The sequence below is a fragment of the Nicotiana tomentosiformis genome, chromosome 4 (genome assembly GCF_000390325.3).
Source record: "Nicotiana tomentosiformis chromosome 4, ASM39032v3, whole genome shotgun sequence".
NCBI classification, from domain to species: domain Eukaryota; kingdom Viridiplantae; phylum Streptophyta; class Magnoliopsida; order Solanales; family Solanaceae; genus Nicotiana; species Nicotiana tomentosiformis.
This window is the reverse complement of record NC_090815.1, coordinates 115,359,111-115,431,199: the sequence shown is the minus strand read 5'-3', so window position 1 is coordinate 115,431,199 and position 72,089 is coordinate 115,359,111. Positions and strand designations below refer to the sequence as shown.

At 39.7% G+C, this 72,089-nt stretch overlaps 3 protein-coding genes across 3 annotated transcripts; 1 reads left to right on the top strand and 2 right to left on the bottom strand.

Moving 5' to 3' along the window:
• The first annotated feature begins 11,029 nt into the window (after positions 1 to 11,029).
• Positions 11,030 to 17,409, top strand: LOC104119727 (adenine phosphoribosyltransferase 1). The gene is made up of 6 exons (XM_009631302.4): positions 11,030 to 11,421; positions 11,513 to 11,623; positions 13,334 to 13,426; positions 16,230 to 16,379; positions 16,670 to 16,728; positions 17,051 to 17,409. The coding sequence occupies exons 1-6, from the start codon at positions 11,061 to 11,063 to the stop codon at positions 17,102 to 17,104; spliced, it is 828 nt and encodes a 275-aa protein (XP_009629597.4). The 5' UTR covers positions 11,030 to 11,060; the 3' UTR covers positions 17,105 to 17,409.
• Positions 17,410 to 59,085: 41,676 nt separating this feature from the next.
• On the bottom strand, positions 59,086 to 61,586 carry LOC138910398 (uncharacterized). Its single transcript, XM_070201635.1, has 4 exons — positions 61,122 to 61,586; positions 60,715 to 60,884; positions 59,887 to 60,013; positions 59,086 to 59,184 (listed from the first exon to the last, which is right to left on the bottom strand). Exons 1-4 carry the CDS (start codon positions 61,584 to 61,586, stop codon positions 59,086 to 59,088), a joined length of 861 nt encoding a protein of 286 aa, XP_070057736.1.
• A 403-nt stretch (positions 61,587 to 61,989) lies between these two features.
• LOC138910397 (uncharacterized) lies at positions 61,990 to 62,730 on the bottom strand. The gene is made up of 3 exons (XM_070201634.1): positions 62,518 to 62,730; positions 62,213 to 62,283; positions 61,990 to 62,128 (listed from the first exon to the last, which is right to left on the bottom strand). The coding sequence occupies exons 1-3, from the start codon at positions 62,728 to 62,730 to the stop codon at positions 61,990 to 61,992; spliced, it is 423 nt and encodes a 140-aa protein (XP_070057735.1).
• Positions 62,731 to 72,089: the final 9,359 nt, after the last annotated feature.

Below are 72,089 nucleotides of genomic sequence, written 5' to 3'. Positions count from 1 at the left end.
ATACTGATTGTGAATAGATTTGGAGCATTTTGAGGCCGAGTCCAGAGGCAAGAGCATTGCGGAGTAGAAATTTGACCGGTTTGAGGTAAGTAACGATTGTAAATCTAGTCCTGAGGGTATGAAACCCCGGATTTTGTATCATTCTACTATTTTTAGTAACGCACATGCTAGGCGACGGGCATGTGGGCATGCACTGTTGGGAAATTGTGACTTGGTCCATCTCGTAGCAACTGTAAAGTTGCATACTTTGTTGAAACCATTTGATACTTATATGTTTTAGAAAGAATTTTTGTAAATTGGGCTGAATGCCATGTTTGGGACTTGCGCCAATGCTGTTTGGACCCTTAGGGGCTGTTTCTTACCATCCTCTCACTGTTTTCGATTGAAAATCTATACTCAGTCATGTTTATACTTGTTTACCGCATAACTCAGTTTTATGACTCTATTTTGATGCATATATATGTTTTGGGCCGAATGCCCTATTTTACTGAAATGCCCGAGTGGCCTGATTTGTGAGGATGAGTGTGGATCGGGGCTGCCCCGCCTGCAACATACTTTATGACTGAGTGAGGCTGAGGGCCTGATTTGTGAGGATGAGTGTGGATCGGGGCTGCCTGCCTGCAGCATATTTATGTCTGAGTGAGGTCGAGGGCCTGATTTGTGAGGATGAGTGTGGATCGGGGCTACCCGCCTGCAGCATACTTTATTATTATCGCACGTGAGTTGTCCGTGCAGATTATAGCGCTTGGGCTGAAGGAGCCCCTCCGGAGTCTGTACACACCCCCAGTGAGCGCAGGTACTACTGAGTGCGAGTGCCGAGTGCTGAGTGACTGGGAGGCAAGAGTGATTGTGAGGTATGCCCGAGTGGCAAGAGTGATTGTGAGGTGTGCCCGAGTGGCAAGAGTGATTGTGAGGTATGCCCGAGTGGCACGAGTGACTGTGAGGTTTGCCCGAGGGGCTGTATATGAGTGATGTTTTGCCCGAGGTTTTTTTTATGATTTCATCAATTTTGCTCACCTGTGCATTGAGCCTTTGTTTGAAAAACTGTTGGAAAAATGTCTTTAAAATGATTTTTACTGGAACTGGGTTTAAACGAGATGTTTGATTTAAATCCTGATTTTTAAGAGCATGTGGTATTTTACTGAGATTTCCTGATATGAACGTTATATGCTTTATTGCTCGTCACTACTGCTCAGTCTTTATTTATTGTTGTTACTTACTGAGTTGGCGTACTCACGTTACTCCCTGCACCTTGTGTGCAGATCCAGGTGTAGCTGGACACGGTAGCGGTTAGTGAGTGTTCTGGTTGCAGATTTTCTTGGAGATAGCAAGGTAGCTGTTTGGCGATCGCAGCCCCTGCTCTTCTCCCTCTTATCTTCCTCTAGTTGTATTTAGCTATTTTTCGGGCTGAGTTAGCCTTGATATTGTTAGACAGATTGTAGTATATACTCATGACTAGTGACATCCCGATGTCGGGCTTTTCTTTTCCGCACTTTTGTTTTTCTTTGATTTGAACTCTTTAAATGAAGGTTTATGTTAAATAACCTTGAAATTTTCTTTAAAATAAAAATATCGGTTTGTTTTGGAAATGAGTCGGCTTGCCTAGTTCCACGATAGGCGCCATCACGACAGGGGTTAGTTTTGGGTCGTGACACCACCAACCCAGAATCACCTTCTTCTTCTTCTTCTTCTTCTTCTTCTTCTTCTTCTTCTTCTTCTTCTTCTTCTTCTTCATCCCTTAGTCTTTGGACCGACTCCATAGTCAGTGGGATTATGTTCCCCTTAGGTTTATGGGCCGTTATTTTCTTGGGTTTTTGACCCTCGGAGTCCAAGGCCCTTTTTTTTAATCACCTTCGCCGGTTTCGAGATAGGCGGCAAGGCTTCTTCGTCACCGGACGGGGGTCTCATAGCCGCATCCTTTCCGAGACCTACAAAAGGAGAAAATAAATAAACTCATGTTTGAAAAGACGCTTGAATGGCAAGCCAAGAAGAAGGGTTACCATGAGTACGAGCCTCCCATCGGCCCTTCGATAAATCGCGCCACGCGCGCTCGATGTATTTTGACGTCGAAACCAGGCTCCTGACCTAGTTCTCGAGGTGGGGAACCGCACCCGGCATCCAAGCAATGACTTCATCGAGAAAAACACTGATAAGAAAAGATGAAGAAGTAAAAACAACAAAAACTAAAAACGGGATCATATTTAGGTTTCATATTCCATTTCTCAGGAAATGGCATACTCTCAGCCGGGATTAGGTCTGAGGTCTTCACCCAAACAAACCGGCCCATCCATCCCCGATATTTGTCTTCATCTATACTCGATGTGAATGCCTTGATGACCCGGCGTTGAAGCTTTATCAGCCCACCTCGGTAGAGTCGAGGGCTATATAATCTTACGAGGTGGTCTAGGGTGAAGGGAAACCCGTCGATTTTGCTCACAAAGAAATGGAGCAGTATCATGATCCTCCAGAAAGAAGGGTGAATTTGGCCGAGGGTCACCTGGTATTTATTGCAAAAATCGACGATGACCGGATCGAGGGGACCCAGCGTGATAAGTGTAAACACTCAGGTACCCTTCCACGTGGGTAGTGATCGCTTCCTCCGGTGACGGTATCACAACCTCTTTGTTTTTCCAATTGCAATCTTTCTTCACTAGATCAAGAAGACTTTTGGGTATCGAGCATATATATCTCGATATCGGCTCACATCGACCAGCAATCGATGAGGTTTTCTCGACCTTAAAATCGAAACAATAACACACACCCCGGGAATAAGTTCCTCAAGGCATGGCTCCACCACTGGTATCTCGCCGGCCGACCGAGATGAGGAAGCAACCTCTTTCTGCGGAACGGTTTTAGATATTTTTGCCATTTAGTTTTTGTGAACGAAGGAGAATGGAGATTGAAGTATTTGGTGTTTTAAGAAGAACAAGCAACGAAATTTGAAAACCTGGAAATATGGAGCTTTGGAGAAGGCGAAAAACTATGAAGATAGGAATGGAAAAGTTCCGTAAATAAAAGTTTGGAATAATGAAGAAAGGGGCTATTTATCGTTTTCACAACGACGGTTCAAAACTAGTAGTGGCCGACTGTCGACTGACGCGCATTAAATACCTGGGGAACTGTACCGACGAGATGTTTTTGTCACTTCTATTGCTTATGTAACAACTATTACATCATGATCGAAGGCTCAAATCGTTTCTTGTCATTACTCTCCAAAAAATGAGAGCACTATCTGTATATGGTCAAACTCGTGCTTGCCCGATTTTGTATGGTTAATCGAGACCGGGGTGGCAGACCGAGGTTCAATCCCAAGTTATATTGGATCGTAACATGAATAAATATTGTCTAGCTCGTGATTTAGGGACCGATCGAGATCGAGACTAGCTAAGGTCGAGACCGAGACGGATAGGGATCTAGCGAGATCGAAGGAAGCCTGCTAGGTCGAATAACAGAAAGCCGAGGAATCCGTGACCGTGCGAGGATCATGGCGGAGATCTCGGCATATATCGAGTCAAGACCAGTTGATTAGCCAATTAGAAGATTTCCTTCTGTATTTAGAATTGTACCATATGTAGAACTCATCTACTATATAAAGAGGGTTCCAATCATTTTGTAAACACACTCATAACAAAGCAATATATGACGTTTTCTCTCTTAAGCCCTTTTATTCAGTTGTTCAGTTCTTACTTTTCAATAATATACTCAGTTGGTTCGAGGGTGACCTAGCTCGAGGGCCGAAGTTACGCGTTATATTGGTTTGTTTCATTTTACAGTTAATCTCTAACTTCAATTCTTATATTTCTCAGTTTGAGCCAAGTGAAATCACATATCCTTGAAACCACTTACAAATTTACGCGTTACAGGGTATATATATATATATATATATATATATATATATAGTTTTTTTTAATTTTTATGCAATTTTACCTGTTTATACATATTTATTGTAATTATATTATTTTATAAAATATTAAATATCTATGAGCTTACCCCACGCCTTTTAAAACACTGATTATGTGTTCTGAATTTAGGGCGTGAAACACGCTGTGTACATTAAGCTTCAATAGGGAAAGAAAAAGAATAATAATAAAGTCGTTTTGGGGCACGAGACACACTTGGAAAGAGAATTATTCCTTCATGACCAATTACTAACACAAATCCGAATAATATGAGATTTTGATTCCTTCCCACCATATCTTTAACTTCAAGACTTGTTTTCTCAGCCGTGAAAGATCTGTAATTTTGTTACTATTATTTTAAGTTTCATATTGTTCGTCTTTTTGAAATGTTGCCGCATGTTGCTACTGTTTTTTTTTCCTTTTTTTCTTAAACTGAGAATTTATCAAAAATAATCACTCAAGGTAGGAGTAAGTTCTACATACGTAATATTCTCTTCAAATCACACTTAAGATTATACTTGATATGTTATTATTGTTGTAATATTCATCTTTTTGAAATACAAATTCAAAGAAATTGTTAATACAAGTTCAAATAAAGCTCGTGAAAGAACAATACAATGGTCAAGATATTACAATTTGAACAAGACTGTCACTAATTGGAATCTGTCTCGTTCAATGGTCAATATTATTTGATTAAGTTCAACCATGTAATGATTTTTTTTTTTTTTGGAATGAAGTCAAGCATTGACGAGAAAAATTCTGAATGTTTATGCTTTTTGTAGAAGGATTTAAGTAAATAAACTGATACGGCAAATGTTACAACATGTTAATTATTATTTTTATAGTACACTTACTATAGAAATTTACTAAAATTATCTTACAAAAATCTGATTATATAAATATCTATAATAATTTATTGCCTAATTAAAACTTACAGCTTGTTTGAATTGTTGTTACATGTCGTTTAATAATGTATCGTATTGTATTGTACTGTATTGTATTGTTTGATGAATACAATATTTGGATAGATTATATCGTTTGACTTCGTTTCATGATGTCACCCACTAACAATGTGAAGAATAAATTTGCAACATTACTAAGAAAAAATAGTATACAGAGTAAAATTATTATATAAAAAGTAAAATAAAGAATAAAATATGATTATTTAATAATAAAGAAGGGCAAGATGAGAAAAAAAAAGCAAAGAAACGACGCCACCACACTAAATCCGTCGTTTCATAAAGTGTCACTTTTCGTCGTTACATAACGATATATTTAACGATACGATACAATAAAATTAAAGTAACAATCAAAATAAATATTGTATTTAAAGTAACAATACCATAGGTAACAACCATCCAAACAAGCTATTAAACTCAGAGTCAAATATGCCATCATTTTCCTCTTTAAGTTGTAAAACACCTTTAACTATGCGTCATTTGTTATAAAATAAAGATTGTAAAGTAAAGACAAGTATAGGGAGAAACTGATATATTATTCAAACTTCAAACTTATGTACATAATGAACTGAAAACTCCTCTATTTATAGAAGAAAGGAAGTAGCTGCGAGACTTTTCAGAAAGCAGCTACAAGGCTTTTCTTTAGCTGCTTGTAAGTTGTCTGCATGAGCTGCTTGCAACATGCCTGTTTAATAAGAAGCTGCTGCAAATCATTTCATTGAGCTGCTTGCAACCTGCCTGCATCAGCTTCTTGTAGATAAACTTCAACATAGTACTAAATGATAATCTTCTTCAGGAAGATTATCTATAGCCGAGTAATAAATGGACATCCACAATATAATTATTTTCATAACACTCTCCTTGGATGTTCATTAAAAGGTATTATGCCTCGTTAAAACCTTACTAGGAAAAACCTAGTGGAAAAAATCCTAATAAAGGAAAAAGAGTACACATATTTAGTAATACGCATTTCTAGTTACCTCATTAAAAACCTTATAAGGAAAACTTTATTGGAAAAAATCTTAGTAAGGAAAAAATAGTACATCGCGTATTTTACTCCTCCTGATGAAAACCTTGTTTCAAATATTTGAATCTCTGCGTTCCAATCTTGTATACTATCTTCTCAAAGTTGAAGTTGGCAAAGATTTAGTGAATAAATCTGCCGGATTATCACTTTAACGGATTTGTTGTACATCAATGTCATCATTTTTCTGAAGATAGTGTGTATAGAATAATTTTGGTAAAATGTGCTTCGTTATATCTCATTTTATAAATCCTCCCTTCAATTGTGCCATGCATGCAGCATTGTCTTCGTATAAAATTATGGGTCTTTTCTCACATTCCAAATCACATTTTTCTCGAATAAAATAAATTATTGATCTCAACCATACGCATTCCCTACTTGCTTCATGAATAGATATTATTTCAGCATGATTTGAAGAAGTAGCAATAATAGATTGCTTTGTGGAGCGCCATGATATGATAGTACCTCCACATGTAAACATGTACCCGGTTTGAGATCTAGCTTTATGGGGATCAGATAAATAACTTGCATCTGTATAACCAACAAGATCTGCACTATCTTTGTTAGCATAAAACAAACTCATATCAAGAGTTCCCTTTAAATATCGCAATATATGCTTAATCCCGTTCCAATGTCTCCGTATAGGAGAAGAACTATATCTTGCTAGTAAATTAATAGAAAATGTTATGTCAGGCCTTGTTGCATTAGCAAGATATATTAGTGCACCAATTGCACTGAGATAGGGTACTTCGGGACCAAGGAGTTCCTCATCCTCTTCTGGAGGTCGGAACAAATCTTTATTCACTTCAAGTGATCGAACAACCATTGGTGTACTCAATGGGTGCACTTTGTCCATGTAAAAGCATTTTAAGACCCTTTCTATATAGGCAGATTGATGGATAAAGATCCCGTCTGCTAAATGTTCAATTTGCAGACCAAGACAAAGTTTTGTCTTTCCGAGATCTTTCATCTCAAATTCTTTCTTAAGATATTCAATTGCCTTTTGGAGCTCTTCTGGAGTTCCAACAAGATTTATGTCATCAACATAAACAACAAGTATAACAAATTCTGAAGCCATTTTCTTTATAAAAATACATGGATAAATAACATTATTTATGTAACCCTCTTTCAGCAAATATTCACTGAGGCGATTATACCACATGCGCCCAGATTGCTTTTAATCGTACAAAGAACTTTGTAATCTGATTGAGTACATTTCCCGAGATTTTGAATATGCTTCAGGCATTTTAAATCCTTCAGGGATTTTCATGTAAATTTCATTATCAAGTGACCCGTATAGATAAGCTGTAACCACATCCATTAGATGCATTTCAAGACTTTCACGTAAGGCTAAACTGATGAGATATCGAAATGTTATGGCATCCATAACGGGTGAATATGTTTCTTCATAATCGACTCCAAGTCGTTGTGAGAATACTTGTGCAACAAGGCGAGCCTTGTATCTTTCAACTTCATTTTTATCATTCCTTTTTCACACAAAAACTCATTTATGACCAACTGGCTTTATACCAGCAGGTGTTTGGACTACTAGTCCAAAGACCTCTCTTTTAGCAAGTGACTTCAATTCCGATTGAATTGACTCTTGCCATTTTGGCCAATCAGATCTTTGTCGACATTCTTCGACAGATCGGGGTTCAAAATTCTCACTATCTTGCATAATGTTAAGTGCAACATTATATGCAAAAATATTATCCACCACTATTTCAAATCAATTTAAATTAATCCCATCACTAGTAGAACTTATTAAAAGTTCCTCACTCACTTGAGTCTAGGGTTCATTGATTTCTTCAGGAATCTCAGAACTAATCAGATCTTGGGTCTCTTCAGGAGATCCCTTCATAATATCATTTTGATCATTTGTCGATTTTCTTTTTCTAGGATTTCGATCCTTAGAACCCAAAGGCCTACCACGCTTCAGGCGTGCTTTAGGTTCACTAGCTCTCATGCTAGTAGATGGTCCTGCTAGGACATCAATTCGGATAGGCACATTCTCTGCAGGGATATGTGACTTAGTTATCCTTTTCAAATCAGTAAATGCGTCTGACATTTAATTTGCTATATTCTGTAAATGGATGATCTTCTAGACCTTCTGATTACATATAGGGGTACGTGGATCAAAGTGAGATAATGATGAAACTTTCCACACAATAAAATTTTGTTTCATCAAATCGACAATCTGCAAATCGAGCAGTAAATAAATCTCCCGCCAATGGTTCAAGATAGCGAATAATAGAGGGTGATTCAAACCCAACATATATTTCTAACCTTCTCTGCGGGCCCATCTTACTGCGCTGTGGTGGTGCTACTAGCACATATACAACACATTTAAAAATTCGTAGATGGGCAATATTTGATTCATGACCAAAAACTAATTGTGACGGAGAATATTTATTATAATGTGTCAGTCTGAGACGGATAAGTGATGTTGCGTGCAAGATAGCATGGCCCCAACCAGTAGTGGGCAATTTTATTTTCATAAGTAGTGGTTTTGCTATCAACTGCAGGTGTTTAGTAAATGACTCTTCAAGGCCATTTTGAGTATGAACATAAGCTACAGGATGTTCAACTTTTATCCCAACTGATAGACAGTAATCATCAAAAGCTTGAGATGATAATTCTCCAGCATTATCAAGGCGAATAGCCTTTATATGATAATCTGGGAATTGTGCCTTTAATCAAATTATTTGGGCTAATAACTTTGCAAACGTCAGGTTGCAAGATGATAGTAGGCACACATGAGACAATCTTGAAGACGCATCTATTAGGACCATAAAATATTTAAACAGCCCACTTGGTGGGTGAATAGGTCCACATATATCCTCATGTATACATTCTAAAAAGGTAGGTGATTCAATGCCAACCTTCATTGGTGATGGCCTAGTGATCATTTTGCCTTGATAATAAGCATCACAAGAAAATTCATTATTTGTAAGAATCTTCAGGTTCTTTAATGGATGCCCACTCGAATTTTCAGTAATTCGTCTCATCATTATTGATCCAAGATGGCTCAAACGGCCATGCCAAAGCACAAAAGTATTTGAATCCGCAAACTTCTGGTTTATGATAGAGTGTACTTCAACTGTACTAATATTTGAATAGTATAAGCCATAAAATAAAGTTGGTAACTTTTCTACAATGCATTTGTGGCAAAAAATATTCTTTGTAATTCAAATATATTCCACGTTCATTTCATCTATTGTCTCAACATGATACCCATTTCGGAGGATATCTCTAAAACTCAATAAGTTTCTTTGGGACTTGGAGGAGAACAATGCATTGTCGATAATAAGTTTTGTTCCATTAGACAGAAATATAATGGCTCTTCCAGAACCTTCAATCAAACTTATATTACCAGAAATTGTTGAAACATTTGCTTTTTTCTTATGTAAATAAGAAAAGTATTTCTGATTCTTGAATATGGCATGAGTTGTTCCACTATCAATTATACAAATATCTTCATGATTGGTCTTTGATCCAAACATAATTTGAGGATTATCCATATTCTTCAAAATGCATAAATAAAATATATTATCGTAAATATCATTATCAAAGTATAACTTTTATTTATGTACAACAATTACATAACTATACTATCTACTACAAACAACCAAAATTAAAATATTTATATTTCTACAGATTTACTACCGATCACATGACTTGTTTCTCCTTCTGGGAGTGAAAAGTAATCAGCCACATCCAAATGCATGAAGTCTAAATTATCTTCAGAAATAAAATTTGCTTCAATATTTTTCTCTGTCTTCTTCAGGGAGGCTTGATACAATTCAACCAGGTACTTTGGCGTACGACATGTACGTGACCAGTGCCCTTTTCCTCTACATCTATAGCATGCATTTTGTGGCTTTGCTGCTTGCACCGCTTCATGCTTTTGTTCCTTCCTTTTCCACTGCTGGTGGTGAGGAGGGTTCTTTGGTGCATTATTATTACCACGATTATAGTTTCCTCCCCGACCACGGCCATAACCACGACTAGGGCCACGTCCTCTTCCACGCTTAGCTTGGTGAAAGTTCGTCTTATTCACTTCAGGGAATGGACAAGAACCAGTAGGTCGACTTTCATGGTTTTTTATTAATAGCCCATTATGTTGCTCGGCTACAAGAAGATGTGAGATAAGTTTATAATACTTTTTGAATCCCATCTCTCGATATTGCTGCTGCAGGAGCATATTCGAGGCATGAAAAGTGGTGAAAGTTTTCTCCAACATATCATGATCAGTAATATTATCACCATATAGTTTCAACTGGGAAATAATTCTGAACATAGCAGAATTATACTCACTGATTGATTTAAAATCTTGTAGCCTTAGATGAGTCCAATCATAACGTGTCTGTGGAAGAACGACCATCTTTAGGTGGTCATATCCATCTTTCAAATTATTCCACAGTATGACTGGATCTTTAACAGTAAGATATTCTATTTTTAGGCCCTCATCAAGGTGATGGCGTAGGAATATCATTGCTTTGGCACGGTCTTGATTTGATGCCTGATTTTTATCTTTGATGGTGTCTGCAAGACGGCATCAAGCACCTAAGACATGTAGTTTTGTCCGATATATCCAGGGCTACAAACTCAAGTTTAGAAAGATTTGACATTATTTAGAAAAAGAAAGTTCGTACTTGTAATACTTTCAAAGTATTTTCTCGAGATGGCAGAGTCTCGTGCTGATAACGTGTTATAAAATAAAGACTGTAAAGTAAAGACAAGTATAGGGAGAAACTGATATATTATTCAAATTTCAAACTTATGTACATAATGAACTGAAAACTCCTTTATTTATAGAAAAAAGGAAGCAGCTGCAAGGCTTTTCTTTAGCTGCTGTAAGCTGTCTGCATGAGCTGCTTGCAACATGTCTGTTTAATAAAAAGCTGCTGCAAATCATTTTATTGAGCTGCTTGCAACCTGTCTGCATCAACTGCTTGTAGATAAATTTCAACAGAGTATTAAATGGATAATCTTCTCTATAACAGAGTAATAAATGGACATCCACAATATAATTATTTTAATAACAATGTTAATAATAATTACTAACAAAAAGCTATGCGCCATCCCCACTTAATGTGACGAAATTACCCTTTAGTTTATCAATTTCCACCAACCATACCTAATTTAAAACGTCGTCTCCTTTACAAATCCCACACTATGGAGTCACTGACTCAAAAAATTGCTCTCAAATTCACTAAGGCCAATTTTGTCCCAGAAAAAGTTACTACTAACAGATATTTTCTCAGGGGCAATTTGGTCAATATAAAGTCACCTACCACCGCCACTCTCACCACCATAACCACCACTCCCACTAGAAATACTCGGGTTTTTTCACCCATCTTTGTGTCAAAAAGAGCTTCCGTACCCGGAGCCGGTGAAGAACACGAGTTGAAAACGACCCGAATCCGAGATCCAGTGAGCTCAACAGATATGGCGTCTAATGATCCGATTCTCAAAGACGATCGTATCGTTCGGATTTCGTCTTCTATTCGGGTCATCCCTGACTTCCCTAAACCCGGTACCCGCTTCTTCCTTTTCGAACTTTCTGATGCTTGTAGTTATGAAAAAGAATGAATTTTTTTAATATTTGGTGTTTTTTTCTTTTGCAGGGATTATGTTTCAGGATATAACAACATTGTTACTTGATACTAAGGCGTTTAAGTACACTATTGATTTGTTTGTTGAGAGATACAAGGACAAAAACATCAGTGTCGTTGCAGGTTTTTCCTTTTTTTTTCCTTCTCTTTTTGTTCCTTAAATGTGTTTTCTGCTTATTTGATCTCTGTTAAGATCTGGGAATTTTTTTTTCTGATTCTGAATTTAAAAATGCTGAATTATTCTATTATGAAGTTAGTACTTTAAAGGATTAAAAAATTCAAGCTTTAGAAGCTAAGGTCTTAAGATCTTCTAGTATTTGCTTTAAGTACTACAGCAGCAGGTCTTTTAGGTTGCCGGCTCTCTATTGTCAGCATTATTATGTGTAGCTTAAAAAGAAAGCACAAAAGGTTCAAAATTTATTTTAAAAGAATAGGCAAAATCTTTTAGAAAAGAAAAAGTATTTGCTTTCTAGAGTTAGATTAATCAGAATTTGAGCATCAAACCGTAGTGGAATAGCCCAAGATAATTATAAACCCCTTTAAAGCACTTACACAATGTGGGACGACTATCTATCTCAGCAAGATACTATAAGGTTCAGATTTGTAAACTTTTATAAAAAAAAAAGAAAGCTTCTTCTTGTAACTGATGATGAATCCTTTTTGTAGCTTGACCACATTATTATAACTAATTTTGCGAGTTGCTATACTGCAAACTCATGTATTTGGTTGAACACCTGATAAGTACTTAAGACAAATATTGGCTTGAATTTATTGGCATACAAATATTTGGGCTGAAGAACTTTTGTTTTGAGGTATTGTTTGTTGATTGATTTTCTGGGGCTTGGGGGGCACTTTCTCCGCTAGTAATACTGATAGAGAATAACCAAACTTTCTCACTCTCCAACAATTGGCTTCATGTGCAAATATTAAATGAGCTATGCAACTGTAATTTGATGGATATTAGAACGAACCTTAAGCGTTCTTATGTGGTCAAGTTTAGTTGTTTAAGAATGTGTTTTCAATTTTATACATGTATATGTTAACCTACATAAAGTATCTTCATGAAAAAAACATGCACCAAAAACAGTAGACTTCAATTTGGAATAGGGGTTACGACCCATATCAGAGATATGGGCATTACATCCAAATTGTGCATAGACGTGTGGAGATGTCATTTCTGTTAGAAAAAAGGATCAAATTAGACCTTGTTGGTACATATGGATGAGTGATTTTTACAACAAATTTCACATTGCTTAAGAGAATGGTTTTCTACTTTGCATGCCCACAAGAAGTAAAAAAATATTCATTCTCAATCATGCGTTCATTAGTGAAGAGATTATTGAATTTCGAGTTCATATGTGTAGCTGGTAAAAAGTATGAGAGAAGGCAATATAAAGCTCAAATTTTCACTATAGTTAGGTTCAAGAAATATACAAGACAAAGAGACACTCGTCTTCCCTCTTAGGTTTTGCTTTCTTGTTATGAATGAGATACACTCTCCTAAACTGTAGATCTCAACTTCATCGGAATTCCAGAGGGGTAATGTTGTGTTGTAATGTCGTACAGACCCAGCACAATCTCTGTGCTTATTTGTGTTTTACCTTCTTTTTCTTAAAGCGTGCTTAACCCTCTCACCCCCCCACCCCCCGCGCGGGGGGGAGGGGGGAATGACTCATTACAAACATGATTTCTTGGTAAGAAGGATACGGTATTGGCATTTCCTGTTCTGTTGTTCCTTCTTAGCCTGTCTGACTCAAAATATTGCACTTGCATATGATAATGGCCTGATTTGTTCTGGGGAACTTTGAACATTATGGTAATGGTGTACTTCAGGTATTGAAGCAAGAGGTTTTATATTTGGTCCTCCCATTGCATTGGCCATTGGGGCAAAATTTGTCCCCATGAGGAAACCCAAGAAGTTGCCGGGTAAGCTTTATCACTATTTTTTTTCTGCGTTTCCATCTCATCAGCAGTTGTATTTTTCTCAGCAATGAACTAGAACCTGATAGGTGGTTTTGAAAGACAGCCTTGGCCGTACAACTGTTTTTATTGCATGTATTGCTGTTTTTTTCTCGAGCATGGGTGTACCTGCGAGCAAGAGAATGTCATCACAGCTAGGAACATTTATACTTATCTGTTATCAGAAGAAAAAGAAAACAAAGAATATTTGTTCAAGCTTGAAACCGAATCTCATGCAATGTAGCTGAAGTCCGTGGAAAGTTCAAAAAATTTAAGGCTAATATACATTTTAAAAAGAAACAAGTAATCAAGTACCATGTTCGATGTAAATCATTGTGCAATAAGTGCCTTTTGTGCTCTTAAAAGCCTACATACTCATTATTGGTTTTTTACTTGGGATATTCTTAGCTTACATCTTGCTTTTCCAGTCCAACATATGGTCTCTTAGGAAGTTATATCATCATTATGGGTGTGTTTGGTACGAAGAAAAATGTTTTCCTGGAAAATGAGTGGTTTTATTACTTATTTTCCCTTGTTTGGTTGGTGAGTGAAAAACTTTTTCCGGAAAATATTTTCTAGTGTTTGGTTAGATGGTAGAAAATATTTTTTAGGAAAATAATTTTTTATGCTACTATCCTCACCCCTCCTTCTCCCAAATCCCCATGTTTTCTGTGCTCCCACCAATACCCAATGTTTTCAGGACTCTATTTTCTTCAAGAATTTAATTATTCTTTTAAAAATTCACCCAAACTCAAAGGAACTAATGTGTTGCTTTACTTTTTCACACAAGAACAACGTTGAGCTTCATAACCAAAAAGAAAATACTCTTTTTTTGTTTAAAAAGAAAGTACTCTTTCTACGACATGAAAATAAATTACTCAATTTGTTGAAATGAAAGAAAATACGTTTTCTACATCATAAAAAGAAAATACTCAATTTGTTGAAATGCAAGAAAATATTTTTTTTTTCTGTGCTCCCCCAATACCCAATGTTTTCAGGATTCTATTTTTTTCAAGAATTTAATTATTCTTTTAAAAATTCACCCAAACCCAAAGGAACTAATGTGTTGCTTTACTTTTTTACACAAGAACAACGTTGAAATTTGAGCTTCATAACCAAAAAGAAAATGCTCTTTTTTTGTTGAAAAAGAAAGTACTCTTTCTACGACATGAAAAGAAATTACTCGGTTTGTTGAAATGAAAGAAAATAGGTTTTCTACATCATAAAAAGAAAATAATCAATTTGTTGAAATGCAAGAAAATACTTTTTATACACCATGTAAAGAAAGTACATGTTTTGTTGAAATAAAAAAAAATATTTTTTCCACATCATGAAAATAAAATATTCATTTTGTTGAAATGAAAAAGAAAATATTCTGTCTACAAAAGAAAGTTCTCTTAATAATATTTCTATTTAGGGTAGGGTAGGTGGTGGGTAGGGTGGTTTTGGGGTTGGGATGGTGGTGGGAATGCGGAAATTTTTCCTACATCATGTAAAGAAAGTACATGTGTTTGTTGAAATGAATTTTTTTTTTCTACATAGTCAAAAGAAAATATTCGCTTTGTTGAAATAAAAAAGAAAGTACTTTATCTAAAACATGAAAAAAAAAGTTCTCTTAATAATATTTCTATTTAGGGTGGTGTTGGGTGGGGTGGGGGGTTGGGGTTGGGGTTGGGGTGGGGGTGGGGGTGGGGGTGGGGGTGGGGGTGGGAATGGGAATGGGGATAGGGATAGGGATAGGGTGGGGAAGGTTGTAAAAGAGTTTTGGAAAATCCCTAGGGAAAATATTATTCTTTCAATTGGAGGAACATGAGTTAATGAAGAAATGTTTTCCAAAACATTTAAGCCAACCAAACATGGGAAAATTAAAAAATATTTTTCCTTCATACCAAACACACCCTATGAGTTAACTTAGTTATATATATATATATATGTATGTATATGTATTTTTTTTTTTTGGTAACAAGCTTTTCATTAGCAGGGAAAATATTTACAAGTATAACTAATAACCCCCAAAGTTGGTCAAGTGGCCCAACTTCAGTGAACGTCTCCTATCACACTATGCTACTTAACTTCCTGTCAATTAAGCATGTACAAAATTAAGGGTAAAACTTCAGATTCTGTAGTTGTCTAGCTAGTCTTGGGCTTAAACTACCTCTGCAGTGCACTTCTTGGACAATCATTTTAAGTATAGCTTCACCACTCCGCTGCTTCTGCTGGAAAATTCTGCAATTTCGTTCCTGCCATATATGGTATACAGCTGCAGCCAATTCCATTCTATACACCTCTGCCTGCAAGTTCCTTCCTTTTGCATGCAAGATTGCCCATTCAACTTCCTCACTCCAGCTTAGTGCACTTCTTCTGATACCCTGCCACTGTAGGACCCTATGCCATATGTTACAGTAGCATAGTATGATCAGGAGGTAAATTAGTTGTACTTGTGATGAACAATAAGAGCATAAGATAAGCATGAAGCAGGATGCAGCTTAATAATGGCAAATACATTGTCAAGTTCAAACTTTTAAGAATCAAGTTAAGGACTCTTAACTAGGTAAATTGATTAGAACCATTTACTGTTCAGCAAGTAGAATAATTGGGTCTTACATGACTGTGCTTGTATGAAGGTCAAAACTTTTAACTATCAATGTTTATTGCCTCAACCTCCAAGATTCATGATAAAATTCAATGCTATTATCGAATGTTAGTTCTTTTGGCATTGGATTTGGACCGTTACAAGCATTTCACTCTGCTTCTTTTCCCATTTTATTAGGGGAGGTTATTTCAGAAGAGTATTCTTTGGAGTATGGAACAGACAAGATTGAGATGCATGTAGGTGCCGTGCAAGCCGGTGAACGTGCACTTGTGGTAGATGATCTTATCGCAACTGGAGGGACCCTAACTGCTGCAATTAGGCTTCTAGGTACTGTACCTCTATTCAGTTCTATTATTCTGAAATAGATATTCCAGTGGGTTGAAAGCCCCATGCGCTATTTCCAATTCCTTTTTCTCTCCTTGACTTGTCTCCCCTGACTTCAGACACAAGGTGAGTAAGATCAGAAGCTATCAATTAGATAACTGAGAGAGAATCATTTTGTTTTATTGAGATGTTTGACCACCTTTTTTCCTTCCAACAAGTTGAGGAGGGCATCGTGTCACATTGAAGTTTCAATTTCTTAATTTTTTTTTTTTAATCTTGTGTTTTCTTTGCAGAGCGTGTTGGAGTTGAGGTGGTCGAGTGTGCATGTCTTATTGAGTTGCCAGAATTGAAGGTATGCCTTGATTTCTATTGTTAACATAATGAGATAATATTTCTGAGGTTTCACACCTGACTGCTGTATTTTCTGAATCCAATATTGTGAATGGGGACTTGTGAATGTATCCTTTTATTTTTATTTGATTAAATCTAAATCTTCTGTCCCAAATTAGTTTCATTCCTTTATAATCGATAAGTGAGCTACTAAGAAGTGGTCAATATACTTTTCTTCCCCAAGTTTCTGATGTTCTTGCTCCAATATGTTATGCTAGTGACTTTCTGATTTATTTTTGTTATTCCCTCATTAATACGTTGCTGTTACATTTGTTTAAATTCAGGGCCGGGACAGGTTAGGTGATAAGCCACTATTTGTTCTTGTGAGCTCAACCTGATCCTCAATTAGGAAATGGATCTGGACAGAGAGCTTCATTGAGGTGGAACTGTATTGGAGTAACATTTTGAATTTGGAGAGGAGACATCTCATTTTTATAACAACCATTGCCAATTCTGGCCTTAAATGTGTGGATTGAAATAAGCCCTTGTTAGGTGCTTTCAGTTGAATTAAGCTATTGTGAGAGAGATGCTCTCATTGAATTAAGTCCAACTTCTATTGTTGTTGTAGTTGGTGGAACTCACTTCTGTGTGTATGACATCAAGTTCACCGCGAGAATCAGTTCAATCTTAAAGGATTTGAGTACCACCCTGTTTAATTTTTGGTTATGCTAACTGTGTTTGGTTAAAAGGAAAAAGGGAAGGATGGGAACTCATTGTTTCCTTGACCTAGGGGTAGTTATTTATTCTATTTCTTCATTGTTGCTGCTTCAGTGGAGGGATATACACTCTCCGTGCAGCTCAACAACAAGGAGTTCCACAATTGGGGTATGAAAGAGTTGGTGTGTACGCCGACCTTACCCCTATCCTGGGAGGTAGAGAGGTGGTTTCTGAAAAGCCTTCGGCTTGAGACCTTGCCCCTCCCTGTGCAGCTCGAGATGCTAAATTGGTCGCTGGCGGGTATCATCTTTCACTTGAGTAAGAGGGGAATTGGTTTTGCTTCCCCCCCTCTAGGGGCGGATGTAGTGTTCTGGGAATGGGTTCAACTAAACTCATAATTTTCGACGCGGAATAAAAATTTATATAAAAGAATTTATTAAAATTACAAAATAGTATATATGAACCAATAACTTTAAAAATATAATGTGTTTTAACGCTAAAAATCATAAAAGTTGAACCCATTGGGTTTAAATTTTGGATCCGCCTATGTCTTAAACCCACCATACACATGTTCCTGCCTGGGCACCGGCCTTTGGAGCCGCCTTCCCTGTTCTTGAGCGAGTGGGTTCTGAATGACCTCCCTTTCACTTCGTTTGATCTCTCTATGATGGCATTTTTTTCCTCCCTAACTTTATGATATTATTTCTAGCAATTAAGCTAGTTATTAGTTGACAACATTATATTTCGGCAACTCCATTACTCAAAATTATCAAATCTAATCTACTTTCTATGACCTAACTTCTAGTATTTGAAGCAGTTAAGTTGTCGTTGAACCTGATTTCAACTGCATATGTATAATTCATATGCTTTTGTAGGAGTAACTTAACCCACGTCTTCAGCTTTTCTTCCCCTAAGAAAAAGAAAACCGTAAGTACAGTGACTAACATTGGACAAAGAAAAAGTAAACTACAATTATTCTAAAATAAACTGATAGTCGGCATAGCGAGTCACGTTAATTAGTTGTTTAATTTACTGAATAAGAATCATCACTGTGCCCTAATTAAAATAGCCATCGTTGTCAAAATGTGCCTATAGCAAAAGCATTGGACCGACTCAAGTTAATTAAAGTTGAGAGCAGCGTAGTCAACTCATAGGACTTGTGACTCAAGATTAAGATATTATTCCCAATGACAATAAAAAAAAATGGTGTGTTCAGTCTCTGACGGCGTTTTTTGGTCAATAGGTATTTAAATGAGAGCTTTTAATTTATCTTATAATTTAAGTTTGATTTCGATCATAGTCACTAGCTTTTTAATTTATTGAGATGGGTTTGACTTTACTGCTTGTTTAGATGGTGGTTATATATCGTTTCATAATGTATCGTATTATATTGTAATTATATTGTACTGTATTATTTGATGAATATAATATTTGAATAGATTGTATCGTTTGCCGTCATTTCATGATATCACGCACCAGCAATAAGAAGAATAAACTTGTAATATTATAAAGAAAAATTATGATACGGGGTAGAATTATTGTATAAAAAGTTAGGGTAAAGGATAAAATAAAATAATTTAATAATAATGAAGGGCGAGATGAGAGAAAAAAGACAAGGTAACGACGCGACCACACCAAATCGGTCGTTACATAAAGTGACACATTTTATCGTTACGTAATGACGGATTTAACGATACAATAAAATAAAATTTAAGTAACAATCAAAACAAATATCGTATTTAAAATAATAGTACGATACATTACAATAGGTAACAACCATCCAAACAAGCTGTTAGTGATTCGAAAGACGTAATAACAACATTGGTACATAACACCTTAAAAATTCGGTTGTGATTTTACTCTATTTAATAACTATGAATGAAAAATTAAAAGTTCGATTTTAAGCACTTAATCTACATTCCATTGGAGCTTCAATCGCTTGTTCATTTGTGGTTTCTGTATCTTAATTAATTAATTGGCCATAGCTTAGTAGGCTTTTGCATATTGGACATACAAATCGAGCCCTTTAAAGGATCAAGTGAAAAATTCCTCTTTCCCTCCTATCTGAAATGTGAAAAAACTTAATAGTCGACCTGCTTGCAAACTGACTCAAATATTATTGCTATTATAAAATGAGAAAGAACAAATTAATATAACTATGCGAGTTTCCAACGTATAGATATTTTATAATGAGAGGAACTAAAGCTTAGTCTATGGTAGCATGGACAACTTTAACATGAATTAACTTTTACAGTTTAAGAATGCTTTTAAACATGAAATAACATTTAAGCGTACATAGATTTGTAGAGTTACAGGTTCAGGAAAATGAGAATGGGGATATCAATTTACAAATATTTTAGCTATGAGTTTGAACTTTCAAATTGCTTGTTTTCCATTTGTTGTACACAAAGTTGTGGACAACAATTCAATGCCTCAGATGGACCATACCTATGTGCAATATAATGCTTCAATTATTCTTATCAAAATGCAAATATATATATTTTTTAATTCTTTCCATCAAAAGACAAACTTCATGGGCTAGTTTATATTTATAGTATCTTTTTTCCAACTCCCCTAAGCCGGCAGCCATAACAAGTTGAAAGAAACAATCTAACAAGAAGAAGAAAAAAAAAATGAAAAAAGAAGCTGAACCAAAACCCAAAGGAGTTGGAGAATAGGAAGGACTTAGAAGTCCCTAGTCCTAATTAATTTTAAAAAACATCCATATTACTAATTCCAAAAATAGAGAAATTTTGATTAATAATCTGACGTAGGAAGTCATAGATTATAGTTAATGCTTGAAAATTCTTTTAGGGCTCGTTTGGTATGAAGGATAAACGATAATTAATCCCCAGATTAATTTGAGATGAGTTTATTTCATGTTTGGTTGAGATAAACTATCCCGGGATTGTAGTGTTTTTTATCCCTACGAGAGAATAAAAACTCTTATGCGCGTAAGGTATAAGGTCAAAATTTTATACTGTCTTCATACATCAATAAAAGTTTAATTTGTGCTCTTAATTAGTCACCTAGTTATTGAATCTAGAAGTACGTACGTATCGCCTACCAGTACAAATGGAGTTGTACTTCTAATTAACTCTATTTCATAAATAATTAAAAATATTTTATTATAGTAGAGTATAATTATGTAATTTAATTGGAAGTTTAAGATAGAAGCTTTGACCTCTGAGTTCAATAAGTCAACCAACAGAAACTATAAACTAAAATTTATACCATCCCCATGACCGACGTAGAATTTAAATATTGTTCCCACTACCAACCTTTATTTTTTCTTCTTTTATCTGCTTAATCATATAAAGAAGACTAATTAATATTCCATATTTTCTATATGTGGGTCTAGTCTATTATGAAGGCTTAGTTTATTACGATAATCCTATCTTATCATCTCAAATAAGGTGATTAAATTTTTTTCTATTACTTAATATGCTCTTAGGGACCACAAGGTTATGCCTCTTAAAAATTAGAAAAGGCATGAGAAATGCCTCCATATGCCACCTTCCAAAAATTCTATTCAATATTTTTATGCAAACCATTAGACACATATTCGAAAAAGTTCTATATATTTATATTTACATATATATACTTGACGCATATTTTACTTTAAAAATTAAAAATTTATTAAACATAGAACTTATTTGATAGTCAAACTCTTTGTATAGCTCTTACTTCAGAAGAGAAGCCAGTTAAAGACTAAGAATTTCCTTATCCGTTGGAATTAATCATTGATAATCATTAGTTGTTTCATTTGTTAATAAGATAAAAACCCATTTATTAACTTAAGCGCGAGAAGCATGGCGTTTCCCTTTTTTTATCTTTTGCGTCCCTCTAGAACTCTATGTTCAGTTCTTTGATTTCTTTTTTCTTTCTTTAGAGTAATTGTTTTGTTGAAGGAATTATTTAAGAGAGTTCTGTGTAGACTTAATTATCACTTAAGTATGTTCTAAGAGATAGTTGGCTGTTGGCAAACTAAAAATTTAAAGTATCCGTTTTTGATTCCTTTCGGTTAATAATGACTTGTGACGTCTATTGTTTACCCTCAAAATCGGATGACAATTAAATTTATAAGTGGTTTTAAGGATACACGGATTAATTTAGTACAAAACGATAAATTGAGTTGCTATTGAATAAACAAAGACAATAAATTCAAACCATACGAGTTGGATAGTTTCAGCCTTAATGAAATAGGCACTCTCGAACCGAGCTCACCAAGACCGGTATAGATGAAAAAGAACAAGAGCTGGAGACAAAAATAATAATAATATAATTGTTTTTGAGTGCGTGTTATAATATGTTTCATGAATTATCAGACCCCCTTTATATAGTAGGGGAGTCCAATTTTAGGTACAACTCTATAAAAGGTAAAAATCTTCTGATTCACTGATTGCCGGTTCCTTATCGATACGTGCCGAGATCCCTGCCGTAATATTCGACCGGTCACGGATATTTCGATCTTCTGTTAGCTATGCTGGATTGTCTGACAATGTTCTTCGAAGTCGTTCGAGGCTAGGACCGATTCCGGGACCATGGCCTCGATATTCTCGAAGGCAGACGTCATGCCCGGTGGGACTTTGGCTCGATTTCGGTCCCTTGTTGCCATGTCTCGAGCCTGGCTTATTTTGTCGGAGGCTAGGATACACCATGAGCTCGATTTCACTCGTATACAGATAGTCCCCTCATTTTTCGGAGAGTAAACGACGAGAAACGACACGAGCTTCCGATACTTACTTCAATACACCGCGACAGAAACGACAAAATAATCGAAACGTCTCGCCAGTCAAGTCATCATGGCATTAAATGCATGTCAGCTGCCAGTCGACCGTCCCTGGATGCGAAACGCTGCTGAACTACTATAAATACCCCCTCCTTTGTTCATTTTAACTTTACATCCAAACCTTCTACCCTCGTACCTTTAAGATTTCGATACTCTTTAGCACTTTTACACCGGTTATTCGAGGTCCTTTGCATGAATTTTTACCCATCTTCATCTCAAGCCAACAAGTCTAATCCTTCAACTTCCTTTCTTTCTTCGCCTTTTCTCATATTTTCCTCCATTTTCTAAAGAAATGGCAAAGACTTCCAAAATCGTTCCACAGAATGAAACTCCTTCTACTTCGCGACTGGCTACTGAGGCCGAGGAGATCGTTCCGCGTGCGGCCATCGATGAACCAGTACCTGAACCCCCTTTGAAAATGTTCATCCCCGGGGGATGCTCGTTCAACGTCGATTTCAAGGTCGAAAAGCCTTCCTCCGTATATGGCCGGTGTGAGGAGGTCTCGAGATACATATGCTCGATTACCGAAGAGTTCCTTCCTACGGTCCGAAAAGATTGTATTTGAGCCGATAAAGACATAGTGGTCCCCGACCCCGATGAAGCCATTACCACCTATGTCGAGGGATACTTAAGTGTTTACACTTATCCCTTTATACTGGGCCCTGTGGAGCCAGTCATTTTTGATTTCTACAGAAGGTACAACATGCGCCTAGGCCAGATTCATCCATCGCTATGGAGGATCGTGATCCTCCTCCGGTTCTTTATGAACAAAATCGATGGGTGTTCGTTCACCATCGACCATCTTCTTCGCTTATACAGTCCCCGAATCTTCCGGGAGGGGGACTGATAAAGCTTGTGCATCGGGCCAGTAAAGCCCCGTTCTCAAGTATTGATGAGGACCATGATCGGGACTGGCAAGACCGTTTTGTCCAAGTGAGGACTTCATACTTGATCCCATCCGAGTACAGGCCATTCCCTGAGAAGTGGAATACATCACGTAAGTATAACTTACTTTCAAATGTCGATTTTATACTTACTTCTCTTTTCCTTATCGATGCTTTGTGGTGGTGCAGCCGTCGCTCGGGTCCCAAATGTTGTCCCTCGACTCAAGGAGTGGGTCGAGGGTATTGTATCACAGATGCCCTACTTCGAGCGCTCATGGCGCAAACTCTCAAAGGGCCGTTGGGAGGCCCGTTCCCATGGTGAGACTTCTTTCCCGAGTAGGTAGTATTAGGGTTCTCCTTTTAACATTAAGCCCTTACTCCCTTTACTTCTTTTCGCAGGTTTATCTAAGGATGTCGAGCTGAGACCTCCAGTCAGTGGCAAGGACTTTCCTGTCGAGTCCCTTGTTCCGAGATAGGCCGAAGAGAAGAAAAGGAAGAGGGCTTCGAGTTCCCCTAGCTCGGAGAAAAAGAAGACAAGGAGAAGGCTGGTGCGCAAGTCAAAAGAAAATACCATCGCCCGATCACCATCTTCGGATTCGCTCTATCGGCTGAGGGACAAATCCGAAGAAGAAGAATCTTTTGTTATGGTAGCCCGCGAGCCTTCATAGCTCAAAGGGCAGGGGGCCTCTGAACCAAAGAACCGTGAGGCCGATCTGCCTCAAGCCATGGAGGTCGACGAGGAGACCGGGGCCAAGGCTTCCCGAGATGCGGGCAGTGCCCCAAAGGAGTCACTCGGTGTGATAGACATCACCAAGTCACCCTCGTTTACTGAGTCCATGTACAATGAGGCCCAAACGGTGAAAATATGCCCCAACGAGGGGGCCCACGGAGCGGACGATCCCTTTCGCGTCTTTTTTGATGGCGTGGATTCCACTGCCACAGAGGACGTCACTGGATTGGGTGACTTAGAGGTACCGAGAAAGAGCCCATCTTCTCGGGCAGGTGGGCCTAACTCGAGCCTGAAACTGATCAACCGGTTCCCTGCCTCGAGTGTGGATCCTGATCGAAAGCGATCCATTATCATCACTGTTACAGAGGATTCCCGGGTCCTTTCTGCTCCCGTAGGGGTGGCTAGTTACCTCCGGTGCCTGATGACCGAAGAAGACCAAGCCAAAAAGAACAAGGTAGACGCACCCTGCCTGTTCAACGAAGCACAACAGGCACTGAACCAGACAACTTTATATAACGCTCGATGATTTTAATTTATCATCTTATACTTAAACTAATTCATTGATAATCCTAATATTTTTCTTCGTATTTGTAGGCCTCGGTGCTTCACCACGAAATTTTCCTCCAGTATCGGGATGAGCTGAACCAAATCGAAGTCGAAGTCAGAGAGCTTATTGAGAAGAGAGACACGTACAAACTTCTCAGCGAGTAGCGTGAAGGAGAGGCTAAGAGCCTTCGAGCTGAGTTGAAAGCGACTCGAAAAGAACACGCCAACCAAGTTGAACAGGTAAAAATATTTGAAGTTACTGACTATGATCTAGACACGGTGACTAATGGTCGAAACCCGCAGGTCCAACAGAAAACTGATCGGATTGAGCAACTCCGAGCCGAGATGGATGCAGTCAAGGTTGAGACTGAAGAGTGGAGAGGCAAGATGGAACACCTGACCTCGGAAAAGGAGACTTCCCGGGGGCCGTTAACCTCGGCGAAGGCCCAACTTTGAGCGACGAGGGAGAAGGCTGAGGCATGGTCCCAAAAAATTGAGGAGCTCCAGTCTCAGCTAAGCTCAGCTGTTTCCGATTGAGAGACCCTTGCCAATGAGCTTAAAGCGGCCAAGTCGGTGGTTGAAGTGACCAAAGCTAATGCCTACGAGATGGTGGTCCAGTATAAGGCCGATGCCGAGGCAGCCCAGGATCGGCTGAACGATATCGTCGAATATGTGAAGTGGCAGTCCCGAAGGGAGGCCCTCGAAGAGGTTCATGCTCGAGGTTTTGATTTGTCGGCCGAGGTAAAAAGTTCTAATGGGCTCGAAGTCGAGGCCAAGAAACTGGCGTATCCCAAGGACGAAGAAGACTCTGAGGGTTCGGGCAGATCCGAGGGCGGAGAAGACTCTGATGGTCCCGGTGACGAGGCGGGTTCTGGTGGAAACCAAGCCGTTTAAGTACCTTGTAGATTTTTTCTTGTTTTTGTACTTTTATACTTTTTTGTTAAGGCCGTTTGGCCTTTGTGAAGATCTTTATATATATATATATATATATATATATATATATATATATATATATATATATATATATATATATATATATAAAGATATCGAATGCCTTAACACGTAATAATTAGGTCTTGTTTGGAGGTTCGAACAAGCCTTGCTCTCGATATTATTTTGTTTAAGACTCGTGGGGGGATCAGTATAACTGGAAGCTTTCCCCAAAGTACTTAGAATTTGTTAGATTATAATTTGCTGAGGGTAGCCTTTTGAACCGGTTTAGAAATTTTGAAGGCCTCATTTTTTTTGGTTACGGGTATCGAATGTCGCCGAACCATTTTATAACGGTCGTAGCCTTTCTAATTCGGGTGTTGCCCAGTGGGCTTGTTACCCCGAGTCATCCGGGCTTAACCGAGATAACCGTTCCCGAATAGGGGTGGCCGCAGCCTTTAAAGTTTAGGTATTGCCAAATAAGCTTTGTGCCCCTGGCTTTATTATACCGGGCTGTTCGGACCTTCCTTGGGCGGTATTTCCCGAGTGAGGTGGCCCTTGGGCTCGATGTCTTTGGGAGATCAAATGTAAGAAAGAAAAATTTTCTAGGGGCAAAATATTTATCCGCAAGGTAAAAACTTCCTTTCAATTTTGTGCGTAATATACAAAGTTGCAAATGTGTTCAAGCTTTGTGTCCGGGCTCGTGCAGTCTATGTGAGCACGATTCATTCGACCGTTTGGCCCTTACAGTAAATCCTATCGATCGAGCCTAGACTATTCGAGCATAAAGTTTCTTTACCAAAATCATTATCCGAGGGTTATGCCCCCCAGTGTTCGAGGTCGATCATAGAGAAGCCTCGGATACTGTTGACAACCGATCTTTGATTCTAAGTTAGCACGATCCACTATTGCCTCATTAAAAACCTTGCCAGAAAACCCATTTGGGACAAAACCGGTTTTAGGGAAAAAGAGTGCAACGCGTGCTTTCAGGCCTAAAAAATGTATCGTTCTTTGACGGTTACCTGCAAGCGTTAGTCCAAAACGTAAATAAATAAAAGAAGTAAATGGGGTTGTACCTTAGGATTAATATAGTTTCAAGTGAGTTATGTTCCAGTTGTTCGGTAGTCGCTCACCATTCATTGCTCCGAGCTTGTACGACCTTTTTCCAATGATCTCGATAATTTGATATGGACCTTCCCAGTTTGGTCCGAGCTTTCCTTCATTCGGGTTCCGGGTGTTTAATGTGACCTTCCCCAACACTAAGTCCCCGACATTGAAGTGTCGAAGGTTGGATCTTTGATTGAAATACCTCGCGATCTGTTGTTTTTGGGCGGCCATCCGGACGAGGGCGGCTTCACGCCTTTCATCTAACAGTTCCAGACTCATATTCATGGTCTCGTTGTTTGATTCTTCAGTTGCATATCAGAACCTGAGACTCGGTTCTCCGACTTCGACTGGTATTAATTCGCCGTAAACCACGAGAACGGGGTATCCCTGGTACTGGACTTCGAGGTCTTACGGTAAGCCCATAGGACTTCGGGAAATATTTCTTTCCACTTTCCTTTGGCGTTGGTCAATCTCTTTATGAGGTTTTGGAGTATGATTTTATTCGTGGACACTACTTGCCCGTTCCCACTAGGGTGATATGGTGTTGACATGATTCTTTTGATCTTATGATCTTTGAGAAATTTGCTTACTTTGCTGCCAATGAACTGCTTCCCATTTTCACACAAGATCTCGGCCGGCATTCCGAACCGAAATATTATGTGGTCCTAGATGAAATCAATAACTTCCTTCTCCCTGACTTTATCAAATGCCTAGGCTTTCACCCATTTAGAAAAATAGTCAGTCATATACAATATAAATTGAGCCTTACCGAGTGCCCATAGAAGGGGGCCGACGGCGTCCATCCCCATTTCATGTACGGCCAGGGCGACAAGACCGAATGTAATAGCTCCCTAGGCTGATGAATCATCAGAGCATGCCTTTGACATCCATCACATTTTCGTACAAACTCCTTCGCATCTTTTTCCATGTCGATCCAATAGTAGCCAACTCTGATTATTTTCTAAACTAATGATTCAGCACCCGAATGATTTTCGTAGGTGCCTTCGTGGATTTTCCTCAGAATATACTCGGTGTCTCCGGGTCATAGACATATTGTGAGTGGGCCATCGAACTTTCTTCGGAACAGTGTACCGTCTTCGAACCGGATGAACCGGGCCACCTTCGTACTTAGAGTCCTCGATTCCTTAGGGTCCGAAGGCAACTTTCTGGTCTTCAGATATTCTATATATTCGTTTCTCGAGTCCAAAGTCAGGCTTGTTCAGTTTATCTCGGTGTGACCTTCTTCCACTACCGATCTCATGAGTTGTACAACCGCCCCCGAGTTGAGCTCATCATCATCGACCGACGATCCCAAGTTAGCAAGGGCAGCGGCCTCACTATTTTGATCCCGAGGCATATGTTGTAGAGTCAAATCTTTGAACAAATGTAACGTTACCTACAGTTTATCCAGGTATCTTTGCATTCGTTTCTATCTGACTTCGAACGTACCATTAACTTGGTTCACCACAAGGAGGGAGTCGCACTTAGGTTCGATCACCTCTGCCCCCAAGCTTTTGGCAAGTTCTAGACCTGTAATCATGGCCTCATCTCGGCCTCATTGTTAGTTAATTGTACAGTCCTAATAAATTATGTAACTACATTACCTATGGGTGGTTTCAAGACAATTCCAAGTCCAAACCCCTTCGCATTTGAGGCGCCGTCCGTAAAGAGGGTCCAAATTCCCGAAGAAGTCCCTGAGTTCAACAACAACTCTCTTTTGACCTCGAGTATTAGGGCCGGTGTAAAGTCGGCCACAATGACTGCCAAAATTTGAGACTTAATGGCGGTTCGAGGCTGATATTTGATGTCGTACCCACTGATCTCTACGACCCATTTGGTCAACCGTCCCGAGAGCTCGGGTTTATTCTTTACATTCCTCAATGGATAAGTGGTTATGACACATATGGGGTGACATTGAAAGTACGTTTTTAGCTTTCTAGAGGCGCTTAGAAAAGCGAGCGCTAGCTTTTCTAGGTGAGGGTACCTAGTTTCGCTCTCGCCAAGAGTCCTGCTAACATAGTAAATTGGAAATTGCGTACCTTTATCTTCGCGGACCAGGACCCCACTTACCGCTATCTCCGATACTTTCAAGTACAAGTATATTTGTTCATCTGTCTTCGGCGTGTGAAGCAGTGGTGGGCTCGATAAATATCGCTTGAGCTCCTCCAAGGCCCGTTGGCACTCCGGGGTCTATGAGAAGTTATTCTTTTACTTCAACAGTGAGAAGAAACTATGGCTCTTGTCGGATGATCTCGAAATAAATCGTCCCAAGGAGGCTATGTGTCTGGTTAACCTTTGTACGTCCTTCACGTTGTCCACAATAGTGATATCTTCGATGACCTTGATCTTATCGGGGTTGATATCGATTCCCCGATAGATACCATAAATCCGAGGAATTTACCGGACTCGACTCTGAATGCATATTTTTCCTGGTTTAGCTTCAGACTGTATTTCTTCAATATGCTGAAGGTTTCCTACAAATGTTTCAAATGGTCCTATGCTTGTAGAGACTTAACCAACATATCGTCAATATAAACCTCCATTGATTTTCCTATTTGTTTTTCGAACATCCGATTTACTAGGCGTTGGTAAGTGGCACCGAAGTTTGTTAGTCTGAACAACATCATGTTATAGCAGTAAGTGTCGTACTTGGTGATAAAGGAAGTTTTTTCCCGATCACCCTGGTCCATTCGAATTTGGTTGTACCCGGAATAAACGTCGAGAAAACTGAGGATCTCGTGGATTGTCGTCGCATCAATCATGCTATAGATGTTAGGCAAAAGAAAAGAGTCCTTGGGACATATTTTATTCACATCTTTATAATCCACACATATTCTTAATTTGTTCCTCTTTTTGGGGACTACTACTACGTTTGCTAACAATCCGGGTATTTAACCTCCCGGATGGACCCTATTTTAAGGAGTTTAGATACCTCATCCTTGATGTAAGCATCTTTAACCTTGGACTATGGTCTCATCTTCTGCTTGACCGGGTGGAACATATGGTCCAAGCTTATCCTGTGAGTGGTTATTTGCGGCGGGATCCCTGTCATATCAAGGTGGGACCAAGAGAAACAATCTTCGTTAGCTATAAGAAATTGAATGAGTTTTTTCGTGAGCTCAAGATTTAACCCCGTGCCCAGGTATGCCTTTCGATCGGGCAAGTGTTCGATCAGTACAAATTGCTCCAGTTTCTCGACCATTGATTTGGTAGCGTCGGAATCATCTGGAGCTACAAAAGACCTAGGAACCCCGTAATCATCATCCTCACCCATCTCCTGCTTCTCCGGTTGGGATGGAGACAGTGTCAGTAGTTTCTATTTGGTTTCTCCCTTGTTGATCGGACCCAACTCCTTAGGTGCCAAAAGTGTTGATATCGGGACCACCTCGTTGACTGAGAACATCTCTTTGATGGCCAGTTGTTCTCCGTAAACTATTTTTGTTCCTCCCGGTGTCGGGAACTTCAACACCTAGTGCAGAGTTGAGGGTACCGGCCCCATGTTATGAATCCATGGTCTTTCGAACAGAACATTATACCTCATGTCTCCTTCGATCACATAGAACTTTGTTTCTTGAACGATCCCGGTGGTGTTCACCAGTAACGTTATCTCCCATTTAGTGGTCTCACATTCCATGTTGAACCCATTTAGGACTCGGACCGCAGACACGATCTGATCTTATAGGCCGAGTTGTTCAACGACCCTCGATCTGATAATGTTGACCGAGCTACCTGGATCAATTAACACACGCTTAACTCGAGATTTATTTATGATAACTAATATTACTAGTGCATTGTTGTGGGGCTGCATAATCCTCTTAGCATCTTCGTCATTGAAAGACAAGGTTCCCTATGGAACGTAATCTCGAGTCCATTTTTCCCTTGTGATAGATACTTCGGTGCACTTCAGCATCGGCCCCTAGGGGACATCAACCCCACCGATGATCATGTTAACGACGTGATGAGGTTCCTCCAGTTCGATCTGTTTACCAGAATCTCTGTTCCTAAAGTGGTTCTTGGCTCGATCGCTCAGGAACTCTCGGAGATGCCTGTTATTGCATAACCAGGCTACTTTCTCTCTTAATTATCGGCAATCTTTCGTCCTGTGACCGTGAGTACCATGATATTTGCACATTAGGTTAGGATCCCTTTGGGCTGGATCAGACTGTAGAGGTCGAGGCCATTTGGCGCTTTTATACGTCCAATGACGGATACGATGGCGGCAACGTCGACGTTAAAGTTATACTCCGATAGCCTTGGCGCTTCTTTTGGCCCGATGGGCCTTTCGAAACTATTTTTGCTCATGAGTCCCCGATTGTTTTGACCTCGATCACTTCTTCTTTCACTTTTCACGGGGTTTCGCCCATATTCACTACCTCTTCGTTCTCTATTGTATGGCTGATACTGATCCCTATTTGACCTTGGTTCACGATCAATGTGTCTCCTGACTCTGTCGACCGTTCTGACGGGATAAACGGACTCAGAAGGGGCCCCGAGTTAATCGTCTTCGACCCTTATTTTTGATTGATACCGATTATGCATGTCGGTCTAAGTGACAGCCGGGTATTCCACCAGATTTTATTTCAACTGCTGTGAAGCCAACGAGCTTCGAGCATTGAGTCCCTGGGTAAAGGCTTGAACGGCCCAATCGTTCGCGACCAGAGGTAAGTCCATCCGTTCCATTTGAAACCAAGACACGAATTCCCTGAGCATCTCATTATCCCTCTACTTCACTTTGAAAAGGTCTGACTTCCTGGTCTTGACCTTGATAGCCCCGACGTGTGCTTTTACAAAGGAATCTGCAAGCATAGCAAACGAGTCAATAGAATTAGGAGGTAGGTTGTGATACCATATCATAACTCCATTGGACAGAGTTTCCCCGAACATTTTCAGCAGGACAAACTCGATCTCGTCACCCCCCAAGTTGTTTCCTTTAATGGCGCATGCGTAGGAAGTCACATGCTTATTTGGGTCATTCGTTCCGTTGTACTTAGGAATCTCGGGCATGCGAAGCTTCTTTGGGATCGGGTTCGGAGCTGCGCTCGAAGGAAAAGGTTTTTGAACAAATTTCTTGGAATCCAGGCCCCTCAATATGGGAGGTGCTCCTAGGATTTGGCCGACCATGGAATTGTAGGTTTCCACCTTTTTGTCATTGACTTCGATTTTCTTCTCCCCCGATTCTATCCATTTTGTCAATTCCTCGAGCATTTTTATGATCTCGGGGTTAGTCCCCGATTCATTTTCATTCAGCCTCTCTGTGATCGGTTCATTTCTGCGGGTGACTTCCCGGGATGGCTCGGGCTCAACCCTGCTTGACGCTCGGCTTTGGTTCTGTAACTAGGCTATCGCTGCCTGTTGAGCCGATAATATTTCGAAGATCACCCGCAAATTGATCCGATCGTTTTCACCGTTGTGCGTATTTTTGGGCAGTTGATCGGACTTCCCTACACACGTTGTTCTCGGGATCGATAGGTAAATTTGTGTTGATGGCTACATGCGAACTGGCGTCGATAGGGTCCACGACCGGAACTCCGCCGAGATCGATTGGGGGCACCTCGTTACTAGGTGATACATTGTTGTTCTCGCCATGGTGGCTGGACTCCGTATCCATGTTTAAAGGGGCAGACTGGGGGTTTGATATTTCGATTTTAACCTCGAATCAAAGACACTTCAAAGAACAAGTATAAAATAGGATGTGTTACGGGAATTTGTATCAAATTGCCGCTATTATCCTTAGCCCCACGGTGGGCGCCAAACTATTTACCCTCAAAATCGGATAACATTTAAATTTGTAAGTGATTTTAAGGATACATGGATTAATTTGGTACAAAGCGATGAATTAAGTTTCTATTGAATAAACACAGATATAATAAATTCAAACCACATGAGTTGGATAGTTTCAGCCTTAATGAAATAGCCACTCTCGAACCGAGCTCACCAAGACCGGTATAGATGAAAAAAAACAAGAGCGGAGACAAAAATAATAATAATATAATTACTTTTGAGTGCGTGTTACAATCTGTTTCATGAATTATCAGACCCCCTTTATATAGTAGGAGAGTCATATTTTAGGTACAACTCTATAAACGGTAAAAATCTTTTGATTCACTGGTTGTCTGTTCCTTATCGATACGTGCCGAGATCCCCGCCGTAATATCCGGTCGGTCACAGATATTTCGGCCTTATGTTGGCTATGCTGGATTGTCTAACAATGTTCTTCGAAGTCGTTCGAGGCTAGGACCGATTCCGGGATCATGGCCTCGATATTCTTGAAGGAAGGCGTCATGCCCCCGGGTTCTGGCTCGGTGGGACTTTGGCTCGATTTTAGTCCCTTGTTGCAATGTCTCGAGCCTGGCTTATTTTGTCGGAGGTTAGGATGCACCATGAGCTCGATTTCACCCGAATACAACTATAAATATGTACATGTGTATTTTGTTAATTTGCAAGTGTGGTTTTATAGAATTTCTGCATGAACAAAAGGTAAAATTCTGTATCATAATTCATAAGTGATCAAATACGCTGAAACCATTCTATTTTGTTTCTAAAAAGCAAAAGGAGAGAACAGAAAGGGAAAGAAAAAAAAAAGGGGGGGGGGGGGGGAGGGGGGCTTTATCCCTGGTGTTTGTAAGAACGAATTATCATTTATCTCTAAGAAAATCGATTTTTGGATCATTTATACTTTTCATATTTAGTTGGTACAAGATACATCTTGAAATAGCTACAGCAAAGATGTAAGATAGGGCACGAAAATAACGTTTCTGATATATTTTTGGCTAAATAAGGTTGACCATGCCTAGGTGTTCTGAAAAAGGTGTATTAAATAAGAGTTATGATATTTATATATGACAATGTTTTTCCACCAAGTAAAAGCAGTCATTTCTCATTTTCTGTGTGAAATTTTTTTTCTTTGAAAAAATTATTTTTCTAAATTTTAATATAATTAAACACTAAAAAACATTACCATCTTTAGAACAAAGTTTTTGCATTACCAAACACTATATTTTCTCCTTTCTAATGAGAATAGTGAATAGATCAAGTCATGAGTTCATATAGTTGCTTGACAGCAATAGCTTCGAGGCCTTCGACTTCCTTTAGGAGCCTAAGATTTCCAAAATCGTTCATTTATATGTCACAGTCATATCTAGTTCTATTAAAGCATATACAGATTCCGTTGCAACAAATTTCATAGAGAGGCGGACCAAGAATTCGACAATCGCGATGACACCATAACATTCAATATTAATTTATAACTGCTCATAAAGATTAGTACAAGAGACCCATGCTAATATTCGACTATTTCTTGAAGATATTTGTAAGTATATAGGGAGTTTTTCCCTAAGTTTTCGGGTGTCGATGAGACAATGACCTCTATAATTCCATATGCTTATACATGCAAAGACAATAACGGAAGTATGAACGATCCCCAAATAGCATGTTTAATAATGTTAAATTTTTTGACATTCAGTTCAAAACTTTAAAAATAATGAATAGAGTAGTTCAAGACCAGAATAAATTTCACTGGAAATTTTTAAATAACTTGTAGGAGACAAAGTACATTCTCTAATATTCCCAACATGCAGACCATTCTAGGGTGTACACATAAACTGATCCTTATTCTTTTTTTCGAAAATCAAAATGATTCAACGTGCTGAAAAATAGAGTCGGAGCAGAAAAAGTAAGTTTATTAGATGAAGAGTAGGTTTGAAATAGAGAAAAAATTAGTTCATTTTCTTAAGAAAATAATAATGGAAATTGTATTCAGTAAAGACTAAAGAGCACAAAGGCTTCGATGGCTTTTAATATTTCTTGTCTCAGTCACGATCCAAACATTTTTACTATTGTTGTTGCAGAAATTCCTTATCGGTATTATGGAAAGCATTTAATCCTCTTCTGAAAGAATTAAAAAAACAGACAGACACCCCGTTGTCTTTTCTCCACTTGATATTCAAACACTTTATAAAACGATTATTATTATTTTCCGCAACTGAAATGCATGGTCACTATTAAATGGGACACGTTGCTCAATATTATAGGGAGATGATACCTTAAGATTGTTAAACAAGGAAAAAAAAGATTGTTATAATACGGAAGGTAGATTCAAAATTTAAATATGATGAGTTCGATATTAATTATTGAATCAATTATACATTTAAAATTATAGGTTTAAATTTTAATATCCCCCCCCTAATATCCCCCCCCCCTTTATATCTCCTCCTTATCAAAAATATGCAAGCCCATTATTTACACGCAACATCTAGTAGTGGAGCTAGAGCTTTGGTTCCGCGTTCGATTAAATCCTTAACTTTGGTCCAAATCTTAATTTTATCTTTAAAATCTAGTGAATATGTATAAGTTATTAATTCAGAATCCAATCTTAAAAAAATTAGAATCCCTAACTCATAAGTTTCAAATCTTGGCTCTGCCTCTGGCTACATCCGCCTGGTCGTAACTATTGCGGTAGTTGGTATCTTCTTTCATGTAATGGTAGTAGTAATTTTTATTTTTGCATAATTAATAGGGTTGAATTCAAAATATGACTCCATAATTCAGAATATGACTCCATATAGTTACAAATGACTCGGCCAAGGATTATGCTTGAGTTGGTAGTTTGATAAGACAAAAAACTAGTTTTCAACTTTACATCTTGTTAGAGAAATTGGGATGGCAAATATTTTAGTAAATAAAAAACAATACGTCGTGCACAGCCGTCCGTCTGCTCAATGGAACAAAATCTTAGTTTTTGGAGTTTGTTCGAATCTCTTTACTCCTCAACAAAAAAGTACATTTTATTCCCCTCATTTTGCCTTTTCATTTATGAGATCGTGCAATGGACGGTGTGTATTTCAAACTACAAGTCATATATTTAATATTAAATGAACTATAACAACAACAACAACAACGCTGACCTTACCCCTACCCTCGGGTAGTGTTTCCGATAGACTCTTGGTTCCCTCCCTCCAAGAACTCTCCACCTTGTTCTTGGGGTGACTCGAACTCACAACCTCTTGGTTGGAAGTGGAGGGTGCTGACCACTAGAGCAACCCACTGTTTATTTATTTATGTTTATCAAAATAACATAAATAAATAAATAGTATGAAAAGGAGTCTTTTTCTGACGCGTATGATATTGGCGAAAGAAACGGCGGAATCAAAGGTGTGAATTGGCAAAGGGTAAGGAATGGCTAAGTTCAGGTTATCTGAATCAGTTACCCCTTTGATTTCATTCCTGTATCTGAGTGTTTTTTCAGAGTCCCTTTTTCTTATCTTAAAACCAAGATATCACAGCTAAGTTTAAGTATTATGATAGATATTCTGCTTCCCCTATCCCAATTAATTAATTTTCTTTAATTCTTTTGTAGAGTGAGGGGGGAGGATGTGAATATGAAAAGAAAATAGAACAAACAAAAGAAGTGGTTGATAAGATTTGAACTCTAAAGTGACACTCGGTAGAAATACAACCTGTAACCCCAACCTCACAACTCATTTATCTTCCAAAAATAGATTCTAATACGAGTTCTTAATCGGTATTTATTCACATCCAATATGTTTATACCAAAATCATACTAAATAACTATGGTTTAATCATATGCTATATATAAAGGCATGTGTCATGTATTCATTTTAATGGTATAAACAACAGTAAGTTTCTGTCCCTGTTAATTACCATCATATTTGAGATATTACAACTTAATTTCTTCGTCTCATAAAAAAGAATTGCACTTTGTTATTTGGAGAATTAAATGATTTTTTCTCTTACAACTTGTTGAGTATTGAGATTTTGATGATTAACAAAATTTGTTCAGTTGAAGTGTTCTAAGAACCAGGTCTCCAACGTAGTTGTCTAACCGCTCTAAGAACCAGCTCCTCATGGTTGATGATTGTACGTCTTTGCAAGACAGTAACTTTATCTCAAAGTTACCCTGGTCCGAGTTTGGTAGAAAAAGACTGCTACATATGATAAGGGTTGTTACCAAGAAGATACGCATGAATAAGAGAGAGGCAAGAGTCCCAAGATTTGTGAAGTCCTTGGAACAGTAGGAGTGCCATCAAATGAGAAGTTGACTACGCATAGGACTCCTAGAAGATCTTGGAGTCCAGGGAATTTAAATACTATCCTTTTGGACTGCTGAAATTATCCTTTTGCACGTCAACTGAAGAACTACATTTTACACACTCTAGTTGAATACCAGTGTTCCGTTCTTCTTGAGTCAGTCTAGTGAATGTGTTTTAGGAAATTGAGTTATAATCAAAGTGCCACAAACAATTAGTGAGTTGGAGTGAGTGTTTGCTTTTCAAGTTATAGTAACTTGTAAATCAAATAATTGTAGTATGAGTACTAGAGAGTATTGAGTTACTGTTATGTAATCGATACATTTGGCTCATTATTCTAGTGAAGTTGAAGTTGAAAATCTTACGCAGTAGGTCGTGATTTTTGCACCTTTTGAGCCGGGTAATTTTCCATGTAAAAATTATTATTTTTTACTTTACTGCTTATTTTACTTCACGTTTAAGAAGTAAGATAAAGAACAAGTTCTTTAGTAATTCATAAGGGTATTCAAACTAACAATTAGTATCATAGCAGGTTCTCTCACACATACGGCTAACACCTAGAGAGATCTTGGAAGCAAAATGAGTGCTCTACCCAGAATTAATGAAGGACAATCAACTACCAGACCACCCCTGTTCAATGAAAAATACTATAGTTGGTAAAAAGCAAGAATGGAAGATTTCCTGACAAGTGAAGACTATGAACTATTGACCATAGTGAACAAAGGTCCATTAACTCCTACTAAACAAAATGCGCAAAATGAAATAGTTCCTAAGGACCCGTCTGAATTTGTGGCAGCAGATTTCAGAATGATGGAGAAAAATGCCAAGACTAAGAAAATCCTTATCTGTGGACTTGGTCTTGATGAGTACAATAAAATATCAGCTTGCTCCAATGCAAAAGAGATCTAGGGTATACTCCAAACTGCTCATGAAGAAACAAACCAAGTAAATAGATCAATGATAGAATTACATATGAGAAACTATGAGCTCGTTTCCATGAAAGAGTTTGAGCCCATCCAGGAGATGATGACTAGGTTTACCATAATAACTAATGAACTGAAGTCACTTGGAAATGTAGTCACCTCAGAAGAGTTGGTTAGCAATGTTCTAAGGATCCTTCCAGCTTCATGAGAATCAAAAGTCACAACCATTCAGGAAGCCAAGGAGCTGGATAAGATCTCACTTGATGAGTTAGTTGGAAACTTAAAGACTCATGAAATAAGAAAGATAGAACTGCGTACGGAAGAACCAAAGAGGGATAAGGCTCTGGTCCTTAAGGCGTATGAGGAAGATGAATCTTACAGTGATGATCCTGACCTAGCAATGTTTGCTAAGTTCAAGAAGTTCATGAAGAACTCCAAAAATGTATCTAAGAAAGAGACCAACGGTAATCCTTAACAGATCGTTAAAGCAAATTATGATGGGTGCTACAAGTATAGCAAACTAGACCATATGGTCAAGGATTTCCCAATGTGGGAAATTGAGTGGAGGAAAGAACGAACTAAAAAGGAAAAACGGGAAAAGATGAGAGAATAGGGTTCTAACAAAGGAAAAATCCTAGGTAAAGGATTAACTGAAGCAATGAAACAGGCCTTTCTGGCAGCATATGAGGACAGTGAAAGTGATAAAGAGAAAGAGAATGAGGATGAGGCCATAAGTATCTATGATGTAATTGATGGACATCAGATAGTGGAGATAGCACCTCCAGTACAAGTTGGAATGCACATTGGTAGACCTGCTCTATTTGATGGACATCATTATGATGAATGGAAGATACGTATGGAAACGTTCATTCAATCCACTGACTTTGACCTATGGTTAATTGTTAGTCATGGACCAATTATCCCTACCAAAATGGATGTTGAAGTCACCAAATGTAACAAGAGAGAAGAGGAATATGATGATGAAGATCGCCAGCTAATCCGGAAAAATGCTAAAGCAAAGGACCTGCTCTACAGAAGTTTGCCCAGAAATATTCTCTACAAGGTGTCCTCTTGCATCTCTGCCCATGATATATGGAGGACCTTGGAAGCTGATTTTGGAGATGAAAACATTGAAGTGACACTGATGGCGATTGAGAAAGCCAAATAGAAGAAGAAGTGATATGAATGATGGCCATGAGTGATTCAAAGATTGAAGATGAAACAAATCAAGTAAGTATCTCTAACTTGAAAGAAATCATTCATGTTATATCTAAAAAATAACTGATGACCATAATTGTGACCATGATTAGTGAAATGGACAAAATGAGTGCTAGAAATGATCAATTAATAAGCAATCTTACATGTGTCAAACTTGATCTCAAAGAACTTGAATTTGACAAAGATGTTCTTGAAGGACAGGTCAAAGACCTTAAGAACCAGGTTCTTCAGCTCACTTCTAAAAATGAGAAGTCACCTGTGTGATGACCCGGCCGGTCATCTCGAGAATTGTAGCCCTAATCCCATATTTACTTCTTCCCCTGTATCTTTTTCTGCTTATGAGACTTGCCGGAAGGTTTTGTTGTGGTTTCGGAGTGATTAGGGACACTTAGTCCCTAAAACCGAAGATTAAGTCTTAGGATTTTGACCGTAGCTGAAACTGTGTAAAGATAACTCTGGAATGGAGTTTCGTCGGTTCCATTAGCTCCGTTGGGTGATTTTGGACTTAGTAGCGCGTCCGAAATGTGATTTGGAGGTCCGTAGTAGAATTAGGCTTGAAATGGCAAAAGTTGAATTTTTGGAGATTTTGACCGGAAGTGGACTTTTTGATATCGGGGTCGGATTTCGATTCCAGAAGTTGGAGTAGGTCCGTAATTTTGAATATGACTTGTGAGCAAAATTTGAGGTTAATCGAATGTGGTTTGATATGTTTCGGCATCGGTTGTAGAAGTTTGAAGTTTCAAAGTTCATTAAGTTTGAATTGGAGGGTGATTCGTGTTTTTAGCGTTGTTTGATGTGATTTGAAGGCTAGACTAAGTTTGTATGGTGTTTTAGGACTTGTAGGTATGTTTGATTGAGGTCCCGGGGGCCTCGGGTTGATTTCGGGTGGTTAACGGATCATTTCGGACTTAGGAGAGATAGCAGATTTTCTGGTATTTTTGTTGCAGACTTTCTTTATCGCGTTCGCGAGAGAGGTCTCACGATCACGTAAGGAATTTGAGAGGCCAGCTGGAGTTTTTCTTCGCGTTCACAAAGATGGGGACGCGTTCATGAAGGCTTGAGGATCATTACATTGCGAACACAAGAAGGACATCGTGTTCGCGTAGAGGAAGTAGAGCAGCTGGGAACCCCACAGATTTGTTCTACGCGTTCGCATAGCGGGTGTCGCGTACGCGAAGCATCAGGAAGTGAAAGGTATGCGTTGGTGAGAGGTCCCTCACTTTCGCGAAGGAGGAATTTTTTTCAGTGAGATTTTTTTATACGTGAACGTGAGGGTGTGGCTGCGTTCGCGAAGAAGGTTTTACCTGGACAGAATATAAGATTTCAAAAACGAGGGTTTGGCCATTTTTATCAAAACTTGAGTTTGAGAGCTCGGATTTGGGCGAGATTTTGACGGATTTTCAGAGTCATCAATTGGGTAATGATTCTTCACTTGATTTTGGTTATATCCCACTAATCTATCACTAATTTCATAGTTTAATTTCGCATTTGGGTGAAAAATTTGGGAAAAATGGGAAGAAGTTCTTCAACTAAGATTTTGGGTTTTGATTGAGATTTTGATATCGGATTTGGATAATTTTGATGCGAGTGAACTCATGAGTGAATGGGCTTTCGGGCTTTGTGACTTTTGTCGGATTTCGAGACGTGGGCCCGGTTAGCTTTTGACCAATTTCGGATTTTGGCTTATAATTTCGTATTTTTCTGGTAGAATTGATTCCTTTAGTCCGTATTGATTGTATTGTACTGCTTGTGGCTAGATTTGAGACGTTTGGAGACCGATTCGAGAGGCAAATGCACTTTGGAGTAGAGTTTTGTGCGGTTTGAGGTAAGTAACAGTTTTAAATCTGGTCCTCAGGGTATGAAACCCCGGATTTTGTTGTTATATGATTGTTTTGGAGGTGACGCACATGCTAGGTGACAGGCGTTTGGGCGTGCACCGTGGGAATTGTGGCTTGGTCCATTCCGTAAACTTAGAAGTTGAATAAACTTGTTGTTAACTATACGCTCTTCATGTGTTATAGAAATTTGATTGTGAATCATGTTAGAGACCATATTAGGCTATGTGTTGGTACTGTTGGGACCCACAGAGGCCGTGTTACATGTTGGATTACCTGCTAAATGCTATTTGTACTCGATCTCACTGTTATTTGCATATCATATCTCAGTCTCTATTATTCTTGTTGATACATCATATTATTGTTGTTTGGGTTGATTTTCCTGATTTCTGAGAGCCCGAGAGATTGGAGAGATTGCTGACTGAGTGAGGCCAAGGGCCTGATTATGAGGATATTTATGGGATCGGGCTGCACGCCGCAGCATGTTTTCATTGATTCATGCCATGATTTGGCTTGATATAGCGCTTGGGCTGAAGGAGCCCTTCCGGAGTCTGTACACACACCTAGTGAGCGCAGGTACCTACTGAGTGCGAGTACCGAGTGCCGAGTACTGAGTGTTGCGTGACTGTGAGGAATGAGTGGCTGTGAAGAATGAGTGATTGTGAGGTTAGAGTGAATGGGATGACTGAGTGATTGTTGCCCCTGAGAGGCTGTATATGATTTCATTATTGTTGCACATAGTTGCCACATATCACTGATTTTGGAAAACTTCTGAAGGATACTTTTATTTGGTTTTTACTTGAATTTGGCACGAATAAAGTGATTTGACTTAATTTGCCAGATTTGAAAGCATGTCTACTTTTCTTATTGAGACTACTGAAAATAAATTATAACTGTGTAGCTCATCACTATCTTTCAGTTCCTTATTTATTATTATTACTTATTGAGTTGGTTGTACTCACACTACACCATGCACTTCATGTGCATAACCAAGTGTATCCGGTCACGGAGGATGTTGATCTCGTGCGTGGTTGAGTATCGGAGATTCACGAGGTAGTTGCCGACGTTCGCAGTCCTTGTCTCTCATTTCTTGTTATCTTTCTATTCTGTATTGGCATTTAGACACAGACTCTTATGGACACTATTTCTTAGACTGGTTGTTTAGATGCTCATGACTTGGTGACACCCCAATGTTTGGGGCTATTTTTCCGCGTTGTATTTTGAGTTTAACTCCCGTCTTTATGAAAAATCTGTCATATCAAGCTATTCGTTTATTTTTATGAAACAATTGAAGTATTTTGAAAACTCGGCTTGCCTAGTACCATCGATAGGCGCCATTACGACAGGTAGGGCTTGGGGTCGTGACAAGTTGGTATCAGAGCCTAGGTTATAAGGTCTCACGAGTCATGAGTAGGTTTAGTAGTGTCTTGCGGATCGGTACGGAGATGTCTGTACTTATCTTCGAGAGGCTGCCGAACCCTTAGGAAATTTCACATTCCTGAGTTCTTGTTGTGTGAATCTTTTGATTCTGGTAATTAAGCTTTTATTGTTCTATTCTCTCACAGATGGTGAGGACACGTACTATGGGACAGGATGGACAACCACCGGTCGGGGTCGCGAGAGTCCGAGGTCACGGTAGGGGCAGAGGTGCAGCTCGCACAACAGCTAGGGAAGCACCTGCAGATACACCAGATGCCCCAGTTCAGGAACAAGCTCCAGTTGTGGATGAGCCTGTGGGACCATCTCAGGCACCACCCGTGCTCATTGTGATTCCAAGCCTTCAGGAGGCCTTAGCTCAGATTCTGACCGCGTGCACCAGTCTTGCTCAGGCGGTCTCTATTCCGACCATAACAACCACTTCTTAGGTCGGGGGAGGTACTCAAACTCCCGCCGCCCGCACACTAGAACAGGTGGTACAGGGACTCCAGACATCGAGGGTACCACCAGCCTAGCCTGTTGCATTCGTTCAGGACTATGTGGTTCCTGTCATGCCTGATGATGAGCAGCGTAGATTGGAGAGGTTTAGGAGACTCCAACCTCCATTTTTCAGTGGTACATAGGGAGAGGATGCACATGGCTTCTTGGATAAGTGCTAGAGGATACTCCGTACAACAGGTATTCTAGAGACCAGTGGGGTCTCGTTCTCTACTTTTCAATTCTCTGGGGCTGCCTACAATTGGTGGGAGGCTTACGAGAGGTGTAGTCCGGTTGATGCAACACCCCTTACATGGCAGCAGTTCTCCATTTTTTTCCTGGAGAAGTTCGTGCCTCAGTCCCACAGAGAGGAGCTGCGCAGACAGTTCGAGCAGCTTCATCAAGGTGATATGTCTGTGACGCAGTATGAACTAAGATTTTCTAAGTTGGCCCGTCATGCCGTCTGGTCGGTTCCCACAGACAGGGAGAGGATCGGGAAGTTCATAGATGGCCTCACTTTTCAGCAGTGATTGCTTATGACTATAGAGAGAGAGTGCCTAGTGCTACTTTTGATGAGGTTGTCGACATTGCTCGTCAGATTGAGATAGTTTGCAGCTAGGAGCGGGGTGAGAGGGAGGCCAAGAGGCCTCGTGGACAGGGTGGATTCAGCGGTGTTCCTTCTCGGGGTCAGTTCTACCACGGCAGGGGTCGTCCTTACAGGCATGCTCAGACGGCTCACCCAGTTCACCGTGGTGCATCATTTGGCCATGGTTCACACAGTTATCGGCAAGGTCACTCATCTATCAGTGCCCTTCCAGCTTAGAGTTTGTCCCGTGCTCTATCGGGTCAGGGCTCATATGTGCCAGGTCCTTCTACCAGTTATCCTGGTGCTTGGGGATCCCTTTAGTCCCTATCACCCACACCAGGGAGTTGTTTTGAGTGCGGGGAGTTTGGGTATGTGTGTAGGCAGTGTCCTCGTCGTCAGGGAGGTCCAGCACAATAGAGGAGTCAGGCTATGTCTTCTGCACCAGTTGCTACACCACCCGCTCAGCCAGCTCTGGTAGGGCCCAGTCAGCTAGAGGTCGCACTAGAGGGGGAGGCCGATCAGGTGGCAGTCAGGACCAATTCTATACTCTTCCCCCATACCAGATGCCATTGCTTCTGATGCAGTGATCACAAGTATTGTCTCAGTCTTCCACAGGGATACCTCTGTGTTATTTGACCCTGGTTCTACTTATTCATATATGTCATCGTATTTTTCTCATTATCTGGATATGCCCCGTGAGTCTCTAGTTTCATCTATTCATGTATCTATGCCGGTGGGTGATACTATTATTGGGGACCGGGTATACCAGTCATGTAGTGACTATTGGGGGATTGGAGGCTAGAGTTGACCTCTTGTTACTTAGTATGGTTTATTTCAATGTGATCTTGGGTATGGAATGGTTTTCTCCATATCATGCTATTCTATATTGTCACGCTAAGACCATGACATTGGCGATGTCGGGGTTGCCGAGGGTAAGACCGTGACATTGGCGATGCCGGGGTTGTCGAGGGTTGAGTGGAGCGGCTCTATAGACTATGTTCCCAGTAGAGTGATTTCATACTTGAAGACTCAGTGGATGGTTGAGAAGAGTTGTCTATCTTATCTAGCCTTTGTGAGGGATGTTAGTGTAGAGACCCCTACTATTGATTCTATTCCGGTGGTGCGAGATTTTTTGGATGTGTTTCCTGCAGACCTGTCGGGCATGCCGCCTGATAGGGATATTAACTTCGGTATTGATTTGGTGCCGGGCACTCAGCCCATTTCTATTCTACCGTATCGTATGGCACCGTGCGGAGTTGAAAGAATTGAATGAGCAACTTCAGGAACTCCTTGATAAGGGGTTTATTCGGCCTAGCATGTCACCTTGAGGTGCACCAGTTCTATTTGTGAAGAAGAAGGATGGTACTATGAGGATGTGCATTGATTATAGGCAGTTGGACAAAGTCACAATCAAGAACACGTATCCTTTGTCGCGTATTGATGATCTATTTGACCAGCTTCAGGGAGCGAGGGTGTTCTCCAAGATTGATTTGAGGTTAGGGTATCACCTGCTGAAGATTCGGGACTCAGATATTTTTAAGACAACTTTCAGGACTCGATATGGCCATTAAGAGTTCCTTGTGATGTCTTTTGGGTTGACCAACACCCCAGCAATATTCATGCATCTGATGAACAATGCGTTTCAACCTTATCTTGACTCGTTCGTTATTGCATTCATTGATGATATCCTGGTGTACTCTCGTAGCCAGGAGGAGCATTCCCAGTATCTGAGGATCGTGTTGCAGTGGTTGAAGGAGGAGAAGCTTTATGCAAAGTTCTCCAAGTGTGAGTTTTGGCTCAGTTCGGTGGCGTTCTTGGGGCACGTGGTGTCCAGTGAGTGTATTCAGGTGGATCCGAAGAAGATAGATGCGGTTTAGAGTTAGCCCAGACCGTCCTCAGCCACGGAGATTCAAAGCTTTCTCGGTTTGGCTGGTTATTACCGTCGTTTTGTGGAGGAATTCTCATCTATTGCATTGCTCTTGACTAAATTGACCCAAAAGGGTTCTTCTTTCAGGTGGTCGGATGAGTGCGAGGAGAGCTTTCAGAAGCTCAAGACTAGTTTGACCACGACTCCAGTTCTAGTTCTATCATCAGCTTCTGGTTCTTACACAGTGTATTGTGATACCTTGCGGATCGGTATTGGGTGTGTCCTGATGCAGGAGAGTATAGTTATTGCTTATGCTTCGCGCCAGTTAAAGCCCCATGAGAAGAAGTATCCTGTCCACGACCTTAAGTTAGCAAATATACACTGATCATCGGAGTTTGCAACATTTGTTTAAACAGAAGGATCTTAACTTGCGTCAGCGGAGGTTGTTGGAGCTTCTTAAGGACTATGATATCACTATATTGTACCATCCCGGGAAGGCCAATGTGATGGCCGATGCCTTGAGTCGCTGGGCGGAGAGTTTGGGGAGCTTAGCATATCTTCCAGCAGCACAAAGGCCATTGGAATTAGATGCTCAGGTTTTAGCCAGCCAGTTTGTTAGATTGGATGTTTCTGAGTCGGGCTTGTGTGGCCTCCCGGTCTTCTCTTTATGATCATATCAGGGAGCGTCAGTATGATGACCCCCATCTGATTGTCCTCAAGGACACGGTCCAGCACGGTGATGCTAAGAAGGTTACTATTGGGGATGATAGTGCATTGAGGATGCAGGGCAGGCTATGTATGGCTAATGTAGATGGTTTGGGTGAGCTGATTCTCCAGGAGGTTCACAGTTCACGGTATTCTATTCATCTGGGTGCCGCAAAGATGTATCAGGACTTGATACGGCATTACTGGTGGAGGATAATGAAGAAGGACATAGTGGAGTATGTGGCTCGGTGTCTAAATTGCCAGTAAGAGAAGTATGAGCATCAACAGCCAGGTGGGTTGCTTCAGAAGTTATATATTCCGGAGTGGAAATGGGAGCGGATCACTATGGATTTCTTTGTTGGGCTTCCACGGACTCAGCGGAAGTTTGATGCAGTTTGGGTGATTGTGGACAGGCTGACCAAGTCAACTCATTTCTTTCCTGTGATGACTATCTATTCTTCCAAGCAGCTGGCTCGAGTGTATATCCACGAGATCGTCAGATTTCATGGCGTACCAGTGTCTATCATCTCTGACCGGGGTACGTAGTTTACATCACAGTTCTAGAGGGCCGTACAATATGAGTTGGGTACTCGAGTGGAGTTGAGCATAATATTTCACCCTCAGACGGACGGACAGTCCGAGCGCACTATTCATATATTAGAGGATATGTTTCGTGCGTGTGTGATACATTTTGGAGGTTCTTGGGATCAATTCTTGCCACTAGCAGAGTTTGCCTACAACAACAGTTATTAGTCGAGCATCCAAATGGCATCGTATGAGGCTCTATATGGTAGGCGGTGTAGGTCTCCAGTGGGGTGGTTTGAGCCGGGCAAGGCTAGATTATTGGGTACAGACTTGGTTCAGGATGATCTGGAGAAGGTTAAGGTGATTCAGGATAGACTGCGCACAACCCAGTCCAGATAGAAGCGTTATGCGGATCGGAAGGTTCGCGATATTGTATTCATGATTAGAGAGCGATCTTGCTCCGATTGTCCCCCATGAAGGGTGTTATAAGGTTCGGAAAGAAGGGCAAGCTGATCCCGAGGTTTATCGGCCCATTTGATGTATTGTGACGTGTTGGGGAGGTTGCTTATGAGCTTGCCCTGCCTCCCAGTCTAGCAGGAGTTCATCCAGTATTCCATGTTTCTATGCTCCGGAAGTATCACTGCGATCCATCTCACGTGTTGGATTTCAGATCAGTCCAGTTGGACAAGGATTTATCGTATGTTGAGGAGCCGGTGGCGATCTTGAATAGGCAGGTTCAAAAGCTGAGGTTGAAGAATATTGCTTCTGTGAAGGTTCAGTAGAAGGGTTAGTCGGTCGAGGAGGCAACTTGGGAGACCGAGCATGATATGCGCAACAGTTATCCTCATCTTTTCACCACTTCAGGTATGTCACTATACTCGTTCGAAGACGAACGTGAGGATGTGATGACCTGGCCAGTCGTCTCGAGAATTGTAGCCCTGATCCCCAATTTACTACTTCCCCCATATCTTTTTCTACTTATGAGACTTGCTAGGAGGTTTTGTTGTGGTTTCGGAGTGATTTGAGACACTTAGTCCCTAAAACAGAAGCTTAAGTCTTAGGATTTTGATCGTAGTCGGAACTATATAAAGACGAATTAGGAATGGAGTTTTGTTGGTTCCGTTGGCTTCGTTGGGTGATTTTGGAGTTGGGAGCGCGTCCGGAATATGATTTGGAGGTCCGTACTAGAATTAGGCTTGAAATGGCAAAAGTCGAATTTTTGGAGATTTTGACCGGAAGTGGACTTTTTGATATCGGTGTCGGATTCCAATTCCGGAAGTTGGAGTAGGTCCGTAATTTTGAATATGACTTGTGAGCAAAATTTGAGGTCAATCGGACGTGGTTTGATATGTTTCGGCATCGGTTGTAGAAGTTTGAAGTTTCAAAGTTCATTAAGTTTGAATTGGAGGATGATTCGTGTTTTTAGCATTGTTTGATGTGATTTGAAGGCTCAGCTAAGTTTGTATGGTATTTTAGGACTTGTAGGTATGTTTGATTGAGGTTCCGGGGGCCTCGGGTTGATTTTGGGTGGTTAACAGATCATTTCATACTTAGGAGAGATAGCAAATTTTCTGGTATTTTTGTTGCATACTTTTCTTCATCGCGTTCACGAGAGAGGTCTCGTGACCGCGAAGGAATTTGAGAGGCTAGCTGGAGATGTTCTTCGCGTTCTCGAAGATGGGGATGCATTTGCGAAGGTTTGAGGATCAGTGCATTGCGAACGCGAGAAGGACATCACGTTCGCATAGAGGAAGTGGAGCAGCTGGGAACCCCAAGGATTTGTTTTACGCGTTCGCATAGCGGATGTCGCATTCGCGAAGCATCAGGAAGTGAAAGGTATGTGTTCGCAAAGGAGGAATTTTGGTCAGTGGGATTTCATTATACGTGAACGTGAGGGTGTGGCCGTGTTCGCGAAGAAGGTTTTGCCTGGGCAGAATATAAGATTTTAAAAACGAGGGTTTGACCATTTTTATGAAAACTTGAGTTTGAGAGCTAGGATTTGGGCGAGATTTTGAGGGATTTTCAGAGACATCAATTGGGTAACGATTCTTCACTTGATTTTGGTTATATACCACTAATCTATCACTAATTTCATCTTTTAATTTCGCATTTGGGTGGAAAATTTGGGGAAAATGGGAAGAAGTTCTTCAACTAAGATTTTGGGTTTTGATTGAGATTTTGATATCGGATTTGGATAATTTTGGTACGAGTGAACTCGTGAGTGAATGATATTTTGGGTTTTGTGACTTTTGTTAGATTTTGAGACGTGGGCCTGGGGCCGACTTTTGACTAATTTCGGATTTTGGCTTGTAATTTCGAATGTTTCTTGTGGAATTGATTTCTTTAGTCCGTATTAATTGTATTGTACTGCTTGTGGCTAGATTCAAGACGTTTGGAGACCGATTTGAGAGGTAAAGGCACTTTGGAGTAGAGTTTTGCGCGATTTGAGGTAAGTAACAATTTTAAATCTTGTCCTGAGGGTATGAAACCTCGTATTTTGGTGTTATATGATTGTTTTGGAGGTAACGCACATGCTAGGTGACGGGCGTGTGGGCGTGCACCGTAGGAATTGTGACTTGGTCCATTCCGTGAAACTAGGAAGTTGAATAAACTTGTTGTTAACTATATGCTCTTTATGTGTTATAGAAATTTGACTGTGAATCATAGTAGAGACCATAATTAGACTTTGCTTGGTACTGTTGGGACCCACAGAGGCCGTGTTACATGTTAGATTACCTGCTAAATGCTATTTGTACTCAATGTTAGTGTTATTCGCATATCATGTCTCAGTCTCTATTATTCTTGTTGATACATCATATTATTATTGTTTGGGCTGATTTTTCTGATTTCTGAGAGCCCGAGAGATTGGAGAGATTGCTGACTGAGTGAGGCCGACGGCCTAATTGTGAGGATATTTATGGGATCGGGCTGCACGCCACAACATATTTTCATTGATTTATTTCGTGATTTGGCTTGATATAGTGCTTGGGCTGAAGGAGCCCCTCCGGAGTCTGTACACACCCCTAGTGAGCGCAGGTACCTACTGAGTGCGAGTGTCGTGTGCCGAGAGCTGAGTGACTGTGAGGAATGAGTGGCTGTGAGGAATGAGTGATTGTGAGGTTGGAGTGAATGGGAGGACTGAGTGATTGTTTCCCCTGAGAGGTTGTATATGATTTCATTGTTGTTGCACATAGTTGCCATATATCACTGATTTTGGAAAACTTCTGAAGGATACTTTTATTTGGGTTTTACTTGAATTCGGCACGAATAAATTGATTTGACTTAATTTTCCGGCTTTGAAAGCATGTCTACTTTATTATTGATTGTGATTGTGAGGTTGGAGTGAATGGGAAGACTGTGTAGCTCGTCACTATCTTTTAGTTCCTTATTTATTATTGTTACATACTGAGTTGGTTGTACTCACGCTATACCCTGCACTTCATGTGCAGATCCAGGTGTATCCCGTCACGGAGGACGTTGATCTCGTGCGTGGTTGAGTATCGGAGATTCACGAGGTAGCTGCCGACGTTCGCAGTCCTTGTCTCTCCTTTCTTGTTATCTTTCTTTTCTGTATTGGCATTTAGACACAGACTCTTGTGGACATTGTTTCTTAGACTGGTTGTTTAGATGCTCATGACTTGGTGACACCCCGATGTTTGAGGCTATTTTTCCACGTTGTATTTTGAGTTTAACTCCTGTCTTTGTGAAAACTCTGTCATATCAAGCTTTTGGTTTATTTTTATGAAACAATTGAAGTATTTTGAAAACTCGGCTTGCCTAGTACCATCGATAGGCGCCATCACGACAGGTTAGGGTTTGGGGTCGTGACAACCTGATACACATGGTAAAGGAAAAATGAGTGATCTACAGGATAATCTTGAAAAGGAACTAAAAGGGGCTAAAGATAATCTTTGTGATGCTGAATGTAGGAATAAAGTCCCGCAAGAAAATCTAGAAAGGGCTAATTATGAACTATCTAGACTAAGCAAATGGCATAGATCCTCAGATGCTTTGAATTGGCTGTATGAAAACTGCAACACTAATAAAGAAGGAATTGGCTATAGAAAACTTGTTCCCAAATTTGATCCAAAGAATGTAGGAATTTCTTACAACAAAATGTGCACTCATTGTGGAAAGGTAGGATACTTTAGAGATATTTGTCATGCCTTAATTCATGCTCAGTTTCAGAACACCTTTTGTTTGCTAAAACTGTGAAGAAGGAAGAGGAACCGAAAGCCAAGCCTCTTGTCCAAACTAAGTGGATTAAGGTTAACAAGAAAATAACCATTAATCCTCTTCCCTTTTGGGCAAGAAGAGATCTCATTCATCCCTTTTCATATAAAAAAGGACCCAAGATTGTCTGGGTTCCCAAGACTAACTTATGATTTTTGGTGCAGGCTAAAGTGAGAGGGAATGATCAAGACTTGTATCTCCGCAGTGGATGCTCAAGACATATGACTGGAGAAAAGAAAAACTTCCTATCACTGACAACCTTCCAAGGAGGGAGTGTGTCATTTGAAAATATAAAAAGGGCCAGATAACAGGTATTGGCAAAGTTGGTAAGTCATTCTTTCATGCTATAAAAGATGTGTATTATATCATAGGCCTCAAACATAATCTCCTTAGCATTTCTCAAATGTGTGATAAAAGAAATGAGGTAAAATTCAACTCCAAAATTTGCACTGTCACTAAGCTTGATACTGATGAAGTTGTGTTAAAAGGTAAGAGACATAACAATATTTACAAGATATCCATTATGTCTCTTCCTCAAAGTGAGCACACATGCTTAAGTGTAGTGGATGATGATCCACTGTTATGGCATAGAAGACTGAGTCATGCCAGTCTTTCTCAACTTAACAAGTTGACAGCAAAGGACTTGGTCCTTGGTCTACCAAAAGTTAGAGTTCTCTTCAAACAAAGTATTTGATGATTGTGTTAGAGGGAAACATATAAGGTCACTTTTTAAATCTGAAAAGGTTATCAGCACCTCCAAACTTCTAGAACTCCTTCACATGGACCTTTGTGGACCAATGAGAGTGAGGAGCAGAGGAGGCAAGAGGTATGCATTTGTCATTGTAGATGATTTTTTTAGGTATACATGGACTTTGTTCTTGGGATCTAAAGATGAAACTTTTGATATTTTCTGTGTTTGTCAAAATAATCCAACAGAAACCGGGCTGTAAATGTTAAGTATAAGAACAAACCATGGAACTGAGTTTGAAAATTCTAAATTTCTTGAGTTCTGTAACACACATAGTATTGATCATAACTTCTATACACCTATAACTCCACAAAAAAATGGTGTTGTAGAAAGAAAGAATAGATCCCTAGAAGATATGGGGAGGACCATGCTGATTGCTAGTGGACTGCCTAAGAGCTTCTGGGCTGAGGCAGTCAATACTACTTGCTACTTGCTACTTGCTAAACAAATGCATGATCAAACCTATTCTTGAGAAAAGTCCCTATGAGTTACTTCGAGGGAGAAAGCCCAACATCACTCACCTGAGAGCATTTGTATGTAAATATTTTGTGCACAATAATGGCAAAGAAGCTCTGGGTAAGTTTGATGACAAAAGAAATGAGGGAATTTTCTTAGGTTACTCTCCACATAGTAAGCCCTACAAAGTTTTTAATAAAAGACCTATGTGTGTGGAAGAAAATGTTCATGTTATTTTTGATGAATCTAACAACTTGGCTGAGAAAGGTCTGTAGGATGAAGATTATGACATAAGACTCACTGGTGAAGGAGCTCCTAAGGAACCTGAACTTCAACTTGAAGATGGATTCAGAGATCTTAAGGAAGTTGATAGTGATCATGAGGAACAAGTAGAAGAGAGAACTACTCTAACTGCTAACCATACTAATGAAGCTACACCTACTGAAATTGTTCCTTTGGATCACTCCTTAGGTGAACCATCTCTAGGAATGTGGATTAGGCCATGGAAACATCAAAGTTCACATCCTCTTGAGAACATCATCTCTGATCCTAATGCAAGAGTGAAAACCAAGCCATCTTTAAGAAATCTATGTGCACTCAAGCATTCCTCTAACAATTTGAACCTAAGAACATAAAAAAAGCTCTAAAGGATCCATATTAGATTATAGTCATACAAGAGGAGCCAAATCATTTTGAAAGAAACAAGGTTTGACACTTGGTACAAAGACTCAAGAATAGAACCGTCATAGATACCAGATGGGTGTTAAAAACAAGTTGGATGACTAAGGAAATATCACAAGGAATAAGGCCAGACTGGTGGTTCGGGGATACAATTAAGAAGAAGGCATTGACTATGATGAGACATTTGCTCATGTAGTTAGAATGGAAGCTATAAGAATGCTAATAGTTTTTGCTGCACTCTTGGAGTTTACCACGTATCAGATGGATGTAAAGAGTACATTATTAAGGGTTATCTTAAGGAGGAAGTGTTTGTTAAACAACCTCCTGGGTTTGTTAGTGAAGAATTTCCTGACTATGTGTTCAACTTGGACAAAGCCCTGTATAGACTGAAACAGGCTTCAAGAGCTTGGTATGAAAGACTTAAAATTCCTCTTAACCAACAACTTTGTAAGAGGAAAGGTGTACATCACACTGTTTCTGAGGAGTAAAGGCAAGAATATTCTGACTGTACATGTATATGTGGATTGCATTATCTTTGGAGCTATTAATGAGACAATATGCAAGGAATTTGCTGAGATAATGGAGAATGAGTTTGAAATGAGCATGATGGATGAATTGAACTTCTTTCTGGAGTTGCAAATCAAGCAAATACCTACTAGAACCATGATACATCAACAAAAATACATCAAGGAACTGATGAAGAAATTCAACGTGGACTCCTCTAAGTCCATATACACTCTCATTGCCATTGCAACAAAGCTGGACCTTGATGAAGAAGGGAAAAATATTGAACAGAAGCTATATAGAGGAATGATTTGGTCACTATTGTATCTTACAGCAAGCAGGCCTGATATTGTATTCAATGTGTGTCGCGCCCCTTTTTCTCGCGAAATCGGGTTTCTACATGTGACAACTCTTTAAAGGAGGTATTAACAGAGGAGAGTCGCCATCTAATGATTTTTAAGGTGCGTTAGGGCATCTATTTAAAAAAGACTCTGGTTTAACTGGACAACGCCACCAAAGATCGGGTAATGGCTCAAGTTACCTCTAAGAGAAGGTGTTAGGCACTCCTCGAGGTCCATAACTGTGGGTCCCGGCCGAACTTAAATTATATGGATTAGTCTATGTGATCAAGTAAGCAAAGAGAGTACAAAATCTAAGAATTTTATTACAAATAGATCTTGAATAGGAAGGTGCAACTATTTTTTTTATTCTAATAGAAAAGAAAGGAAGGGGGGGGGGGGTCCTAAGTTTTTTAGCCTAAGGGATCACCCCGTGCAACATAAATAATATTTCGTAACTCCCTTGAGATAGAGTGTTACTCATATTATCCAGCGGGCACAGATTATCATTTCCTGCTACCCGATTACTATGTTAAAGTGGTTACCTAAAAGCGTTCTAATTCAATTTTAAGTCGTACCCTATGCGTGCACTACCCGTCCCATACTTATGGTCCAGGAGGTATTGGACCTCTATTTGGGTAGTTCTAGATCTCACTTAGGCTTCTCAGAAATGTCAAAACTAGGCATCATACAAAAAGACATTGGACTTCACATATAGGCAATTAAGGTTCAAGTTTGCCTCCATACTTAAGCAACAAATGCACGCAAGACAAACTTCATGTTAAGCAATTTAGAAATAAGAAACTTAAATCCCTATAGACATGATTTCTACGTGACAAGGCATCAGGGCTTGCAAACAGTTTCAAAGGCCAAGCATTGCTCATAGACAGGATTATATGATTTGCATGCTGATTAATGAAATTGTAGATTTCTGGTTATTAAGCCTGGTGTGTCTAGGTGACTCGTGCAGTAAGGAATAATGAAAGGACCATTGGGAAGATCCCAGAAGTGCATAATAAACCATATTGAGAGGTGCAACATTGACTCTTATTAAGACGAAACAATGTTGTCCTATAGACATGATCTCTAATATTTAGCACTTGGAGCTGATTTTATCATTACACTCAACCCTATAGACATGTTTTCTAGGTGAACAGTGCGATGCAGTAACGAATGAGATGATTAAATTCCTATAGGCATGGTTTCTAGTGAACAGTATGAGATAATAATAAATGAGGTGATCAAAATCCTATAGGCATAATTTCTAGGTGAGCAGCGCCGAGTAGAATAATTGCAATCCTATAGGCATGATTTATAGTAGGCGATGAGAATTGACACAAACATCGATGAGAAACTAATTCCTATAGGCAGGTTCTCTAATAACACATAGCAGTAAGAATAATTGCAGCATTTGAATTCATATTTTCCAACAGACAGTGTGTGTGTGTGTTTATCCTAATGACATGGTTTCTACAGTGCACATATAAATTGAACAGCACATATAGCAAGTGAATCAATAGGTACTATAGGCATGTTGTCTACCCCTTTTACACAAACATTAAGAATCTACCCCTTCCCCATTTTTACTAACACCCCAATCGTTTATACAAAATTTATTAGAGGCCCAATAATGAATAAGATACAAAATGTTATACAAATAATGACAATAGGCCCACAACAGGCCCGAATGAAATACCCAGCACTGTCTGGACCTTCAGCAGCATACCCAAACTTTCAACAAAGAGCCATGTTCATCAACACAACCCAAAATCCATAGAAGAGCTCGAAGCCAAATCACACAATCATATTGCCAAGCATTGAATTATTTAAACCAACTAGCTTAGATATTAAGCAGATAATAGGAAGAAAGGGTTGAATGGGGTAGTTCAAGTTTCAGGGAGTGACTAAAGACCCAAATCCTAGTGTGTCAGAGTTCACAAGGGTCTCAAATGAACCCCGAGCAGTGCTCATACTAGGGAGATCAGTAGTAAGAGCCTTGGCAATCTTGGCTTTCAGCCGGCTAAGAATGAGAGGTTCAAGATAGCATAGGTAATTAAATGAGGGAGAATGGATAATGGTTGAGGGACAGGAATTGAGGGATACACTTATAACTTAAAATAGACATAGCAAAGTTGAGCATAGAGAGCAGCTAATCAAACATGTCACAGGACTTAGAAGCAGGTTCAACACTTAACACATAGACAATCACATATTGAAAGAGTTAAGGAAATAACAAGTTTGCACTATTGACAAAGATTATCATGCATAGATGCACAATACTAAACAAGTTGAAACTTGAGAGGTTCAAATTATGCTGAGTATACATCCTAGTGTCATTATCAGGAAACAAGACATCATTTAGACATACTGAGAGACATATTAGTAGAGAGGCAAGATCATAGTCAATAGAAAGGTCTCAACACAAATTAAACACATTACATATGCAAGACTATCATTACAGAGATTCAGAACATAGTGGAAAGTAAACTCATGTCAAATAGAAAATGTAGGCATTCAGGCATTGACAAAGTAGACTAATTAACTAAAGAAGGTCCAAGTTATACCAAGGATTCATCCTAATATCATGAAACAACAATTCAAACATGGTAGGGAAAACAGGCTAAGATAACTGCTCTAAATCACAAGCAATCACTAAGGGGGTATAGGATCGGGTGAGCATGCTAAGTGACACAATAGCAGAGAGACAAGTTATAATCAACAACGAAAGTCTTAACACAGGTTATTGCAAATGTAAGGAATTCGTTATAGAGATTCAGGGCCAAGCAGGTAAGCATATTCATGAACATTCAGGCGTCAATACACTAGCTAAATGAGCTTAGGAAGGTTCAGATTATCCAAGTTAGACATAGATAATCTCAGAACTAGCAGCATTAGGAGTAGTTAAATGCTAAAAAGACTTAAAACGCTTGTAAAGTTAACAGAGTGGTGCATAAAAGTAACCCAGAAACACATAAAGCCATGGATTTCAGAAGTAAGAACGCATGCCAATCAGAGACACATAGGGATGAAATTGCAAAAGTCAAGTGACCTACCAGTTAAACAAACAACAGTAAAGAGCAAAATTCCACAAGAACCCAGAATCTCAATGCGTTAAAGTTCCCAAGAGCTTCAAAAGAACTCCGGGCAATGCTCGCATCAAGAGAAAGTTCGAATAACAGAATCTCAATGGCCTTGGCTTTCAGTCGGCCAACATATGAAGTACAGAAAAAGAGAATGAGGGAATCACAGAACAAAGCTCCAATTTTTAGTGAAAGTATATCAATTCAAGTCTGTCCCAAGGAGGGAAAATGGGAGGTTTATATATCAGTTAACATTGAACGAACATATAAGGGAATGAAATAAATCAAACAACAAATAAAGAAAGGAAACATGCAAAATCTGTTCGAAATCAATTTAGTAGAGAAATTCGGTAAACCATAATTCTTTTAGGAAAAGTGTAAATCACAAAAATTCAAATGAAATCAGACTCACATAATATAGTGTTGAACGTATGTAGACAAAATAGTGCTCAAAATCAAGATTCGAACCTCTTTTTGTTCAATTTCGGAGATTATTGCTTGCCATATTTAGGCAAGCACTTAGGTAACACCACAAACGGACAACCAGTACCAGAAGGATTCGAATATGGCAAGAAAATAGTAGTCGAATCTCATTAGGAGAGGGATTAAGGAAGGCGGCTAGGGTTTAGAAAAGAGAAGAAGAGAGAGTTTCAGGGAGGCGGGTTAGAGGGAATAGGGGATTAGGGTTTGGGGTTGGGTAATTAAAAGGGGTAGGTTAATTGTGGATCGTTGATCTTAGAGATCAACAGCCAGGATTTTAAAAAGGGGGTGGGCGGGTTAATTAAACGGGTACCGACCGGGTTTATTAAAGGGGTGTTTGGTTTGGGCTTTTGATGAGTGAAGTGGAGTGGGCTAAAGGTTTGGACCTAATTTGGTCCAGAAAAAGCCTTGTATTGGGCTATAAAATAATATGCGAAATTATTTTAAATATAACTCATAAAAGAGATTAATAAATAATAAAAATATCATTTATGCAGTAAAATGATTTAGAAGATTAGATTGACATTATAAAAATATAAAAAATATTTTTTAGCACAACTAATACAATAAAATATAATTATGCATAGAATATAGACTATTCTTTGCAAAATTATGTAAATAGCCTAAAAATACGAAATATAATTATATAAAGTAAAGTAAAATATTATGAAGCATATACATAGATGTATAATAATAAACTGGATGATTGAGTCACTATAAAAATAATTTAAAGGATAATTTATAAATATTGAATGATTTAAATGCAAGAAAAATTGATTTTGAAGTTTTAAAATTATGAAAATTTATGGGAAAATATTTGCATAAATCTTGTAAATTAAATAATAATGCAAAAAAATATTTTGAAAGTATATATATTATTTGAAAAATATATGAGGGCAAAATTGTGTATCAACAGCTGCCCCTCTTTACCCGGGAATAATAAAAAAGTTGTCGGGTAAAGAAAATGATGACCGGTTTTGACCGAATGAATTGATTTGAAAACAATGGAGGCCGAACCCTGGTTTCTGAGTAACCTACATATCCCTGGGGTTACGGGGATCAGGCCGTGTGTAGTTCTAGATCCAACGGTGAACTGAACCGATGGATTTGTTATAGGAATGGTCGTATTCTTCGGAAAAGGTTCTTTTGGGGTAGGAAAGTATCAGATGAATTTATGCGGAGTCATCGATATGAATCTGAAACGTTACGGATGGATCACTGAGTAAATATCTGAACGGTCATAGAGTAAAAAGTGGGTAATTGATGGTGGTTGGTTACATTTGAAATAATTGCAGGATGTGAACATTGAACGGAAACCAGAGCAAAGATTGCTCCCTTTAGGAGAACAGCTACTTCCTGGATTACCTGCAAAACTTAAAACACGATGCATGCAAGTATATATGGATTATTGCGAGAATTTAAACATGATGCAGATTCCCTTCGGACCATGAGTGTTGTCGTTGGACGGTGAGGATGGTGTCGTTAGACCATGACGTCCTGGATCATGAATCATGTGATAAGGGATTCGCAGCCCATGAAATGATGTCCTCGGGCCATGAGAATGGTGCCTCTGAACCATGATGCCTTTGAATAATGATGTGCACTTTTAAGAGATCCTCGGACCATGGAATGGTATCTTTCGGCTATGAGGATGATGCTTTCAAACCATGACGTCTTTGGACAAAATGGCGATATTTCAACTCATGAAATGCAAAATATGATGTTTGGCCGTATGTGAAGATAAGACAAGACAAGGATTAGTCTTGGGTAAGATGAGGGCAATGCTTAGCCCTGGGTGAGTAGAGGATAATGCTAGGTCTTAGATGGCGTAATGGAGATAGAATTTAATCATGAGAAAAAGGCAGTGCTTAGCTTTGTGGAATTAGGGAGGCAATGTTTATCCTCATGTAGGAATAGGAGACAATGCTTAGTCTCATACAAGTAAAGGAAGTGGTGCTTAGCTTCATGCAGAAAGAGGAGACAATGTTTAGTCTCATGCAAGTAAGGAAAGCAATGCTTAGCTTCATGCAGGAAAGACAGTGCTTAGACTTATGTAATTAAGGAGGCAGGGCTTAGCCTCATGTAAATAGGGAGGCAGGGCTTAGCCTCATGCAAATAGGAGACACTGCTTAGTCTCATGCAAATAAAGGCAGTGCTTAGCCTTATGCAGTTAAGGAGGCAATGCTTAGCCTCATGCAAATAGGAGACAATGCTTAGTCTCATGCGGAAAAGGAAATACTTAGCCTCATGCAAATAGGAGACATTGCTTAGTCTTATGGGGAAAAGGCAATGCTTAGCTTATATGTAGTTAAGGAGGCAATGCTTAGCCTCATGCAAATAGAAGACACTACTTAGTCTCATGCAAAGAAAGGTGGTGCTTATCCTTATGCAGTTAAGGAGGCAGTGCTTAATCTCATGCATGAAAACGATGAGTGATAGTGAGAAAGTAGAGTATTTCTTAGCTGGAGATGCTTGTGATAGATAATTTGTTGTTTTGAAGGTAGTGACCTGATGTGTCTGTAGATATTGTTGTCTTACTGTGCCTGCATCCAAAGAGAGATTGTGAGTTTTGTGGGGGAAGGTTGGTCTGTGCTTTCACCTTCTTGCTTTGCTTTTGCTCCTGTCTTGAGAACCTGTTTGAGTTACCCTGGGCAGCATCTGGATGTTATAGAAATAAAGTTTTTTTCGAAAAATATGCGTGCATTTGATGAGTGTAGTTATTTGAAATATAGTAGTATGCAATATGAAGTTATCTAGATGAGCCAATGACTGTGACATTTTTAGAGGCATTGCGACCTCCTTGCTTTAGAATTTTGAGGGTCCTCCTCAAAATTCTGCCCCAGTTTAAAAATAATCCTTTGATTGTTCTGCGTATGATGAAGTTGGCTGGACTAGCTTTAGAATTTTAAGGGCCCTCCTCAAAATTCTGCCCTAGTTTCTGACCATGGCAAAAATGAAGATTTTATTAAGATGTGACCGAACCCACAGGCCTGCCCACGTATCCCCTCTTAAACAGGAATTAGGTCAAGCGTAGTTTGGTTACATCAGATGAAGAAATGTAAACAGTCTAAACATAGTATCTCTTGACTGCGTCTGAGTTGATAGGTTTTGGCCAAATTTCTCCGTCCATTTCTGCAAGTATGAGTGATCCTCCTGTTAGTACTCTGTGAACCATGTAGAGCCCTTGCCAATTAGGTGAAAATTTCCCCTTTGGCTTCATCTTGATGCAGGAAGATCCTCTTTAGCACCAATTGCCCCGGTGTGAATTGTCTAGGCCTGACCCTTTTATTGAAAGCTTTGGATATTCTGTTCTGGTAGAGTTGACCGTGACATACCGCATTCATTCTTTTCCCATCAATGAGAGCCAGTTGTTCATAGCGACTTTGTATCCATTCTGCATCACTGAGTTCAGCCTCTTGTATGATTCTCAAAGAAGGATTTCTACTTCGGCGGGAATAATGGCTTCAGTACCATAGACCAGCAAATAAGGAGTTGCCACGGTTGATGTGCAAATCGTTGTACGATATCCAAGTAGGGCAAATGGTAGCTTCTCCTGCCATTATTTGTGATTATCTACCATCTTCCTTAATATCTTTTTCATGTTTTTATTGGCGGCTTCTACAGCTCCATTCATTTGCGGCCTGTATGCTGTGGAATTCTTATGCTTGATCTTGAAGGTTTCACACATGGATCTCATTAAATCACTGATAAGGTTGGCGGCATTGTCGGTGATGATTGATTCCGGCACACCGAATCGACAAACAATACGATCCCTAACGAAATCTGCGACGACCTTCTTAGTTACAGACTTGTAAGATGCGACTTCAACCTATTTTGTGAAATAATATATGGCCACTAGAATGAATCTGTGCCCATTTGAAGTGGCTGGTTCGATTGGACCGATGACATTCATCCCCCAAGTGGAGAAAGGCCAAGGTGCACTTGTTACATTGAGTTCATTGGGTGACACCCGTATCATATCAGCATGTACTTGGCATTGATGACACTTTTGGACCTACATGATGCAGTCTGTTTCCATAGTCATCCAAAAATATCTCGCTCTTAATATCTTCTTAGCTAAGACAAAGCCATTCATATACGGTCCGCAAGTTCCGGCATGTATCTCTTTGAGCAATTTGGATGCTTCCTTGGTGTCAACATACCGTAATAATCCCAGATATGGAGTTCTTCTGTACAGAATTCCTCTGCTTTGGAAGAAGTGGCTGGATAATCTTCGGAGTGTGCGTTTCTGAGTATGATTTGCGTGCTCCGGGTACTCTTTTTTTGCCAAATATTCTTTGATGTCGTGGAACCATGGATTTCCATCCATTTCCTATTCAACATGAGCACAATAAGTTGGCTGATTATGTATCCCTACTGGGATAGGATCGATGAAATTCTTGTCTAGGTGTTGTATCATGGAAGATAAAGTGGCCAATGCACCTGCGAACTTATTCTGGATTCTCGGAACATGTTTGAACTTTATTTTTGTGAATCTTTTCATCAACTCTTGTACATAGTACAAATATGGTAATATCTTGGTATTATTTGTAGCCCATTCTCCTAGAACCTGATGTACCAAAAGGTCTGAATCTTCAATCACCAGCAATTCCTGAACGTTCATGTCGATGGCTAACCTCAGTCCTAAGATGCAGGCCTCGTATTCTGTCATGTTGTTAGTACATGGAAACCTGAGTTTTGCAGATACTGGATAGTGTTGACCCATTTTTGACACTAAAACTGCTCCAATATCCACTCCTTTGAAATTCGCAACCCCATCGAAGAACATTCTCCAACTATCATAGGCTTTAGTGATATCTTCTCCTACGAATGATACCTCTTCATCGGGAAAATATGTTTTCAGTGGTTCGTATTCTCCATCTACAGGATTTTCTTCCAGATGATCCGCCAATTCTTGCCCTTTGACCGCCTTCTGAGTTACATAGATGATATCAAACTCACTCAGTAGTATCTGCCATTTTGCTAACTTTTCCGTAGGCATGTGTTTCTGGAAGATGTATTTTAACGGATCCATCTTTGATATGAGATATGTGGTGTAGGCACAAAAGTAGTGCCTCAACTTTTGAGCTATCCATGTCAAAGCACAGCAGGTGCGTTCCAGCAAAGAATATTGTGCTTCGTAGGGTGTGAACTTCTTACTCAGATAGTATATGGCCTGCTCCTTTATTCTCATCTCATCGTATTGTCCCAAGACACAGCCGAAAGCCCCATCTAGTACAGATAAATAGAGTAACAGAGGTCTCCCAGGTTCCGGTGGGACCAGAACAGGTGGTTTGGATAAATATTCCTTGATCTTGTCAAAGGCTTTCTGGCACTCTTCAGTCCAACTTGTTGCAGCGTCTTTCTTCAACATTTTGAAAATCGGTTCACAGATCACAGTTGAGATGCCCTAAGAAAATCATCACGTATTTCTTGTTCTATGGAGGTGGCAAGTCCTTGATAGCTTTGAACTTTGACGGGCCCAATTCAATCCCTCGGCGGCTGACGATGAATCCTAGCAATTTTTCGGCAGGGACTCCGAATGCACACTTTGCAGGATTCAGTTTCAGATTGTACCTTCAAAGCCGATTAAAGAATTTTCTCAAGTCTGCTATATGATTTGTGCTTCTCCTGGATTTGAGGATGACGTCATCCACGTACACCTCTATTTCCCTACGTATCATGTCGCGGAAAATGGTTGTCATAGCTCTCATGTAAATGGCTCCAGCATTCTTTAGGCCAAACGACATCATTTTATAGCAGTACATCCCCCATGGTGTGATAAAGGTTATCTTTTCGGCATACTATTCATCCATCCAGATTTGATGATACCCCGCGAAGAAATCCACAAAAGACTGGAGTTCATGCTTGGCACAGTTGTCGATTAGTATGTGTATATTGGGCAACAGGAAATCATCTTTGGGACTTGCTCTATTTAGATCCCGATAATTGACACATACTCTGACCTTCCCATCCTTCTTCAGAACCGGCACAATGTTGTCTAACCATGTCGGATATTCAACCACTCTGAGAACTTTGGCTTTGATTTGCTTAGTGACTTCCTCTTTTATCTTCAAACACATATCTGACTTGAATTTTCTGAGCTTCTGTTTCACTGGTGGACACATGGGATCGGTGGGTAACTTGTGAGCCACTATGGATGTGCTCAGATCAGTCATATCATCGTAAGACCATGCAAATATTCTTCATACTCCTTCAGGAACTGGATGTACTCTTCCTTTTCTGACGGTGATAGATGAATGCTTATACGGGTTTTCTTGACTGTTTCGGAATCCCCTAAGTTAACCATCTCGGTCTCGTCCAAATAAGACTTAGGCTTGTTTTCAAAAAATTTCACTTCTCTGATAATTTCCTCATGTATTACATCCTCTTCCAGATCCTCTGAATCACTATCCTTATATTGTGTTGTCTCATTACATGTCACAGTCGTAGGTTCATCGGGATAGGTAATAATAATGTTGTAGAGAAAAAATGTAAAGAATAATAATAAATACTAAAAATAGCAATGCATTAAATAAATCTTGAAAACGTCAAATAAGTACGGCTCGATGACTTGAGCAATTATTTCAAAATGAAATATGCTTAAAACAAAATACTGAAAATGTCTTAGATGCTCATAAAATTGCTTTAAAAAATAAATGATGCTAATTGCCAAGCTATCCAGGAACTCGACGGGCCCTTGATGGTGCAACAGTCCAGTTCTTGAGAACAACTCCCTTCTCCACGGTCTGAATAATAAGGCCTTTCTCCTCCTCCTCCTCCTCAACTATCGCACTGCAATCCATGTCTTCATCATCCAGAAATAAATTCCTTATGCCAACTAAACTTCATCTTCTTCGGACCCCCACATCATGTCAGATTGATGAAATGACTGGTGCAAATATGGTACTGGTTGTTCTAGAGAGTAATAAGGACCACGCCATGGTGGCGACCTATTCTGACACTCTTTCCAGGTGTATTCATACCCAAGCCCAAAAGTTGTGCCATGATGCTTTAGCTGTATCGGTTTGGTGATCCCCTAGAGATTCTTGCCGAGACCCTTGCCGGGTTCATACCCTGTCTATGACAGTATGCTTTCTATCTTACTACTTCACCATTTGTCTTTCTCAATTGTGTTGACGCGCTCGATGTGATGATATGTTTCTCCACCCAACTTCCTTCTATTCTCGACGACCGGAACAGTATGATTGGTATAAATAGGATTACTTCCGTCTTCATGGATAATCACTTCCTGATGGTTCCACTCAAATGTCACGGCCTGATGTAGAGAAGAAGCTACGACCCCAACGGCATATATCCAAGTTCATCCCAACAATAGGTTGTAGGTAGCAGATATGTCCAACACTTGAAACTCAACATCAAACCAGGTTGGGCCCATCTGTAGGCTGAGGTTGGTCTCCTCAATTGTGGCCCTTTGAGACCCATCAAATGCTTTCACATTCATACTTCCTGCTCGTATCTCGTGCAGGCCTTTACTCAATCTTTTTAGAGTAGTTAGTGGACATATGTTGAGACTCGAACCCCCATCTATCAGGACTCTGGCAATGAATTTGTCCTCAAACTGCACTGTGATATGCAGTGCCCTGTTGTGACTTAGTCCTTACGGTGGCAGCTCGTCTTCATGAAAAGTGATCTTGTGGCTTTCCAACACTTGCCCTACCATGTTGGCCATTTCTCCGCTGGTGATGTTATTGGGTACATAGGCTTCATTCAACACCTTCATCGGGGCATTCCTATGTGCCTCAGAGTTTTGCAGCAATGATAAAATGGATATTTGAGCAGGGGTTTTGTTCAGATGATCAACCACAGAATATTCTCTTACTTGCACCTTTCTCCAAAGGTAATTCGGGCAGTCTTAATGACAGGCGACTTAGATGCAGCTTCTTTGCTCGTTCCTCCCAAATGCTCGGGTGTAAAAACCCACTGGTTCTGGTCATGCCTTGCACTGCACCTGTTTCTTCCATTTTTGCTTTTCCTTTCCTTCTTTATTCCGCAACATAATCCTATGGTATAGCATTAGACTTATAAGACGGCGTATGTGCTACCATCACGGTGAAGGGTGTTGTTACTTCAACCTCAAACTGAGTTGGTGCGCTACCTCAACTTCAATTGGTGCCTGAGTTTGTACCACGATAGGTGTGAGAGTGACTGGAGATGTTTTAGGATTATCCCCTTCTCGAATGAGTCCAATTGACCCTTTCGATTCCCATTCTTCATCGGTCTCTATCACGTTTACCCCTTCACCCTTGTGATCTGGGAGAGGATTATTACGGACATTGGGTGCAGCCTCCTTTGCCTGTATGACTCTGGTGTCAATTAATGTCTGAATCTTATCCTTCAAAGTACGACACTCATCAATAGTATTACCCTTCATGCCTGAGTGATAGGCACATGTCTTATTTAGGTTAATCCACTGGGAAGAGTTTTCCATAGCAACAACGGGAATGAGAGTGACATAACCGGTAGCCTTTAGCCTCTCGTATAGTTGGTCTATGGGTTCAGCAATTGGAGTGTATTATCAGGGTGGCCTGCGGTCGAAATTTGGTCTTGGTTTTTGGTAATTTTGGCGGGCTGGTGGTGAGTGGCAGTATGCTGGTTGGGTGTTATAGGTATGGTAAGTGGCGGCAGGTTGTTGATATCTGGGAGGTGAAGGCTGATATGTGGGTGGAGGTGTTTGGTATGTGAGAGGAGACTTTGGACCTTGGGCTACCATTACTGCACCCACTTCTTTCTTCTTGGAGATACCTCCTGACTGTAAAGCTTTATTTGTGGCTTGGAGTGCTTCAAAGTTTGTCACTATTTCACCTTTGATCCTTTCTTCTATTCTTTCTCCCAACTTGAGGATGTCAGAAAATTTATGATTTTCAATAACTATCAATCTTTCGTAGTATTGAGGGTCCTGAGCTCTGACGAAAAACTTATTCATCTGTTCTTCTTCAAGTGCTGACCTTACTTTTGCGGCTTCAGACCTCCACCGAGTAGCATACACGCGAAAAGTTTTTGTTGGTTTCTTCTTGAGATTCTGAATGTAGAAAATGTCTGGTGCGTTTTCTGTGTTAAACCTGAACCGATCCATGAAATCCGACACCATGCTCACCCAATTAACCCACTTCTTTGGGTTCTGACTGATGTACCAAGATAAGGCATCTCCGGCGAGGCTCCTCATGAACAGCTTCATACGGATTCATTCATCCTTGCCAACCCCTACAAGTTTGTCACAGTATGTTCTCAAATGCACCTTCGTATCACCAGTTCCGTCGAACATTTTGAACTTAGGAGGTTTGTAACCCTCTGGCAGTTTTACATCTGGCTGAATACACAAATCCTTATAATTTAAACCCTCAATGCATCTGCCACCTTTGACACTTTGAACTCTGCCAGTAAGCTTCTTGAGTTCTTCCGCCATGTGCTTGATGAGCAGGTCCTTCTCGGCGGATTCTGGTATATATAGGGTCTGTTATGGGGTATGGGGTAAAGTTTTCACATATATGGGATTGCTTTGATGGACTCGGTAATCTGGGCATAATGGTGGTCATTGGTTGAGTTTTGGGGATCACAGGTAGGCTGTGGTGCGTTCTGAGGAGTGTGATAAATGGTGGTTTGTGGATATTGAGTCGGATGGTGATGGTGTTGTGGAGGGGCAGGTACTGGTGGAGGATTATGGTTTTGAGGAGGTGTGGCGTATTGATGAGGCACAGGAGGATTTTGCGGATTTTGGTTTTATGTGTTTTGGGGAGGTACCGGGTTTTGGGCGTTTGTGTTTTGTTGGTTGATGTCGGGGACGTTTAGGGTGAGGGAAAGGTTTGCCAAGTTCTGTACCTGTTCAAGCTCCCCTTGTAGCTCCAATATTTTCTGTTCCAGACGTAGGACCAAATCATTTTGTGATGGCGTACTCCGGTCGTCCGAAGTTTCAATGTTCTCTGTGTGGGTAGCATTGTCTTTTCTAATACCACTCATATCATCCATTTTCGCTTTTCCTTTGTTCTTGGGATCACTTGGTGGAGGAGGAGGTGGAGGACCTCTGGATCTAGTGTGATATGTTGATGATGCCAGTATACACGAACCAACCTTGGGGAATGAGAATAAACAAAAGAAAAGAAAAAACAAAAAGGTAACCAAGTTAGTAAGGAGTATTAAAAGAATGTTTGCGATATTGAATATGTATTGCAGAATTAATAAATTTGCGTAATAATTTGAGGGACCTCATTGTGCTCGAGGTAGGCCTAAGCGACACATAGACTTGGAGACAATTGATGCCAATAATCGCGTCATTTCATTAATGCGAAAATGAGTCAAATCTTTACTAAAACAACAATAATGATAAAGTCACTAATGGCATTTGCCTTATTACAATAAAAAAAATTTGAACGAATCTAGAAAGCAACAAAGACATTATTTCCCAATCTATTTGGCCCCAGAAGGATCTTCTCCATGCTTGGCCTTCTTGGATCCGTCGATCAGGTTCCCAGGTCGCGCATATCCAATAGTAAGTAAGCCCTTGCTAGATACCCTCCTTCATTGCCTTCCGTGTTCTGATAATCCGAGAGTCTCTTTCTCATCTTTCCCTCAAGTTCCATTAGCCCTTGCTCCAAATATTCCAATCTCCCTGTTGATTTAGTAGCAATTTCTCTCCATTCATTGATAGCTTCCATATCCACTTTGTGTTGTTCCAAATGCCTAGCTTCAGACTCGAAGACCCTCTTGCATAGCATCCTATGCTTGACTTGTGCTTCAGCAACGTCATCCATAACCCTATTTTTCAGATTAATTCCTGGCTTGACATCCCCCGCTATATCATCTACCAACCATGATGGGTAGAAGTACACATGGCCGGCATGATACATGTCTGGCTCGATAGTATCTTTCTCCACAATGACCTTTTGATTCCACATATGTTGTGCCTTGAACTTGAACGGAATGATGTTCCCTTAAAAATCTACTTTGTATTGGACCATGTTGGAAACCCGAGGTATAACCTGTTTTCTTCCCGCTTGCTTCATTACCCTTATAGGAGCATTAGGATAGATCCCTCTTAACCCAGTCAGCACTAGATGAGTAGTTTCTCTTTATCTGATGATGAACTCACTGCTAGGGAACTATTCAAACATCCAATGTACCTTTTCGTCAGTCAGATTGCTGAAGAAACGCACCCAGCTCACAGCACTTCCAGGTTGCGCAAAACTATCTGGGATAAATGTCATTCTCTTTGGATGATGGAAAGATATGTAGTCATTTAATGGTCATCACAGAAGCTCTTGGCAATATTCACCTTTCTAGAAATGTTCTAATAGCCAAACCTGCAGCAACAGATTACAGCCCTCGAAGTGTCCATACCCCTACTTGCATCAATCTAAAGCGCGATACATTTCGGCCAAGATCATGGGGATGATAGTGTAAGTTTGTCCCTCGATTCCTTCCATTAGAGTCCTAGCGACCATGGCTAAACGAGTGTGGATCCTTCCCCCTTTCATCGGAAATATCAGCAATCCCAAGAAACAGACAATGAACACAAAAACTCGGCGATGTGTCCAACCCAAGGAAGTGATGGCAAGTTCATCATGATGAAGGCGATATGACTTGCTATACCCATTATGTTTGTAAAGGAATTCAAATGGGATGTATGACTTTTTCAGACAGAGTAACTCATCATTTTTCTTGAAACCCAACATTTTCAAAAAACTGCGGGGAGTGCAATTTTCTGGTACTAATAAACCCGGACTATCACATGGCAGCTTAGCGAAGTCTCCTACTTCCTCTAAGAGAGGAGTCATTTCTTTGTCACCAAAGCAGAAGACAGCTCTTTTCTCATCCCAAAACATAGTGGCGACCTCAATCAATGCCCTATTTGGTCGAATGTCCAATAAGGAAGGTAAATTACCAAGGACCTTTTTCACATGATTCCTGTCACTAGATGAGAGGTTCTTCCACCAATCAAGCAGCAAAGGTGGGATGTTTTAAACCATGCCAAACCTGGGGACTTCGTGCTTCATTTTCTGCAAACAAATAGAGTTAGACCTTTCCCCCTCCGGATCTGACTATTTACACATTAATGATCAATATACCGGCATATTTTCTCCAAGTAATGCACATAACGTGATGGGGTCCATTGGGATTATGGAAATCCCGTCGGACTTTGGACAAGGCTTATCTTAGTGGATTATCATATGGACAACGCTCTAACCCATACAGTTGATATTGGAGTGAGGTTTCTAGAAGGGTATAGACCGGTACTCTCAAGTGGACAACTTGAGAGGGAAAGGCACGGGATCGTCGACTGCACTGCTAATCGACTAGTTTACCGCAAGTAAGCCTTTCCAATTTAAAATGGTAATTTTGGAAGAGCGCGGAGACACATCAAGTGCCGCTATGTTATTAATAGGGCACAAGTGGAATATGATATGGAGCATGCTTTATGCAAAGATAATAACACGTTGCCAAGTATTTGCATGATAAATATGTAAAAGTAATAAATACAGTATTAAGGTAAAACATAAAAAACATAAAAAGATAGACAAAGGAAGAAGTTAGTTCATGGAATATAGGGAATGTAATAAAGTAAGCAAGGGAGTAGGGATGGGAGAGACATGATGTAGCAATCTTTAAACAAATGAAGAGCAGTTTAGAGCAAATAAAGGTGAATAGGAAAGGGATATGCATGTTATAACCAATTTAAGCAAAGGAAGGTGGAGCGGGGAAGGGATGTGCATATTACAACAATTAAAAGGAAAATGGGAGAGGGATGTGCATATAGTTGCAAATAAAAACGGAAAAGGGAAGCGCATTTATATCAAAGAAAACTAATCCATATAAGCCGAATTCGCTATAGTAAAAGCCTAAGTGTAAATTCCCAGCAGAGTCGTCATGCTGTCACGCCCCTTTTTCTCGCAAAATCGGGCTTCGACATGTGCCAACTCTTTTAAGGAAGTATTAAAAGAGGAGAGTCGCCACCTAATGATTTTTAAGGTGCATTAGGGCACCTATTTGCAAATGACTCCGGTTTAACTGGTCAACGCCACCAAAGATCGGGCAAGGGCTCAAGTTACCTCAAAGAGAAGGTGTTAGGCACTCCTCGAGGTCCACAACTATGGGTCCCGACCGAACTTAAATTATATGGATTAGTCTATGTGATCAAGTAAGCAAAGAGAGTACAAAATCTAAGAATTTTATTACAAAGAGATCTTGAATAGGGAGGTGCAGCTATTTTTTTTATTCTAATAGAAAAGAAAGGAAAAGGGGGGAGGGGGGAGGTCCTAAGTTTTTTAACCTAAGGGATCACCCCGTGCAACATAAATAATATTTTGTAACTCCCTTGAGATAGAGTGTTACTCATATTATCCATCGGGCACAGAATATCATTTCATGCTACCCGATTACTATGTTGAAGTGGTTACCTAAAAGCGTTCTAATTCAATTCTAAGTCGTACCCTATGCGTGCACTACCCGTCCCATACCTATGGTCCAGGAGGTATTGGACCTCTATTTGGGTGGTTCTAGACCTCACTTAGGCTGCTCAGCAATGTCAAAACTAGGTGTCATACAAAAACACATTGGACTTCAAAGATATGCAGTTAAGGTTCAAGTTTACCTCCACACTTAAGCAACAAATGCACGCAAGACAAACTTCATGTTAAGCTATTTAGAATTGAGAAACTTAAATCCCTATAGACATGATTTCTACATGACAAGGAATCAGGGCTTGCAAACAGTTTCAAAGGCCAAGCGTTGCTCATAGACAGGATTATATGATTTGCATGTTGATTAATGAAATTGCAGATTTTTGATTATTAAGCCTGTTGTGGCTAGGTGACTCGTGCAGTAAGAAATAATGAGAGGGCCATTGGGGATATCCCAGAAGTGTATAATAAACCATATTGATAGGTGCAACATTGACTCTTATTAAGATGAAACAGTGTTGTCCTATAAACAGGATCTCTAATGTTTAGCACTTGGAGCTGATTTTATCATTACACTCAACCCTATAGATATGTTTTCTAGGTGAACAGTGTGATGCAGTAACGAATGAGATGATTAAAATCCTATAGGCATGGTTTCTAGTGAACAGTACAAGATAGTAACAAATGAGGTGATCAAAATCCTATAGGCATAATTTCTAGGTGAGCAGTGCCAAGTAGAAAAATTGCAATCCTATGGGCATGATTTCTAGTAGGCGATGAGGATTGTCAGAAACATCGATGAGAAACTAATTCCTATAGGCAGGTTCTATAATAACACATAACAGTAAGAATAATTACAACATTTGAATTCATGTTTTCCAACAGACTGTGTGTGTGTGTGTGTGTGTGTGTGTGTGTGTTTATCTTAATGACATGGTTTCTACAGTGCACATATAAATTGAATGGCACATATAACAAGTGAATCAATGGGTCCTATAGGCATGTTGTCTACCCCTTTTACACAAACATTAAGAATCTATCCCTTCCCCATTTATAAGAAAGTTATTACATGCCAATAATGAGTAAAATACAAAATATTATACAAATAATGACAATAGGCCCACAGCAGGCCCGAATGAAATACCGAGCACTGTCTGGACCTTCAGCAGCATACCCAGACTTTCAACAAAGATCCATGTTCATCAACACAACCCAAAATCCATAGAAGAGCATGAAGCCAAATCACACAATCATATTGCCAAGCATTAAATTATTTAAACCAACCATCTTAGATATTCATCAGATAATAGGAAGAAAGGGTTGAATGGGGTAGTTCAAGTTTTAGGGAGTGACTAAATACCCAAATCGTAGTGTGTCAGAGTTCACAAGGGTCTCAAATGAACCCCGAGCAATGCTCACACTAGGGAGGTCAGTAGTAAGAGCCTTGGCAGTCTTGGCTTTCAGCCGGATAAGAATGAGAGGTTCAATATAGCATAGGTAACAAATGAGGGAGAGTGGACAATGGTTGAGGGACAGGAATTGAGGGATACACTTATAACTTAAAATAGACATAGCAAAGTTAAGCATACAGAGCAGCTAATCAAACAGGTCACAAGACTTAGAAGCAGGTTCAGTAGGGACTTGGAAGCAGGTTCAACACTTAACACATAGACAATCACATATTGAAAGAGTTAAGGAAAGAACAAGTTTGCAGGATTGACAAAGATTATCATGCATAGATGCACAATACTAAACAAGTTGAAACCTGAGAGGTTCAAATTATGCTGAGTATAAATCCTAGTGTCATTATCAGGAAACAAGATGGCATTTAGACATGATGGGGAACGCGCATTGTGATGAGCCAAGTAATCATAGAAGGAACAGGGCATCACGTGAGTCAAAGACATACTGAGGAACATATTAGTAAAGAGGCAAGATCATAGTCAATAGAAAGGTCTCAACACAAATTAAACATATTACATATGCAAGACTATCATTACAGAGATTCAGAACAGAGTGGAAAGTAAACTCATGTCAAATAGCAAATGTAGGCATTCATGCATTGACACAATAGAGTAATTAACTAAAGAAGATCCAAGTTATACCAAGGATTCATCCTAATA

Bases quoted from the DNA above. Each gene is read 5' to 3' on its own strand.
- LOC104119727 (XM_009631302.4), top strand. From the start codon at position 11,061: ATGGAGTCACTGACTCAAAAAATTGCTCTCAAATTCACTAAGGCCAAT. The intron at 13,427-16,229 runs GTAAGCTTTATC...CCATTTTATTAG, and splicing joins GAAACCCAAGAAGTTGCCGG to GGGAGGTTATTTCAGAAGAG. The intron at 16,380-16,669 runs GTACTGTACCTC...TTTTCTTTGCAG, and splicing joins TGCTGCAATTAGGCTTCTAG to AGCGTGTTGGAGTTGAGGTG.
- LOC138910397 (XM_070201634.1), bottom strand. From the start codon at position 62,730: ATGACTGATCTGAGCACATCCATAGTGGCTCACAAGTTACCCACCGAT. The intron at 62,284-62,517 runs GTCAGAGTATGT...TTTGGCCTAAAG, and splicing joins TTCTGAAGAAGGATGGGAAG to AATGCTGGAGCCATTTACAT. The intron at 62,129-62,212 runs GTACGTGGATGA...TCGGCTTTGAAG, and splicing joins ATACGTAGGGAAATAGAGGT to GTACAATCTGAAACTGAATC.
- LOC138910398 (XM_070201635.1), bottom strand. From the start codon at position 61,586: ATGGATCCGTTAAAATACATCTTCCAGAAACACATGCCTACGGAAAAG. The intron at 60,014-60,714 runs GTATGTTGACAC...ATGGTACTGAAG, and splicing joins CCATATCTGGGATTATTACG to CCATTATTCCCGCCGAAGTA. The intron at 59,185-59,886 runs GTATGTCACGGT...TAACTCAAACAG, and splicing joins ATGGGAAAAGAATGAATGCG to GTTCTCAAGACAGGAGCAAA.